Source organism: Phaseolus vulgaris, chromosome 6, assembly GCF_051622355.1.
Source record: "Phaseolus vulgaris cultivar YP4 chromosome 6, ASM5162235v1, whole genome shotgun sequence".
Taxonomy (NCBI): domain Eukaryota; kingdom Viridiplantae; phylum Streptophyta; class Magnoliopsida; order Fabales; family Fabaceae; genus Phaseolus; species Phaseolus vulgaris.
This window is the reverse complement of record NC_143503.1, coordinates 32,248,923-32,319,253: the sequence shown is the minus strand read 5'-3', so window position 1 is coordinate 32,319,253 and position 70,331 is coordinate 32,248,923. Positions and strand designations below refer to the sequence as shown.

Sequence of the window (70,331 nt, the reverse complement as noted above, 5' to 3'; positions counted from 1 at the left end):
GATGGATAACTTTTATTTAAAATTTGCTATTTTTATTTAAAACATTTACACAAATATACTAAAACATTTAAGCAGTGTAGTTACAAGATTAGGTTGGATGTCTTATTCTTCTCTTTCTTTTGTGTGAAGGTGAATGACATAATTAATCTTTACCAACTTTTTCTCATAAAAAAGAACTAGGTTACTCATATAAACTAATTAAGACAATTGAGTACTTTGAAATGTGGACTTTGTTTGTGGGAAGAGAAGTGTCACTTAGATGATGCTTGATAGGAGTAGTGGTACAAATGAAGCTTTTGAATTGAAAATTAAAAGGGCAATGCAAAGTTTACCTTTGTGTTTGAGACTTTGAGCACATCCTTCTTCTTATCATCCCATCCCATATAGGCATTGAAAGTAGCACACCACTTTGAGGTAAATTGTGCACTTTGTATCTCAACTACTATTTGTTTTAGGTCAATATATAATAACTATGGTAGTGTAAGACATGTGATGGTTCAGCTAGATTGCATATTGTTTCACTGTTTCTTATTGAATTTTATCTATCTATATATCTATATACGTTTATGGTCTAAATGTTAATTGTAAAATGTAAAATGTCAGATCATTTGCTGTTAAGGATGAAATATTCTGCTTGTTTGAGGGGGCTCTTGACAATTTGGGCAGCCTGAGACAACAGTATGGACTGGCCAAGTCAGCCACTGAAGTGATTTTGGTGATTGAGGCTTACAAAGCTTTACGTGATCGAGCACCCTACCCTGCCAACCGTGTTGTTTGTCACCTCAGCGGGAACTTTGCTTTTATAGTTTTTGACAAGTCCACTTCTACCCTCTTTGTGGCTTCTGTAAGTTATCTAACAATCCCATCAATTTGTCATGATCTTCAGTCTTTTTTACTCAACCTTGGGCTTGGATTGTTTTTTACAGGATCAAGCTGGTAAAGTTCCTCTCTATTGGGGAATTACAGCTGATGGATATGTAGCTTTTGCTGATGATGCAGATTTGCTTAAAGGTTCTTGTGGCAAGTCCCTTGCTTCTTTCCCTGAAGGTGTGTTTAATTTTATCAGAGCCTATCACAATTCTCAACATTTTGACAACTACTTGTTACAAGTGACCTACAGAGGTGCTTATAGTTTGTGATTCTAGAGTGATGTTCTCCCCCTCACCTTTAAGGTGATGATAATTCATAATATGTCAGATTTAATAGTAGAACAGGGGAAACATGAAAAATATTACATGCACAAAAGTCTTGGAGATTTTATACTACGACATTGTCCATGTTTTATTTCTTATTTATACCCAAAAATGTAAGTATTCCCTCATTAGTTATTCTCTGAATTTTACAGGATGTTTCTACTCTACAGCAGTTGGAGGACTGAGATGCTATGAGAATCCAAAGAATAAGATTACTGCAGTACCTGCAGAGGAAGAGGAAATCTGGGGTGCGACCTTCAAGGTAACTAGACGACAAGAGTTTAAATATTATTGCTGCTACAACTCAAAGCTCTCTTTGCAGGATATTCTTTTCATCTGTTTAGAATAGAGAATCAGTCCAAGTAGTAATAGGAGGTTAACACCACATTAGTACAAAGGAAAACTGTGAGGTCAGACACAATAGAACAGAAGTTCATAAAAATGCCATGCATACAGAACATTGCACTAAATCAAAGGTTAGGTTTCCAAAATGAAAGGATTAGACTAATTTAAACTCAATCTCCATATCTCTTTCTAGAGTTTAAAAAAGTTAAGAGTTGAAATTAATTATGTAACTAGTATTGCAAGCTGCAACTAAATTTTAATATACTCACACTTGTCCTTGAAACATCCCTAATAGAAAAAAACAAAAAATTAGAATGTATGTTTGATTTGTTTTGCAAGTGGTTGGCAGGTTTGTTTAGGTACAAAGTCTTTGGCCTGGGTTAACAAAAAAGAAATTGGAAACTACACCACAAAATATTATTTTTAATTCCTTAAAGCTTGACTTACAAAATTGATTTTTGCATTCATGGTTTATTTCTTGTCTGTGTTGCTCTCTCCATAGATGAACTTGAATACATCTCTTGTGATCTGTTCTGTGTATTTGATTGGATGAATTATCAGGTGGAGGGGTCAGCAGTTCTTGCAGCCACAGAGTACTAGATCCATGTTCGGATACAGTATACTAATGGAGTGATGTTTTTACGTGTTTGTCACTGTAAGGCATGCAGATGGGCCATGTAAATACCTTTTGGTTTGAGAAAAGTGCGACTGGTAGTAAAGTTTGTTATGGTGTACTTTGTTCATTAGATAGGATTTACTATGTTTTTCGTGTACAGTTGCGCTTTCTAATGTAATAAAAGAATATGCCTTCGGCCCTCACATTCTCTCGTACTTATTCTAAAGCTTGTCCACATAAGATGATTCATAATCTTCCACCTAATAATTTCTAATTCAATTATCAAATTTTCTTATCACAAATGTATTTTGGTACAAATTTCTTCTAAAGTAAAACACGTTTTTGTGATCTTATCACAAGCGACTGGAATACTTTATTGATCTATAAATATCCTTAGATGAAATAGAAAAGAGGTTCAAAGAAATAGAAAGTGAGCCATATCTTCTCCTTTCTTCCCTCTCTGCATGTTTTCTTCTATCCATCAAAGAAACAGATTCATTAAGTTTCACATATCGTATATTTGAGTTTATATGATGTATATAGTTTTATATGTGATTTTTCTTTTTCAATGACAGATTCTGAGAGGTAATGAGTTTCTTTAGTTGACTTGCCAAAATCATTTCCGTGTCTCTAATAAGTTTTAGTTGGTGTTTAAATATTTTGAGAAAATTGAATGATTTGACAAATTTGGAAAACATTTAAACCATGGAATTGAATTTCAACAACTTTTTCCTTTAGATTGTTAATAAAAACTTTTAAAACAAATAGTAATTACTTGTTCAATACAAAGTAAGCTAATTAATATGTGGTAAAAAAAATTATATACATGGAAGGAAATTTTATGAAAATTGTATGAAGGATTATTTTCCTCAAAAAAGTGTATGGATTTATTTGCGTAACAAAGGCAAAAGATGACAGTTAAAAGAAATAAATGTTTTAAAAAATCTATTGGACGTTGTTTTAAGCAAATTAACAACCTATAAACGTTAACATATGTCTTAAATTTACCATTGTCCAAATTTATTTTCTACATCCCTAAAACAAATAGTTTCCTGTCCAATTTCTTTCTTTCCCAAATTAATACACTTATAGAAAAATGTGAAAAAGTAATATTTTCTCCATTAACGAATCATTGATGATTACAATTATCTACATCTATAGCAACAGTGAATTCATATTTAAACGATTAAAAAGACATTTTAAGAGTTTTAATATATAAAGTGTTCAACCTATTTAATAAAAGTTTTTCCGTAGTGGGAATTGGTACACTACAAAGAAACTAGAGATTCTGTGATTCTTAATGTTGCCAAAGAGATTGACTAGGGTTTAGAATCCAGTTTGAGAAGTATGGCCAAGGGATGTCATAAATATTTTTCTTTAAAAAAATTGATAAATCTTGGATTAACTATAGTATTTAAATTTTTTTATACTTATTTTTGCCTTATAAATTTTAAGAAAAATATTTTAATTATATTTATTTAATCAATTTGATAACACTTTTATTTAGTAGTATATTTTTATCTAACATGTCAATGCTTTTAATAGATCTCTTTGGAGTTAACTTATATAGTATATGTTATTACAACTTAAAATTGAAAGTTTGAGGTCTAATATTAATTATTAGATTGAACATTTATTATTAAGTTAAAAACTATAGTTCACCATGAAATTTTTTCTCCTTAAAATCATAATAACTCAAACATCATAATTTGATTGTGACTTGATCCTCGTGACTTAAGTCACACGATTATTGATGCATCATGTGATAATCTTCCTCTCAATTCCAGTAGAAATCAAATTATTTGATTATGACTTGATTCACTTAGCCTACCTTACAAGACACTCTTTGACCTATAATATTACGTAATATAAACCCTAAACCCTAAACTTATATTTATCATCATAAATAAGATTAGATTATATAGTGTGCAATAAATAGTGGTCGTTATGTATAATGAATAATTTTATTGAAAAAATTATAGTGATTTATTAGTAATAATTTTAATAGCTGATTTAGTGATAATTTGGAGATTAATTTAGTGTTTTTTTTAAATATAATATTTAATGTAATTAATATTTAAGTATTTTACTGAAATATTTTCATAAATATAAACACAATTAAACATATACAGGAATTATATGCATGTAACACAAAATCCTTCTTATTAGACAATTAAAAAATACAATGATATAAACCAAATAAAGTAAAAATAAGTAAAATCAGTAAGCATTTTGAAGAAAAATAAATAAAAATACAATTTTGTACATGACATTATTATACTTCACAATCAGCCCCTAGAATACATTTTTTGTTGTAAAATTGGAATCTTTCGGAGTTGAACCAATTTAAGAAATATTTCCGATCTTCATAATGCTTGATGCACTACAGGAATGGAGCAACATGAGAGTTTTTTTTTATATGAAAAATGAGTCTGAAAAAAAAGGTTAAAAGTAAATACCAAGGGATAGTTTCTAGGAAAAAAATGATGTTTTATTAATATGTTTGAAGACTTTCACTAAACAAAATTATTAAATAAAAATTAATTTAAAAAAATAGTAATTATTATATTAACTAAATTATATATATTTTTTAGATTAAAAAAAATATTATATTTAAATTAATTTCTATTATGAATAAATAGATTTTAAATTATTTTTTAATTAGTTATTAATATTTTAGCTATTAATTTTAAAATTTAAAATATTTGGTAGTTAATTAAATATCAATTTAAAAATTACTTATTAATAATAAAAATACTTTATATACTAATAAATTTTTTAGTGTTTAAAATAATATCTAGTAATAGTAATTAATTATTTGTTGTTTTTAAAGTTATTTTTATTTAATAATTTTCCTTTGTAGTGTTTGGATAGAATTTTTCTGCATTATCTATTGACGGTATAAAATTGAAGAGAAAATTTGACCATTGTGTTTTTTTCACTAAAATTTAAATAACTATTTATAAAAAGGGATGTACTATAATGGTTATTATAATTTTAGCTCACTAATTTATATTTTTTAATAGTGTAAATATATCAATTCAATAAAAAATTGATATTTTATTGATCTTATTGCTTTAACAAAACATAATTAGTTTTTGTCTTCACATGGAGTTAAAAGAAAAAAATTACTTTAAATTGTTAATTGAAAGGAAAAGAATAATTAAGATGAAACAAAAAAAAATTGTTAAATTAAATGTAGAGATAAAAAATAATTAGTTACTATATTGACTAAATTAAATACTATTTTAGAGATTAAAAAATATTGATATGTTTCTATAATTAATAAAAATTTATAAAGTAGTTTATTGATTGATAGCTAGCTACCAATTAAGAAATTACTTTATAAATATTTATTAATTATAAAAACTACTTTAGATACTAATACGGTATATAATTTAGTCAATATAATAACTAATTATTTTGGTATCTAAATTTAGTTTTTATTTAATAATTTTTATCATAAGATGATACTTAATATTGAATGAGAATCAATTCACATTAAGAAGTGAATTTAAGTCTAACTTAACCTCATATAAGATTTGCACTCACTTATATATTATGAAATGTTCTAATCATTTATAGTTGATGTGAGATCTGCAACACACCCTCCCCACACAAAGACCTGTCAACTCGTGTGTGTAACTATATATTATGGGTGGTCCGAAACGGATGACACAATAGGTCCAACAAACTCTTGTTATGATAGACTTTAAATGATTTTGATATCATATTAAGAAGTGAAATTTAAGCCTAACTCAACCTCAAAAAGATTTTATAGTTTTGAATTGGATGAAAAATAAAATAAAATTCCCTAGTAAAAATTAAATGGGTTGATGATACAAATGTAATTGAGATGAACACTATTAGAAAACCATTAAATGGAAACTAATTTTAGATAAAAAAAATTATTATTTTTTATAGTGACTAAATTAGATACTATTTTAGAGACCTAAAAAAATATTATTATTGTCAAGTAGCATAATGATGCCCAACATAAAATTTTTTATAAAAAAAATTAAAAAATATTAGTATCTAAACTAGTTTCTGTTATTGATAAATAGTTTCTAAATTGATATCTAATTAGCTACCTAAGTTTTAGTTACCAATTATTTAAATTCTAAAGTTGGTATCTAAAACCTTGATATGTAATTAGATACCAATTTATAAATTATTTATCAATAATAGAAACTAATTTAGATACTAATAATTTTGTTAGTCTCAACAATAGTATCTAATTTTGTCAATATAACAACTAATTATGTTTTTATCTCTAAATTTGATTTCTATTTCATAATTTTCTTCGTAATGAAACTTCTTAAAGTCATAAATGCTTTTAGGAGAATTTATTAAATCAATTATGTTAATAAATTCTTTCAACGTTAAAAATTTATTGTAACACTAAAGAAATTATTTCAACATTAAAATTTTTATTGCAGCAATAAAAGGAACTCACGTATTTATTTGACTTTCACTGCCATCTTCTTATACTCTTCAAATTTCTCTCTCTTTTGTTTGGAGCTGAAATCTCAATCTGTGGTATTCAGAGTTGAGGTATATCTTCTCCCTTCACCTCTTTGTATTTTTTTGATTGCCATGTGATAATTAAATTCATTAGTGTTTACGTATAAAGTATATAGTTCCTTGAGTAGTTTAGGTGTATTTTTTATGACAAGCATTCATTGTCTTAACTCGTGACTTTTATATTAGAAAAAAAAAAAGTTTCACTTATTATCAAAACGAGTTTGGAAGTTGATTTTTTTTATATACTCTGCAATTTGGTTTTATTTATGGTTGATGTGAGATCTTCCACATCTTTTTGAATTTGGAGACATTGACATCTTATGAGTTAGATTAAATATTTATAGATTGTCTAACAATGATTGAATAATTTTTTTTTTCTATAATAACAAATACAAAATGTTATATGTCTTTTTTATGATAAGGCAAAAGAATTCATTGTATTAACTTCTTACTTTCATGTATTAAGAAGTTAGTTTAAACGTGATTTATTTTTATAAAATTGACTTGTAAATATATTTTTATTTTATTTTATTTTTAGTAAATGTGAAATCTTAAACACATTTTTTATGTTGAAATTTCACTAATAGCATATTAAAAAATGAGTTTAAGTTCAATGTGAAATTTATCTCATTTATATATTAAAATTTAACATTAACTTTTGTTAATGTAAATTTTTTAACATTTTAGTTTTATGCTTTTGTAGCTTTTTGGGATGTTGTATATTTCATGGATATGTCCAGAGGTGACTATAATTGTGGAAAATAAAAATACTTCTTCTTATATAATTCAAGTTTTGACATGTTTTTGATTTACTTTTAAAGCAGCCGTTGTGTTTTTTTTAGGGAGTTTTATGGAAAATATTACCCTACATTCAATTCAAAGATTTTAGAAAGTGAATTTCTTAGACATTTCATTACATACTGCTCAAGTTTCTTATTAAGATTCAAAATTTATATTTGAATTTCTAAGAATGAACTGATGAGAAAAACTTCTTTTACATTTTTTTTCTGTTTTCTTTTTGTAGATAATTAATTTTGATATAATTTTTAATATTATTTGTTGTCTATAGCTAGTTGTATTAGTCGTTTTTTTAATAATTTAACTGACGAATGAAAAATGTTGTGTTGTTTTATTAAGAGAAAACGACAAAAAATTATGCGTTAAATGAGACTTCGGTAATTTGTAATTGAAAACTAACAAATGAACGCCTATCCCCACACACTCACTAAGACATCTTGCATTTGACACACTTATTTGATTAACTTGAATTACCACTTTTTTTGTTTTCCTTTTTTTGTTTTCCTATTAGACTTCTCTCTATGGAACGAAAAATCAATTTATTCAAAAGTTAAGATATATATTCTTCTCTATTTTCCTCTGTGCTTTCTTCATTCAATTCCATAATCAAACTTGATTTTGTTTCAAAATATTTGTGTATGTAAGATATATATACTATAAGAAAATAATGAAATAGAAACCAACTTTAAAAATAAAACATAATTTGTTGTTATAGTGATTAAACTAGAGATCATTTTAGAGACTAAAAAAAATTTGGTTTCTAAATTAGTTTCGATTATTCTTAAATGGTTTCTAAATTAGTATCTAACTAGCAACCAAGGTTTTTGCTACCAAATTTATAATCTAAATAATTGGTTGTTAAAACCTGGGTATCTAATTAGATACCAATTTAGAAACTATTTAACAATAATAAAAATTAATTTAGAAATAATTTTTTTTTAGTTTCTAAAATAGTCTTTACTTTAATCATTGCAACTAATTATTTTTTTTTCTAAAATTAATTTTTATTTCATATTTTTCTTATAGTGATAACTAGTTTTTATTGCTATTTTTTTTTACTCTTCGACCATTCCGTATGTTATTTTTGTTTACAAGATTATTAAATTTAGGTTTCACGAATATTTTTATACACAAAAAAATTATTAAATAAAAATTAATTTTAAAAATAAAAAATAATTAATTATTAATTTAAATAAGATATTATTTTAAAAATTAAAAAATTATTGGTTTTAAAATTAATTTTTATTATTGACAAATAAAATTTAAATTAATATGTAATTACCTATTAAGGTTTTAACTACCAATTTTAAAATCTAAATAATTGATAACTAAATCGTTGGTACTAACTAAATAAATGATAAAAATTAAATTAGGTACCAATAATTTTTTTAATCTTTAAATTAATATATAATAAATATAATAATTAATTTTTGTTGTATCTAAAATTAATTTCTATTTTTATTTAATAATATTTTAATAGTGACATTATGATTGATAAGAAGTAAACGAGTTTATATACCATAAATAACGTTACCAATGACAAATATTTTTGAAATAACATTTATTATTAATAATAATTATGAAATAACATTTATTTTTATTAGCGTGTAAAATTTACTTTATTTTGTCACCAAGTAATAAATGCTTGTGTAAGAAGCACGTTTTATCATTAAAGAAAAAATGAAACCGTGGCATTGAAACAAAGTCACACTTTATTTGATTTTCATTACCATATTCTTTTCGAATTTCTCTCTTAGGTCGGAACTGAAATATCATCTGTTCAAATAAAGTTGATGTATGAGCCTTCTTCTCTCTTCCTCTCTTTGTTTTTTTTTTTTTTTTTTCTCTTCTTACTACCTCGATCAAATTCGATTTAACTTCATACTGCATATGTTTGTTTATACATAATTAGTTTTATAAACTTGATTTTTTCAATAACAAATTTAAAAGGTTTTTCGAAAATCATTACTTTTAATAGGTGGTGATTGTTGTTACACCAGGATTGTGCATGTTGCATATATGCAACCCTCGTTATGCAGCCATGTTATATAAATTTGATTGCTTTTTAAATTAACGCTAGATGTACCTGTATGGATATTGGGGACTGAGTAATGTTGATCCACGTCGATACAAGGTGTCTTCTTCACTCTTGGTTGTCCTATTCTTCAAGTCTTCTTTCTCTTCGCGTGCTTCGGTCGGCCGGCGGGGGTACCTGCGATTGCACTCCGACGCTCAAGTCAGCGATGGTGCTCAATTGAGAATTCTCTGATAGTATGGAAAACGTACCTTTCCCCCCTTTTCAGAAGTCCCTTTAGTAGGTTGACCTGGGCCTTGGCCATGTGGGCCAATCAGTTGATGGTTAGAGACATGCTTAGTGGTCTTTGGGTCGTGCCTGGTGGTTTCCTGAAAACCAGGGGAGTGGTCTAGAGGACGTGTTTTTACTTCGTCAATGGTTGTTATAACTGCTCTTTTCTACACGTGTAACCACGTTCTGGATTAAATTAGATTTATTCGACATAAACCACTCGTTCGTCCGGCTAGAGGTCATGGAAGGACGAAGAGTCGTATAAGACGCAGGGTTTTGTGATGATTTTACCATGAGTATCCTGCGGTCGTCCGGTGCGGACCGGTACACTTGCCCCCCAGGCTCGAGGTCATGGAAGGACGAAGAGTCGTATGAGACGCAGGGGTTTTCTACACGTGTAACCACGTTCTGGATTAAATTAGATTTATTCGACATAAACCACTCGTTCATCCGGCTAGAGGTCATGGAAGGACGAAGAGTCGTATAAGACGCAGGGTTTTGTGATGATTTTACCATGAATATCCTGCGGTCGTCCGGTGCGGACCGGTACACTTGCCCCCCAGGCTCGAGGTCATGGAAGGACGAAGAGTCGTATGAGACGCAGGGGTTTTCTACACGTGTAACCACGTTCTGGATTAAATTAGATTTATTCGACATAAACCACTCGTTCGTCCGGCTAGAGGTCATGGAAGGACGAAGAGTCGTATACGACGCAGGGTTTTGTGATGATTTTACCATGAATATCCTGCGGTCATCCGGTGCGGACCGGTACACTTGCCCCCCAGGCTCGAGGTCATGGAAGGACGAAGAGTCGTATGAGACGCAGGGGTTTTTGTGATAATTTTACCATGAGTACCCTGCGGTCGTCCGGTGCACGAAATCTATTCTATAATGCTGCTGGAGGCACAAAATTTCCATTCTATTGGACGGAGAATCCCACCTCTCTTGACCATCGGCTTTGGGAATCTTTGTCTCCCATCGACCAAGAAATTTTGATGGTCGTGAATCAACTACCGTGTAGGCTCCCTACGTGGGAACTGATAGCTCTTTATGGGTCGTCCAAGCAGTAGGCGGAACTAAAAGGTGAGCACCTTCTTCTTGCGGTCGTTCGGCTAATAGCGTATCTGTTTCTTACTTTCGTGTTTATGTTGCAGAGATTGTTGTGAGCATAGATCCGGGTTTTGAAGAAGTATATGATTCGGATAGCCGTAGTTATATAATCTCGACCGAATGAACGGTTAATTAATAAATAATTTCGATTTCTGACCAAGGTTGGTGAATAACGTTGAAGTTATAATTCGTTATATATTCTGGCCGAACGCACGGTTAATGAATTAATAGATAATTCGGATGCCGGACGAGGCATAAATAATTCGGATTACCTTAAAGTAATAAGATAATTCTGATGCCGGACGAGGCATAAATAATTCTGATTACATTAAAGTAATAAGATAATTCTGATGCCGGACGAGGCATAAATAATTCTGAATAATTCTGATGCCGAACGAGGCATAAATAATTTCGATTTCTGACCAAGGTTGGTGAATAACGTTTAAGTTATAATTCGGATAACTTTCGTTATGTATTCCGACCGAATGAACGGTGAATTAATTGAATTTCTGACCAAGATTGGTGAATAACGTTTAAGTTATAATTCGGATAACTTTCGTTATGTATTCCGACCGAATGAACGGTGAATTAACTGAATTTCTGACCAAGATTGGTGATTTAAAGTGCCTCGTTAAAACCTTCTCGGTAGAAAACCCTCCTTAGGGATAAAACTACCGAGCGAGGAAAGAGTGCACTAAGTTTATTCATCAACTGTAATAGAATTTGAGATGCGTGGCATTCCACGTTCTCGGTACAGATTTTCCTGACAAATATTCTAAGTAATAAGCTCCTCCTGTTGCTGTGTCGGAGATGCGGAACGGACCTTCCCAATTGCTTGAAAACTTTCCTCCGTCCTTCCGGGCGTCGCTGCGCATGCGCCAAACTAGATCTCCTTTCTGATAGCTTCGTGGCTTCACTTTGGAGTTGTACCTTCGTGCTGCTCGTATCTTGCATGCTTCTTCCCTTATCTTGCATTTGTCCCTTAATTCATTGATGAGGTCGAGGCCGACTAGTAGACTTTCCTTGTTTAAGTCTAGGTCTAACGTCTGTCGGCGTAGTGAAGGCTCGCCGATTTCGACCGGAATCATGGCTTCTGTGCCGTACGTCAGGCTATAAGGTGTTTCTTGAGTTGTTGACTGGGGAGTACAACGATAAGCCCACAGAACCTCTAACAATTCTTCAGTCCAATTTCCCTTGGACGGGCCAAGTCTCTTCTTTAACTCATTGAGAATAACTTTGTTGGCGGCTTCCGCCTGACCGTTGGTTTGAGGGTGTTCGACCGAACTCGTTATATGTTTGATGTGAAGTTTCTCATAGAATTCAGCTAGCCCACGGTCGGTGAACTGTCGACCGTTGTCTGTGATAATGATCTGAGGTAGGCCGAACCTGCAGACAATGTTTTTCCACACAAAGCTTTGTACGTTCCGGGCGGTGATGGCTGTTAGTGGTTCAGCCTCAATCCATTTGGTAAAGTAATCTATACCCACCAGTAGGAACTTGCATTGCCCTTTTCCGGGTGTGAAAGGTCCGATAATATCCATTCCCCATTTCACGAACGGCCAAGGGGATAGGATGTAGTGCAAATGCTCTGGTTTTTGGTGCAATAGGGTGCCGAACTCTTGACATTTCACGCACTTTTGAACGTATTCAGTGCAGTCTCCTTGTAAGGTCGGCCAGTAGTATCCTGCTCTTAGAATTTTGGCGGACATAGTCCGCGCTCCTGAATGGGTTCCGCATATCCCTTCGTGTAACTCGGTCATTACATAAGTGACTTGTTCTGGACCAAGGCATTTTAGGAGGGGACGGGAATACCCTCTCCTGTAAAGATCTTCGCCAATCAGTATGTATCGGGCGGCTTGTAACTTCATCGTTTTCTCCAAATGTGGATCGCATACACCATCGGTAAGATATTGTTTTATGGGAGTCATCCAGTTAGGTTCGGTGTCAGTCGCCATGCATTCTTCGGTACCAACACTTGGTTTAGCCAGGGTCACGTGTATGGCCGACCGGTGGACGCCTTTCTTTTTTAGGGTAGCCAATCTCGATAGAGCGTCCGCCCTAGTATTATTTTCCCTCCGTACGTGTTGGAAGGAGATTTCTTTGAACCTGTTTAGAAGATTTTTTACGAAATGAAAATACTGTTGGAGTAATGTTTCTCTTACCTCATACTCCCCTGTAAGCTGTCCGACGACTAGACGGGAGTCGCTTTTACAAGTTATATTTGTTATCTCCAATTCAATCGCCAGATGCAAACCTGCGATTATAGCTTCGTATTCGGCTTGATTATTGGAAGTTTTAAATTCAAATTTCATGGCTTGTTCGACAACAATCTCCCCTGGTCCTTCAAGTACAACTCCTGCTCCGGACGAACGACTGTTAGATGACCCATCTACGTATAGTGTCCATCGGGGAGTCCGTTCGGTCAGATAGGGAGTGAGTTCTGCTGTGAAGTCGGCGAGGGCTTGGGACTTGATGGCTCCCCTGGGTTGGTATTCGATGTGGAATTCTGACAGTTCGACTGCCCAACCTATCATTCGTCCGGCGAGGTCAGGTTTGGTGAGAATCTTCATAATGGGATAGTTAGTCCTAACAATGACCTTGTGATTTTGGAAATACATCCGCATCCGTCGTGCGGTGATGACCAAAGCGAAGGCAACTTTTTCGACCATTTGGTACCGGGTTTCTGCGTCATGTAAGACTCGACTTACAAAATATACCGGTCGTTCTTCCGCTTTAATTTCTTGTACCAGAGCGGAACTCACCGCTTCATTGGAGACGGCGAGGTAGACCACAATGGGTTCCCGTGCGTTCGGTTTCTGGATGACCGGTGGAGATGCCAGAAATGCTTTTAACTGTTGGAAATTTTGTTCACATTCATCTGTCCATTCAAATTTACTTGTCTTCTTCAGAAGTTTTATGATGGGTCTCGTTCGTTCGGCAAGCTTAGGTACGAATCGAGACAACGAAGTGAGACGGCCGACTAGTCTCTGGATCTCTTTGAGTCCGTTGGGACTTCGCATTTCGGTGATTGCCTTGCATTTTTCTGGATTAGCCTCTATACCCCGATGTGTGAGCATGAAGCCTAAGAACTTCCCCCCTTCTACGCCGAACGCGCACTTCTCCGGGTTTAAACGCATGCGGTATTGACGCAAGGCTTGAAAAACCTCTTTTAAGTCAGAAACATGTTGTTCGCAAGAGTCTGATTTGACGACGATGTCGTCAACGTATACTTCTACATTCCGACCGATCATGTCGTGGAATACGTGATCCATGAGTCGTTGGTATGTGGCTCCTGCATTCTTGAGGCCGAACGGCATGACTTCATAGAAGAAATTATCAGAATCTGTTCTAAACGCGGTTTTTTCTCGATCACGGTGGTACATTTGTATTTGATTGTAACCTGAATAAGCATCAAGGAAACTTAGGATTTGATGACCGGCTGCACCGTCGACCAGCCGGTCGATAGTAGGTAGAGGATACGAGTCCTTTGGGCACGCTTTGTTAAGGTCTGTGTAGTCTACGCACATTCTCCATTTTCCATTCGTCTTTTTTACCATCACTACATTGGCTAGCCATGTCGTATAGTGGGCCTTTTGAATAAAACCAGCTTGAATTAGCTTGTCGGTTTCTTCTCGTGCGGCTTTCCGCCGTTCTTCACCTAGTTTCCTTTTCTTTTGAGCGATCGGCCTGGCCTCTGTATAAACAGACAATCGATGGGTAATCACATCTGATTTTACCCCTGGCATGTCTGCAGCCGTCCAGGCGAAAAGATCAGCGTTCTTTGTTAATGTTTTACCGATCGTCTCTCGGTCGTCTGGTTTGAGGGATGTTCCCATGTATGTTTTCCGGTCTTTGTCCCGAAGGAATATGGGTTGAAGATCTTCTCCTGCTTCCATTCGGGGATCATCCAGTCGAGGATCTAGATCGACTAAAGCGACCAAGTGTCTTCTAGATTCTCTTCCTCTGGAGCGTCTTTCTGTTGACCGACCTCTTCGCTCTGTGGTCCGTTCGGCTGACGTGGTATAAAGCCTTCGGGTCGGCTCCACCTTCAGGCTAGCTACATAACACTCTCGTGCTGTCTTCTGGTCTATATGTACGGTTGCTATGTCTCCATTGACCGAGGGGAACTTCATAGCTAAATGAGGAGTTGAGACAATGGCTTTCAATCTGTTGATAGATGGTCGACCGAGCAAAATATTGTACGATGTATTGGCATTAACGAGTAGATATCGTATGTTGATGGTCTTGCTGAGGTAATCATCCCCGAACGTGGTGTATAGATCGATAAATCCTTTCGTATCCACTCTTTCCCCTGAGAAACCAACTATCTGCTCGTTGTAGGGTTGTATCTCTGCTTCTGGAATCTTCATCTTCTTAAACGTTTCCCAATATAGGATGTCGACCGAGCTACCCTGATCTACCAAAACTTTTGCAATTGCAAATTTATCTATCTCCACAGTTATTACCATGGGGTCATCTTGAGATGGATCGATTGCTGTGAAGTCTTCGTCAGTGAAAGTGATTGGTGGTATATGCGGTCGGCGTTGTGTGGGAGTCGAATGAACGGATTGAATTGCTCTCAAATGTTTTTTCCTTGCCGAATTAGAGCATCCTCCACCCGCAAAGCCGCCTGCAATGTAATTAATTTCTTGAGGGGGCTGACCGAGCGACACCGGTCCAGCGATTGTATTGATGACTGTGCGAACTTTTTGTTTAGTTCGACTTCTACGTTCAGGGCTTTCGCTTTTAGGCCTCGTTCGTCTGATCGGACTTTCGCTTCTTTTTCTTCTGCTTGAACGATAGTGGTTGTCACGGGTCCGGTCGTCTCTTCGTCCCGAACGTTCGCGGGGATCATGATCACGCTGGGGTGACCTGGGTGCAGTGATGGTGGTTTTCACGAACTTGCGCAGATGACCGGCCTGGACGAGCTCTTCAATTTTATCTTTCAGTGCTTGGCATCCTTCGGTCGTGTGGCCATAGTTACGATGGTATTGGCAACGTTTACTGGTGTCGGCATTGGGAGGGGTTTGTGATGGCCTCAATGTCGGAATCAATTCAATCTGCAGTGCTTCGTCGAGAACCTTACCCCTTGGTACAATCAAGGGAGTGTAGTTGTGGAAACGGGGTCCCCTATTGGGGCGATGTCGTTCTCGGTCGGTCGGTATTGTGGGGGGACGAATTCCTTTGCTATTGTCCGTGTTCTCAGCATAAGTTTTTCGATGGTAGTCAATATGTTCTTCTATCTGCATGAACTTTGTTGCTCTTGTTCTTAATTCATCCATATTGCACGGAGGTCGTTTGATAAGGCTTTCAGTGAACCTTCCTGGTAGTATGGCCGAGACCAAATGATGCATGGCTATTTCTGGATTAAGATTACGAATGTTTATACACACTTTGCTAAATCTGTTCATGAATGTTCTCAATGATTCTCCCCTTTCTTGTTTGACATTTAGAAGAGACATGGAGGATGTCCGATGAGGTCTACTGGTGGCGTATTGCGTGGTGAACTTCAATTCCAAAGCGTCGAAGCTTGCAATGGAATTAGGTGGAAGGTCCGAAAACCATCCAAGGGGGCCTTCCCTGAGAGAGGTGGGGAAGACTTTACACCATACCGTTCGGTCGGTTGTGTAAAGGGTCATTTGAGTTCTAAATATATTCAGATGTTCGTCTGGGTCTGTGGAACCGTCATAAAGGTTTATCGTTAGGCCCCTCCACTTGTCAGGGAGAGGAGTGGCTATGATGTCATCAGTGAACGGATGGCCTTTCGGGTTTGCTACCTCGTTTGGGGTTACTAGCTTTGCACTCTGACGGGTGTGTTGAACGAGTGACGTGTGAGGTATAGCCTGGGCTATTGTTCTTGTTCCTGATTGGAACGGTGATGGAGAAGGTGCACGTGAATGCCCTTCGCGTTCAGATTGCTCAAGTCTATCCAACAATCTCTTGTTCTGTTCTTTCAATTGTGCTATCTCCTCTGCGTGTTGTTGACGCTCTTCTTCTCGTCTTTTCCTTTCTTCATCCTGGCGAAGTTGATCGATGACTCCTTTTTGGAGTAACTCCTGCATCTGAATCTGGAGGGTTTGGAGTATGGTCCTATGCTCTTCGGAGATATCATTGTTGTTGTTTGCCGTTGAGTCCATCTTCAAGCGTTGGGATCCTTGGGTCTGGGAATAATGATTACTCGGGCCCCACGGTGGGCGCCAATTGTACCTGTATGGATATTGGGGACTGAGTAATGTTGATCCACGTCGATACAAGGTGTCTTCTTCACTCTTGGTTGTCCTATTCTTCAAGTCTTCTTTCTCTTCGCGTGCTTCGGTCGGCCGGCGGGGGTACCTGCGATTGCACTCCGACGCTCAAGTCAGCGATGGTGCTCAAGTGAGAATTCTCTGATAGTATGGAAAACGTACCTTTCCCCCCTTTTCAGAAGTCCCTTTAGTAGGTTGACCTGGGCCTTGGCCATGTGGGCCAATCAGTTGATGGTTAGAGACATGCTTAGTGGTCTTTGGGTCGTGCCTGGTGGTTTCCTGAAAACCAGGGGAGTGGTCTAGAGGACGTGTTTTTACTTCGTCAATGGTTGTTATAACTGCTCTTTTCTACACGTGTAACCACGTTCTGGATTAAATTAGATTTATTCGACATAAACCACTCGTTCGTCCGGCTAGAGGTCATGGAAGGACGAAGAGTCGTATAAGACGCAGGGTTTTGTGATGATTTTACCATGAGTATCCTGCGGTCGTCCGGTGCGGACCGGTACACTAGAGGTTGGAAAATACTTTAAATTTTAATCTTAGTTTTTTTTATTAAAGTTTAACTGATTTGATTTGATAATTGAGTTTAAAAGGATTATGCAATGAGTCTATCTGTGAGATCTAACAATGTATACTAGTTAAATTTTAAGTTTAACTTAATTTTATAAAATTAATTTATAAATGTTTTTTTAATTTCACTTACTTATTTTAAATTATTTTTTATCTTTAATCCACGTTAAAAAGTAGAATAATATTATTCTTTTCATTTTTTTTATTTTAAACTTAATTTGAAGAATATTTCCGATTTATTAAGTTAAGATATTTTTTAATAATAAATTTCAAAATTTTAGAAATTATTTTTGTTATATTTAGTTTGAACATAACATATTTTTGGTAAAAAAAAATAGACATATGTTAATGTTTTCAGATATGTAAAATAACACGACATGAAAGAAAAGTAAATATATTATGAAGTTTTATTCAATTTACATTTTTTTTAATATTTTTCAATCTGGTAAAAATGCTAGGTTAGAGGACATTTTTGTCTTAAACAAATGTCGTTGTATATAGTGTTAGAAGAAACTCACTACTTTCTCTGACTTTCATTTGGATCTTCATCATCCATTCAATTTCTCTCTTTTTGGTTTATAACTGAAATTTCAATATATCTTCTTCTCTCTTTCCCTCTCTGTTTTTCCTCTATCCATTTGATAAACAAATATACATTATTGTTTGTTAAAATATATATTTGGAAAACCCCTTAATGTCTCAGAGTTGTATTTTATTGATTTTATTCATTTTTCTTTTCATTTATATTGTATTTTATTTTAGTGTTTTTTACTTTCGTGTTATTTATGTTTTTATCTTTACCTTTTTTAGTGTTACTATATAGTGTATCAGACTAGTGTCTATATACGGTATAATATTTCTTTTGCTGATTTTTTAGTTTGTTTATAGCTTACTTTAAATTATATTTTATTTTTATTTTTAATTTGTAACTGGAAGATTATATGCAATAGAGCTAATTTTTGGAAGGGTATTGGGATTGCATTTGTAAGAAATTGTTTTGTTATTTAGAGCTGGAAAAACATCACTATTCGATAAATATATTATGAAGTAGCAGTTATAGTATTCTTACGTTAATGTGGAGGGATTATTAAAGAAGTGTAGACCTAAATTTGCTTAGATGATGAGGTCTTCTTGACACTTATATAAAGTTGAAACACTCTAATGTTTACTTTAATTCATTTATTTTTTCTGATAAAAAATAATAATAATAAAATAAATCAAATTTTAGATGCTGAGTATTGTCTACAACTATAATTCTAATTAAGGGTATACATGATCAAAGGTTTGACACATTGACATTTAAGTGAGCTCAGAAAGGCTCATGTAATGAGTTTGTGTAGTATAATTATGTCTGAATATGTTGTATGGAATTGTACTATCAGCCAATTTATTTTTCTTACTGCATATATGATCTTTACTTTTAATGATTCTTTTTCACATAAAACTTGAGGAGTTTTCTTGATTTAAAGATCTATGAGACACATGCTCTATATGAATCAATTGACTTGGACCACTGCCAATATTTACTTGAGATCAGTAACGTTTTTTTGAGGGCATATTTGATGGTCATCTTTCTCGAATTTGGTTGCTTATCCTATGAATGTTCAAAGATTAATTTGAATTCAGTTACAGCAGCTAGCATGGATCAGAACAGGAATGGTGAACCAGGAAGAGGAATTGGTTCAGCTCCAGCACAAGAAGCACATAACAAGAACCAATATGAATCCAACCCCGTGATGTCACCTACTACAAATCCTCCTGTTCAGACCGTTGGTCCTTCTGTCCCTCTGAACCGACAGCAGCAACAACAGGAGCAGTTGCAGGAAAAAGTCAAGAACTTCTGGGCACAACAGCTGAAGCGAATTGAGGAGGGCACTGATTTAAGGAGTCGTCCTAGTATGCCTCTGTCGAGGATTAAGAAGATCATGAAGAGTGATCCAGATGTGAAGTTGGTTTCAGCTGAGACTCCTGTGCTGTTTTCCAAGGCCTGTGAACTGTTCATAATGGAGCTCACAATGAAGGCTTGGGCTAACGCTGAGAACAACAGTAGGGGGAAAATCCAGAAGACTGACATTGCATCCGCAATCGCAGGGACTGAAGTGTTTGATTTTCTTGATGATATTGTCCCTATTCCTAAGAATGACACAAACACAATGATGCATCAAATGCTTGCAGGCAATGCTCCACCTCCAACTGATCATGTTCCTCCTCAACAGGTTGCAAGCCCACCATTTCAGTCTGCTGCTTCTGCAACTCTTCATCAAGTTCCTCATGCGCTGCAAACCTATCCTCTGATTCCAACTTCAACTGTCCCTCCCAATCAGCAAGACCCTTCTCCTGATTCAGATGATGGAACAAATTAAAAGCTACTTGGTGAAAACAAGGTCTTTTTTCTTAATAAGTTGACATGCAAGCCATGTCATATAATATGGTAAAAACAATGCTACTTAAGCTCTCCATTCGTATTTTAAATTTGGATTTTGCAGTTTTGGTGTGGATTTAATATAAATGTGTGGAACTATATATTTTATATATAAGTTGCGATTTGAGGGATAACTCCCATGGTTGCTTTCTAATATTAGAAGTTTTAACCAATCGTTTCCATTGTTGGTGTTGTGAAGTTGCATGTATGCTCAATAGTTGTTTCATGGGATAGAACTTAATCTTTAAGCTTGTAGTCGTGAGTTTGATTCGGAATTTATGTGTGAAAACCATCTTGAGATATGATTTATTTCGAAGGTGATTAATTGTGTTTTTGAGCTTTTTAATAAGTTGATGTTTTGAGAAGTCTTTATTTACCTTGTTAGATTCAATTTTTCTATATTTGTAAACAAATATTTCTTAAACTTTCAAGTGGTAAAGAAAAGAGGAGAAAGTTCATCAATTTAGACAGAGAAATGAAAATAAAATAAAAATCGAGGGTGAAAGAGGTCATGTATGAGTTATTATTAGGATTTTTCATATTTATATGACATTTACTTTGTTGATTTTCTATATAAAAAAAGTGAATTTTCTGTTTTTGTTGTGAATTTTGTGGAATTCTACGAAATATTTGTAGAAAAATCTTACGCAATAAGATTTTTTTTAGTAATAAATAAGATCAAAATTTAAAAAAACATGATATTTAAAGGAGAATTTAGTTAATTCAAAATTTTAGAAAATTTATGGCTTGCAAAATGTCAACATGTTTTGCTCCCTTTGTGATCTCATCCATGAGTTTGTTGCAAAACTGGAAGTTTGCACCTTATTTACTGCAGCTAACATGAGATGCATGTCGGTCATCTTTGGTCTTATTATAAATTAATAGTATAATATTTTAAAAATCATCCTCCTATTTTAGTTAAAATTAATTTTAAAATGATTTCATTTATTTTTAATGTTATATTTAAAATTATAAATACATAAATAGTTGATTTTGTCTTCTCCTCACTTATTAGCTGAGTTTAAGTGTTGTCATCCCATCTACTCAACTCCCTAATTATCATAGTTGAATCTTTAAAGTACGAGATAAGAAATTATTTAAGAAATTGTCATGATCGACATCACTTCATTCCTTCTATCTTCATATAATCTAATTCTTCTAATATTCTTTCTTTTCTAATGTTGAACTCCATTTCCATTTTATTAGGATATCATCGAATAATTTTATGTCTTTTGTATCTAGAATTTCATTTTCTTTTAATTTACATATTATTTTTTACTTTACTTAAACTATTTTTTTTCCTTCAGTCCCATTACAATGAGAATTCTCTGATTTGTCCTAGTCTCCTTCCCCACCAAATTTGGCATTTCAAAGAAAATAGAAAGAAGAGTTAAAGAGTTCTAAAGACTAGTTTTAGTGTAAGATTGTTTTCCATAATTGACTATTTCCTCTTTATATTTCCAAATAGATAAATAGGATCCTTATTTACTTATAGTTCTTAATTGCTAAAAAAAATGACTGGTTTTCTTTATACACCTACCTTCCTAATTTATTTTTAATAAAATTTACATTTTATATCAGTACACTCTCCACTAATTCATCTTTTAATATCATTTTTTAATCTTTATATATGGAGATATTTTATATCGAGATATGCTGTAAAGATTGGATATAAAAAAACATTAGACAACTTATAAAAGACTATTATACATATTTTCAACTCAAAACTTTTAAAATAATTAATTTTGTGATTTTTTTTATATTTTATTCAATTTTCTCATTTGTATTCAATATATATCTTAAATTTATAGAATTTCTTGCCATTTGGAAATCTCTTTGGTATTTGTGAGTTGTATTCAAGTAAATGTTTTAAAAAAAGCTAGTAAGGAACGTATAAAGCCAATAAAATTCACTAATTAATTAATATAGTATATAATAATTTATTGATTCTATGGGATCCACCAAACAGATGGTTAATTGATCTCTATCTTTATATAAATTAAAGGAAAAAGTGTTTGAAATCGTTTGAGCGGGAGCGAAAATCATAGGTAAGTTTATATTCAATAATGATAATCAATTTAGAGATAGACTTCATCATTATGAATGAATTGGATGAAGAAAAAAATTAATCAAATAAAATTATAGAGAAACCTAAAAGGTTGATAATACAAGAGCAAAATGGGTTTAAATGACACATGATTAAAGGAGAATTTGATTAATTCAATATTTTTAATGAAATTAAGACTTTGAAAATATTAAAATGTTTTACTTCCTAATGAAATCATAGGAGTTGGTGTAAAATTAGAGGTATTTTTTTTTATCATCAATAAAAAATAATAAATATGAATCACTTTAAGAGTTGTTCAACCCTTATATATAATGACAATCTTAATCACTTCCAGTAGACATACTCCGATATATGTCTGTACAAAACACTCATAACAATCCAAAAAAAGTTGTCTGAGACAAACAACCATACTAAGTAAATATCTCATAAGATCATCATACAAACCAACAAGTCTATGCACCAGTCAAAAAAGGAAAAAACAAATGCAAACTGTGACTTGGATGAAACCCAAGACCAAATCTTTAATTGGACCAACACAAAAGTCTTCACTACATCTACAACTCCCCTTTAAAGATAACTTTATTTATGTGCTTCTAGACCTCGTTAAGTACTACTGCGATTCATATGCTCCTTAAAAGACCCTTATTACTTAGTACAGATGGAATGCATACTAGACATCTTTTGTTCTATTGTAATTTAATTCAATTTTGTAACCGATAATAATTATAAATGCATGTAATATTAATAATAGTAATATTTAATATTAATAAATAATGCTAGTACGAGGACGCGTTCATCATAAAATATAGTTATTGGAGCATTAAACCTGACTTCTTTCTTTGAATTTTATTACCACCTTATTTATATCTTCCTTTTCTTGTCTTTGGTTTAGAACTGAAATCCCCATCAAGACAAAGTTAAGGTATATCCCCTTTTCCCTTCTCTGTGCTTTCTTATTGTCATCTGATGATCAAATTCGATCGGATTTCATACATTCGTATGTTTATATAGTTAATTTTTTAGGTGTCTGTTTTTTTTTTCCAATGGAAAAAATATGTTGTGACTTGCTTTGGTCAAGAACATTTATCTCACACTCATGACTTTCAATTTGGAACTCGTTATTTTTCAGATGTTCATGTTGCATGCAAGCCCACCTTATAGCATTATATATATTTGATGTCTTTTTAATTTTTGCTATTTTTTTTGGGAGAAAGCTTTAATTTTTAACCTCAATTATCAGTTTTGCCTGCGATTTTGATTGTTGATAATTAGAAAAATTATATGTGTTTTCTTCTTGCTATCTAAAATAATCAAATTTGTCATAATTTCCTTATTGTTGTGTTTTTTTTTACTGGTGATTTTGTTTTTCAATGACAAGTTTCAAAGGTCTTATGAGTTGTTTTTTTGGCAAGGTCAAAAAGCATTGTTTTTTGAAAACATTCAAAGATGCCTTTGTATTTTGTAATTTTTTTTATCTTGTGTTTGTATACTTTAATTAACAGGGCTGTGCAAGGATTTGTAGGTTCTAATCATATTTAAGGAATTCCAGTATGTATTCCTCTCTATTCCCCACTGTGTTTTCTAATTGCTATTTGGTAATAAAAATTAATCTAATTTCATATACAACATTTATGTTTTTATGTATAATTTTATTAGTCAATTTTGTTTTCAAAGGCATGTTTTTAAAGGTTCTGAGTTGTCTGACTGACAAACCGACAAAAAAACTGCCTTTTCAATATTTTTAGCTTTAAATGACAGTTTTGTATTCAGTAACTGATAATTAATAAATGTGTATAAATAATAAATACCAGCTTTAATGAAAAATGTTTAAAATATTTACTCATCTTGATATTATATTTGACAAAAAATATTTCTTATGTTCAAAAGCAGCAACACTTTTTTAGTTGTCTTACATGAAGTTCGCCAAGTATTAATAATTTTAGTTTTTGATGAGGCTTTATTAATTTTAAAATGATGAGTAATAAAAGTGTATAAAAATAATAAATGTGAGTATAGGATGCTTAACTGGCATATGAGAGTTGTTTAAAAGTAAAATTACTATTTTAATATAGGAACAAAAAATTGTTTAAATAACTCTCTTTTGATATAATTTTATAAATAAAAATCTAATTTTAATCTAATTTTCGGATACATATATTCATAGCTTAAATATAAAGAAAGTTCTTAAAATTTATAAACAATTATTTAAATTCAAGTAATTCAAAGAGCTATATGAAACATATGCTCTATTTCTGAATCAATTGTGAGACTTGGATCAATTTTTGATCTGAGATCATAATGGCTTTTCTTAGGGCATATATATATGATGTTCATTGTTCATGAATCCTATTGTTTATCCTATGAATAATTTGAATTCAATAACAGCAGTTAACATGGATCAAAACCAGCATGGTGAAGCAGGAGGAAAGGGTCCAGCTCCAGCAGAAGAAGAAGCACCCAACACCAATCCTCCAACTCAGACCGTTGGTGTTACTGGAGGGAATCGTTATGATCGGCAATGCATGCAGCAGCAGCAGCAAGAAAAAATGCAGCAAAGGGTAAACAGCTTCTGGGCAAGACAGTTGAAGGAAATTGAGGAGAGCACTGATTTGAAGAGTCACAGCTTGCCTCTGGCGAGGATTAGGAAGATCATGAAGTTTGATGAGGATGTGAAGATGGTGTCAACTGAGGCTACTATGCTGTTAGCCAAGGCCTGTGAACTGTTCATTATGGAGCTTACAATGAGGGCTTGGGCGAACGTTGAGGATGATAAAAGGAGGATAATTCAGAAGACTGATATTTCATCTGCAATCTCAATGAGTGATGTGTTTGATTTTCTTGTTGACACTGTTCCCAGGGATGACACAGTCACAGTGGGACCTCAACTGCTTGCAGGCATTGCTCCAACACCAAATCAGAATGCTCCTTACCCTTATATGTCAATTCCTGATCAGCATGTTGCAGGCCCACCACCACCATATGCTGCTCCAACAAATGCTCCTGAAGATGCTGCAAATCCATCCTGTTCCAACTCCGATCCAACCCCAAATGAACAAGACACTTCCAGTTCGGATGATCATTGAGCAAATAAAAGCTACCATTAAGACAATGGTAATTAATAAGGATAATTTTATGGTCTGTATCTTCAACTTTAAATCAACCTTTCTCTTCCCTTTCCAGTTTAATGGTCTATTAGTACTTATGGTTTGAATTAAATAAAACGTATCGTTTTCAGTGACAATTTCAGGGATAACTCCATGCTTGCTTAGTTATTTCTATTCCAGGTGTTGTGCATTGTGCATGAAAGCGCCATATATAGTAGCATATTTTTGTATATCACTACAATAAAATTATTAAATAAAAATAATCTTTTAAACAAAGTAATAATTACTATATTAAAAAATTATTGATATATAAAATAATTTATATTATTAATAAAATTTAGAAATTAATTTCTAAATTAATAACCAATTAAGTAATATCTAATCATATAACAATTTAAAAATTAATTTACAAGTTTTATTAATAATAGAAATTATTTTAAATATAAATAATTGTTTAGTCTCTACGATATAATGTAGTTAATTACTTTTTTGTCTAAAATTATTTTTATTTAATAATTTTTAATAATAAATATAACTTTAGTGAGATATCAACCAAAAGAATAATTTTGATTTAAATTTGGTATTACAGTGAGTGACATGTGAAACTTACCTTATTAAGATAAGTTCTTTAATAAAATAAATTTTGTATTATTTTAAAATTAATTTAGTCTAACTTAATTTTATAAAATCAACTTAGTAATGATTTTTTTAATTTAATTAAATATAATTTATTATTTTTTATTGATAATAAATGTTAGTCAAAACGTTTTTCAGAAGAGAAAAAAGTTTGAGGTTTTTTTAATATATTTCATTTAATTTATATCACTATTAAAAATCATTAAATAAAAATAAATTTTATAAATAAAAAATAATTAATTTTTATATTAATTAAAAAATATATTATTTTAGATACTAAATAATTATTAGTATTTAAATTAATTTTTATTATTAATAAATAATTTTTAAATTGGTATCTAATTAGTTACCAAGAATTTAACTATCAATTATTTAGATTCTAATGTTGGTAGGTTAAAATCTTGATAGCTAATTAGATATCAATTTTGAAACTATTTATTAATAATAAAAATTAATTTTGATCCTAATAACTTTTTTAGTCTCCAAGTACAATATTAAACATTAATTATTTTTATTTTTAAAATATTTTTTTATTTAATAAATTTTTTTAGTGAATATTATAATTTAATCATGTACACTTGACATGAATTATCAACAAAAGATAATATTTTTAATTTAAATATGCTCTCATATTGAGTGACATGTTGAACTAGATAATCTTAATAAGATAAATTTTATATCATTTAAAAAATATTAATTGGGTGTAAATCAACCTCCTAATATCAACCAGAAGTAATAATTTTGTAATTTAATTCAATATAGTTTTTGTTTTTTTATTGGTAATAAATATTAGTTGAAACGTTTGAGAGAAAAATCATTAAAACATATCATCGACCCTTTATTATTATTTTTTACTTTCTTTTCATTTTTTTGTTTAATTGTTTTTTCCGTGTATTCGATTGAAATATAAATTTCTTCGAAACAAGTTTGAAATTTATTTTAGATATTTTATTCAAGTTATGTATTATAATTTGATTATATAAATATAAATATATATATATATATATATTTATTGTAACTTTCCATAAACAACATACCAACCCTCTTTCATATAGATTAATATATCAGGTGGTGAGAAGTTGAGAGGGAGTTCATAGACACTGGTCCTGTGTTAGACACTCGATATTGGATGTTTGAACTTATCCTGATTTTTCTCTTGGATTCACTGGTAATCTTTGGATTAGGTGTTAGTATCTGATAGGGACATATCCATGTGAACATTTAAATAAATGTTTATAAATGACTAGTTTGATTGGTTCTTTTTTGCATAAATTAGATATGTTATTGAATTTCTTTTCATTAGCTTACCATTTTTTCTTGTTGTGTTGTAAACTGCGATGACTCTACTACGTATACAAACAAATGATCATATGTCGAAGGGTCTGGAAGACTTTAAAATGTAATTTTGAATCTTATATCTTATATTGTTAATATTTGTATTTCTATAAATCAAAATCTTGTAATAGAAATATTTTGAAAAAATCTAAACTTGTATGAAAATATGTAGAATGTGTAGTGTAATAGTTAAATGTATTTTTGAGATGTAATATATATTATGACGTCAAATAAAAAAAATAGTAATAATTTTATTTTTCAAAAGTTCATTAAATACAATTTATTACATTTTTTAATCATTAAACCAAACTGTCAATGCTTTAATACTTTTATTATCCGTTTCTTTAACTTTTATTCTTTTTTTTTGTTTTTTTTACTGTTTTGAATTGAAATATAAATTTATTCGGAACAAATTCCAATATATTTCTAAGTTACATATTTTTAAATATATATTAACTTGTATCATCTAATTGATGATAACAATAAGTAATAGTTTATTTTTTAAATTTCATCAAATATAATTTATTATAATTTTTTATTAGCAATAAATGTTAACCAAAACGTTTTTATTAGCAATAAATGTTAGCAAAGACGTTTATCCAAAAAAAATATTATTGTAGCATTAAAACAAACTATGCATTATTACTTTCATGCTTTTCTTTAACTTCTCTTCTTCCTTTCTTTATTAAATCTTTCTTTAACTCTTATGCTTTTCTTTAACTTCTTTTCTTCCTTTCTTTATTTTTTTTTCAGATATGGAATTGAAACCTAAATTTATTTTAAAAGAATTTCAGGTATATTTTATTTATATATTATAATTTAATCATATATTTAATTTATTAGAGATTTTCAATAAGAAATAATATTTTTTGTTTTTCAAAATTTAATTAAATACAAGTTATAATACTTTTGTCATTACTACTTAATCTTAGCTTATACACACTAAAAAAAATGATTTTAATCGAAGTTTATTTGTACATTATCCCGGGTTAAAATCTCTACTAAGTCATTTATTCAGAATTGTAGTTTTTTTCGCTAAATCATGTTTGGGGAACGTGTTCTTCTTAATAAATAAGACTTTATCTTTTTCTTACTTCAATATTGTTTCTTCCATCACCTTACTTTCCTGACTTGGGATCTGATGTTTATTATTATTTTATATATTCTAAATAATTGTATTATTTGTCATATGTGAACTTCAAAGTCATGTGTGTTCTTAGCTACGAGGGTTTCAAAGATTGTAATAACATATTGCAATATTGCAAGGACAAATTAACTTGATCACTTCTCTCTTTCACAGTGAATTAATTATAAAATATTTTAAAACTATATAGTTTTTAATTAATTATTTATAAATAGATTTAATTATATTTATTTATTGAAATTTAAAAAATATAGAATGTTTTATTTAGGTTCTACAATAAATCTTTGAAACTTAATGAATGTTAAAAAACCTCCTTTATTTTGTTGGGATTTTACAATAAACCTTTAGACTTGACAAAACTTAAAAAAAATCTCCAATTATTTTGCTTTGATTTTAGAATTAAATCTTTCAAAGGTTAAACAAACTTCTATAATTTTGCTGAGATTTTAAAATAAACCTTTGAAATTTAACAAATGTTAAAAAAACCTATATTATTTTGTTGAGGTTTTCAAATAAACCTTTGGTATTTAACGAAAGTTAAAAAAACTTCAGTTATTTTGCTAAGGTTTTAGAATAACCTTTGAAACTTAATGGAGATTAACTATATATTTTTGTATTAATTTTTTATTATTAATTATTATTATTATTTTTGTTAAAATATTTGTGTTACTTAAATTTATTTAATAACTAATATTTGTAATGTCTATTTTTTTATTAATGAAAAATGTTAAAAAAAAAACATGAAACCTTAAAATTAAAAAGGGTAAATTTGGGAAAAATTTAATACTGAACTGATTTTTTTTTTTTTTCCTTTGGTTCTCTTCATCTCAAAGGGAGAAGAGATTTAGTGTTCACACTTATATTCTCTCATTCTTTTCTTCACAAAACTATAGATCCAAATAAGGGATATACTCTCACATCTTTGTTTGTAAATAGTACATTCAAAGAAACAAACAAACTTTTAGAGACTAATTTAAAATCTAAAATATTAGTAGTTAATTTAGATACCAATATATAAATCATTTTATAAATTTTTACTAATATATAAAACACTTTAGATATCAATAATTTTTTAGTCTCTAAAATAGTATCTAATTTAGTCAATAAGTGACTAATTTTTTAATCTTTAAAATTAATTTCTATTTAATGATTTTAAATGTGAAACCTTAAAATAAAAAGGGACAAATTTGGAAAAAATTATAATGTTGAATTGACTTTCCCTTTGGTTCTTTTCATCTCCAAGGAAGAAGAGATTTAGTGTTCAGACTTATATTCTCTTATTCTCTTATCCACAAAACTATAGATCCAAATAAGGGATATACTCTCACATCTTTGTTTGTGAACGTACATCCATATAAACAAACAAACCCTTCACTACAAGTAAATCATCAAATAAAAACCAATTTTAGAGACAAAAAATAATTAGTTGTTATAGTGACTAAATTATAGACAATTTTAGAGACTAAAAAATATTTTGATTTCTAAATTAGTTTTTATTATTGTTAAATGATTTCTTAATTGGTATCTAATTAGCAACCAAGGTTTTTGCTACCAGATTTAGAGTTTAAATAATTGGTAGTTAAAACCTTGGTAGCTAATTAGATACCAATTTACAAACTATTTAACAATAATAAAAACTAATTTAGAAACTATTTCTTTTAGTTTCTGTTTCATGATTTTGTTGTAGTGCTTAGAGACTAATTTAGAATCTAAAATATTAGTAGCTAATTTAGATACCGATATAGAAATCATTTTATAAATTTTTATTAATAATATAAAGACTTTAGATACCAATAATAGTTTAGTCTCTAAAATAGTATCTAATTTAATCAATAAGTGACTAATTTTTTTTATCTCTAAAATTAATTTCTATTTAATGATTTTCTTGTATAGAAAATCAATAATTTAACTTTATAGAAATAACTTATAGAACAAATGTTTACTCTCACTCATATACTATTTGATACACGTCACATCTCACTCGTATACTATTTGATACACGTCACATATCCGACAAAAAGAAGTAATAGTTTTTTTGAAAATAATTAATTACACTTTATTATATTTTTGTTATTAGTAATAAATACTAATGACGTTTGCTAGAAAACAAGTATTATTATATCAATAAAACGGATTAGGAATGCTTTATTAGTTTCATCATCTCTTCTTTTAAATTGCTCATCTCTTCTCTTTGGTTTTCTTCTCAGGTATAGAGTTCAAATCTAAGTTATTGAACCAATTCCAGGTATGTGAATTATCTTGTTGATAAGGCTATAGAGCAGCATGATCTATGACTTCTAATTCTTTTTCCTACTTTACAAGTTTCATGCATGTTGTATACAAGCCTTTAATAGTATTATATTTGATTTTTAAAAAAATATTATTACTGAAGGTGTGATATAGCTTAATTTTTTCCCCTAAATTCATAGTGTTGACTAGTATTATGATGATATCTATACGAGGAACATTCAATCTAAAAATTACATATCTATACAAAAAATCAAGATTTTTCGTAATTTTTGATAAAAAAATCAATCGATAAATTCAACAACCCTTTATATATTATCATAGAAAATTAATAAAATTCAACTCAACCTTATAAAGCTTAGGAGAGATTTGCCTCATTATATTATTTAATTATATTTATAAATGTGAGATTTCCAACGAAGAAGTAATAATTTCATTTTTAAAAATAATTAACTACAATTTATTATATTTTGGTTGTTAGTAATAAATGCTAACCGTGACTTTTGTTAAAAAATAAGTATTATTATCTATGAGGTTTGGACACGCTTCTTAAATAATGAATATATATCGGACACTAACATTCGTATAATACTCGTAGGACATGTATGAGTACATGATTATATTATTTAATCAAATCTACAAATGTGAGATTTCCAACGAAGAAGTAATAGTTTTTTTTTTTCAAAAATAATTAACTACAATTTATTTTATTTTGTTGTTAGTAATAAATGCTAACCGTGACTTTTGTTAAATAATAAGTATTATTATCTATGAGGTTTGGAAACGTTTCTTAAATAATGTGCCTGTGTCGGACACACGTTTTGAACACCAACATTCGTACAATACTCGTAGGATACGTATCAGTAAATGATTATATTATTTAATCCAATCTATAAATGTAAGATTTCAACTAATAGTTTTTTTTTCAAAAATAATTAACTACATTTTATTATATTTTTGTTGTTAATAATCAATTATATCATTAAAACGAACTAGGTATGCTCTATTTTCCTCATCTATCCCTTTAACTGACTTTTCTTCTGCTTGTTCTCTTTGATTTTTTTCTCAGATCTGAAGTTCAAATCTAAATTATTGAACACATTTCAGGTATGTGAGTTATCTTGTTTATAAGGCTGTAAATTTGCACGATCTATGACTTCTAAATATTTTTTTGTTTTACAAGTTTTGTGCATGTTGTATACAAGCCTTTAATAGCATTATATTTTATTTTCTTAAATTATTATTATTGAAGATGTGATAAAGCTTTTTTTTCCTTAAATTCTTAGTGTTGACTGGTACTCTGATGATGACAATACAAGGACCATTCAAATTTAAAATTATACATCTAAATCAATGCCCCAGATTTATCGTAATTTATGATGAAAAATACTCTTCACAGTTTTTGATGGATGATATTCTTTACAATTTGTGATCAACAAAAATCTTCAAAATTTGATAGAGATATGATCCTTTACTCTTTTTTTTTGTGTAAGAAACACGTTATAAGAGAAAAATAAATTTAAATACGTTAATTTATATAATATTTTTTGATGAAATTTTTAAAAGTTATGAATGTCATGTTTATGTGCCTAGTGATGGAAAAAACAAATCTTAAAACATTTCATAACGCTTAAACTTGTGAAGGATATTATTTGTGATGGAATTCTTTACCATTAAAATTGATTTTAGTAAGTAAAAACAAAAAGATGCTTAAAAGACAATTTTATTAATTAATAAATTAATTTCTATACAAATTTCAATTAACTTTTTGACATTTTTTTTTTGCATGTTTAGTAGTTGTAAAATTGGAAATGTCCTTTTTTATCACCGAATAACATGGCATATGTACATATCACTGTAAAGAAAATCATCAAATAAAAACCAATTTTTAGAAACCAAAATAATTAGTTGCAATAGTAACTAAATTAGAGACCATTTTAGAAACTAAAACAAAAATTGGTTTCTAAATTAGTTTATATTATTTTCTATTATTGTTAAATAGTTTTTAAATTGGTCTCTAATTTAGTTACTATTGCAACTAATTATTTTGGTCTCTAAAAATTGGTTTCTATTTCATCATTTTCTTGTAGTGTGTTGTTTATCTTTTATATTTTAATAAATGTATTTCTATAATTGATAATTGGTAAACGTGTAAAACAAATAATATGTTATAGGTTGTGATTTTTGTTGATGTTAAATTACTTATTTGGAAATATGTATTTTTTAAAATGCATTTATTTTTTTTTTTCTTACTATACCATTAAGTACATTTTTTTAAAATTTTTAAAATAATTTACATATGTATTTATTGTGTTAGATGAAAGAGAAAAAAGTTTAAGAGAGGTAACTACACAGCTGCTTTATTACATTCACAAAAAATTGTTGTATTTTATTTTATTTTTTAGAAACAATAAAAAAATACAAATTTTACAAGGTCAAATTTAAACATTAATAATATCAGTTTATAAAAATATAATTTGACTAACTTTTAGTTGAATTAATTTGACTAACTTTTAGTTGATTTGGAATTTTTAACCCACCCTTTAATATCAAGAGCTTAACATCTTGAATTGGAAACTAAATATTTATAGTCCGATACGGAGAGACAAAACAAATCTAACAATAACAATCCTTCTTATAACATAAACTCTTATATCATTTAAACAATTTATTTTAAACTTAACTTAATTTTATATAATTATTTATATAACATAAAATTTGTATTTAGTTTATAATAAAATGAATTAATTTTTTTTATAATAAAAATAAATAAGGATTCAGATTTCAATTTTTTATTTTAAACTAAATTTCAATTTTAACTACCACAATTTAGAACGACGACTCAAGTTTAATTTCATGGAATGGGTTTGTAGAATCTAGTCATGTCTAAAGTAGAAAATGAAAATAGGGTAAGAAATTGTATTATTCTAGAAATTTTAATTTTGTTACAATATGTATACAGTGTTTATTTAATTTCTATTAATTTTCCCGCTTAAAACTTGTGAAGAAGCCATCTTCATTTACCGATCTACGTATGTTATAACTCTGAATCATTTAGACTTGGACTAATGTGAATTTTTATCTTTAGAACTTTTTATCTGAGACACATAACTGGTTTTTTGTTGCATATACTATGTTCAATTTTGATGAATGGTGAAAGAATATTTTGAAGGCCGTAACAGAAGAAGATGGATCAAAAGAAGGGTGGTGAAGCAGAAAAAGAAGGACGCGGCAAGAGCAAAATTGAATCTGACCCCATGACGGCTCCTCCTCCCAGTCCTCTGGCTCTGACTATTGGTCCTTCTGTCCCTTCATCTCAGCCACAGCCGCTGCCACGAGAATCATTGGAGCAGAAACTGGAGAAGTTCTGGGCAGAAAAACGGGAGGAAGTTAAGGAGATCTCTGATTTCAAGAATCACTGCTTGCCTTTGGCTAGGATTAAGAGGATAATGAAGGCTGATGGGGATGTGAAAATGGTGTCAGCTGAGGCTCCTGTGGTGTTTGCCAAGGCTTGTGAAATGTTCATTATGGAGCTCACAAAGAGGGCATGGGATAATGCTGAGGAGAACAAGAGGAAGATACTTAGTAAGAGTGACATTGCATCTGCAATGTCAAAGTCTGATATGTATGATTTTCTTGTTGATATTGTCCCCAGGGAAGACACAAGGCCTCATCCAGTGTTTGCAGGCATACCAGGAACAGCCATTGCTCCAACCTATCCTATACCACCTCATCAACATGCTGCAGACCCACAATCTGGTGATCCAACAATGCTCATGGGAATGCCCATTCTTGATCAAAATTATCCTGAGCTGCAAACCCTTCCTTCTCCAACTCCAATGTCGCCCAACCCCGAACAAGAAAACAACCATGCTCCTGAGTCAGATGACTGAGCAAATAAAAGTTACCGAAAAACTTTATAATTATGGATACAGTGTATGGCCAATATGGTCAGCAGACCTTTGTTTTTCATTTTCCTTTCTTAAGGTTTCTTAAACTGAGTTTATTGTTATGATATGAACTGATATAAATGTTTGAAACTGTTATGAGATAGTTCAATGTTGCTTTTATTTATTTACTGTTAATTTCGGGGTTGTGTCTATGAATATAAATGTGGAGACATGCATGCGAAACTTACCGTGAGTGTTGCAGGGAACTGAAGCAGTATATGGTACCATGTGCTGGTCTATGTTTCATTTTGTTGTGGGGATAATTGTTTGTGGGGTTGGTATATAGTAAATAATAAATTAGTAGATAAACTTTCTCTTATAATTGTTATATTTGAAGTAAGTTTGAGATTAAAAAATTATAAATGGTTTTCTTAGATAATGTTTTGTTTATACGTTCACAGACTCCTGAGATAAACTAGATTTATTATTAAATTATGTTACACATGTTAGTCTCTTTTCAACTGTTCAAATGCAATATCACCCCTTATTTATATAGAATAAAATTGATAAAAACGGACAATATTAAAACTACGAGAACAACTTAAAAAATATTTTATTAATAAAATGTGAAATTAAATTAATTAATTAAAAAATATCAAGAGAAATTCGGCTAAAAAAAATAAAACTTTGTTAATATATTTTATTATTCTAATTAAATTGAAAGGGATAAACAGAAAGTAAATGAATGTAATAGCTGATAAAAAGATTATTTTATTCATATCTTTGTACAAGACAGAAAAGCCCAAGAGGCTTCAAAGTTCAAATCCACTGTCTCGTATTCAGCTCGCGTGGACAGTTTAGCCGAGAATTGAAGAACAGTGTGAAAGTTCCTCTCATTTACATATTTTTCTTTTCTAAAACGACGTGTCGTTTGCACCGTTTTCGCTACAGCTATCCATTTCCTTTCATCGAACGAGTGTTGTGCTGTGTCTTGACTAAACTCGAAGAAACATGGGTCCGAAACCAGGATCAGACATGAAGATGAACGCGATTAGGTCAGGGATAGTGGTGCTGGGAACGCTTGCATTCGGCTACTTGAGCATACAAATTGGTTTCAAGCCTTATCTCGAGAAAGCTCAGAATCAGAACGCGCTCTACCAATCTGATCCTTCTCAGGAAGCATCGTCTTCAGATTTTCCAGAACGCCCCTCATAACCACACTCTGTTTGGATTAGGAGAAAATGAAGGAAATTCTGTTGTCCCTGTTGTGTGATGGTAACTAATTAACTAGTTATTTTATTCACATAACATCATTTATCTTGCTTGAGCCTTGTTTAGTGATGTGATATTATCATCTTGGATTGTGATGTGTTTGGAACTGGCAATGATATTTGTTCTCATTACTCCAACAATAATGTTTTTATTTTCTCTTTTTCCTATTATTTATCTGTGATAATGAGGTTAAATTGAATTTGGCTTGTAGAAGATGTTATTTGATAGGGAGTTAGGGACTATGCGTGCACTAGCTATTCGCCTGTGTGTTCTATTTCAGATTCCTAGAGAATATTTGTCTATTCATTCTTCATGAACATAAAGTATAGACCAAACATCATTGAGGGTAATCAAACCCCAAAAACACAAACTGAGTATGCTGCAGGTTACAGTTAATTTCAGGCTGCATTGTTTGCTCCAGTATTTTATGTTTTGTCCTCAGGAAATTCAGCACATGTTAATCCAAGAAAAGTGCTGCACAAGTTAAGATATCAAAGGAAGAATGACAATATATGATAAGTGCTGTAAGATTAATGTGGGATCTACGTTTTTAGTTGTTTGATAGATGATAGAATTGTGCATTGGCGATCCTCTGTGTGGATTGTGGGTGGCATACTTTGAACGCACAGAAGCCAAATAAAGAGTTAATGGAAGAAACTGATAAATGGTATCAACCATCTATAACTGCATCTCCATCAGTATAAGATCAGTATCTCTTTCTCTACATAAATGAATATACTTTTCCTTCCCTTCATCCTTTGGTTAAATTTGATGACACCTTGTAGTTTAAGCTTAGAAAGAGCGAGAGACAATTGGGCTATTTTTATTTTATTTATTCTTAAACATAATAGGACTTTACCTCTGAGCATGATAGTAATTTAAAACACTGCATATTCTTATGATAATTTTTGTGTCAATTTGAGAATCCTTGAAAATTTATTGCATCGGAGCCCCATTTGTGCATACCTTTGTGGTAGATTAATTACTAAACTCTAATAATGTTAATTTTGAGTAAATTAGTAATCAACATTAGTGTGAATTATGATGCACAGTTACAAGCGTGGAAATGGTTAAAGGAAAGGAAGTTTGGTTTTTGCTATTCAATATCAGATTGGATATTGAATCCAGTGTGTGCCTAGGAATCTAGCCTATTTGAGTAAATGAGGATGGAGGGGATATCAGAGAAGCCTACAATCAAGGAGTGCTTGATATTGTTGCATTGCAGTATTTTTAATGTTAAGAACAGGAAAAGTAGTAATCTATTATTGTTATAGCAGTTCGGCTTTTTGCCTGGAATGTTTACTAATTTGGATGGTTTTGTTGGGTTAATTCACAATTCCCTTTCACAATGATGAGTGATGACCCAACATATCTATGGTTTTGTACTGGTTGGATGATTGATTTCAACATCTTGTGCTTCAACAATAGTGTGAATTTTTCCTCCATGATTTCTAGAAATTGATTTGAAATATTTTCAATGCAAATTAGTTTCTAATAATATTTGGAAATAACTAAGGCATTATTTAGGCCTTTTTTTCAAACTGCATATTTTTGTGTCCTTTAGTCAATCCATTTTGAGACTATTGACATATAATTGGAGTTAGTACACAATTTAGCACTGAAAATGGCATATTGTTTATCTTTGATCCTTGAATATATATGTTAGCTCCTTAGTTAACGTTTGCATTAGTGAAGCAAAGTTACTGGCATGAAAAATTAGATTGCCCATCTACTGTTTAAATCACTTAAATTCCTAAACGGATTGATTCACAAAATTGGACCAATTTGTGAAATCCTCCACCCTGATTTCACGACCCTAACTTATCCATTTCTGACACATAATAGAACATATCTGCCAACCTTTTTCTATCAAACCCTTGGAATTAATGATATGATGAAGCAAAAACATTTATGGGAATGATAGTGGTGTTATGAACTTGTTGACTATGGAAAATGTTATGGATATGGAGTGTTAGAAGTGGCTTTGGACTAGCGTTTAAAGCTTTGTGGACAAACTTGCATAAAACAAATGTAGACTACAAAATTTTATATATTCAACATTTAAATGGATATATAAACTTTGGAATGTGGAAGTTTCACATGATGGATGCATTAACCTAACTGAATTTGAAGATAACATCTATCTTAAGGCAAAGAGGAAAAAAAGCCTTCCTTGTGAAGGATAATGAGAGGAATGAGATCATGAAACTCTTTCTGCAGTGAAAAAATGTACAATTGATGATGTACTTGTGACGTCCCGGACTTGGAGGGTCCGCCATGGCTGACCAAGTACATGACACCTTATGGTGGTGTTAAGAAATCTAAGGTCTTAGCGTTAGGTAATGACACATCACCCTTTAGGCCATATGTTTATTGGTCATGGATTGTTCATTAGGTGATGAGTATAGGTCATTTCTGTCGGGCTTAGTGAGATTAGCGAGAATGATGATTCTGTTATTGAAATTTTTGGAACTTGAGTAACAACCAAATCCTTGAATTCTGGAATTTGTTTTTCTGGTATCCTTCATCTCCTATCTCCCGAATCAGTTTTCCAGTGCTTAAAGTTATCCAACAAACACTAAGAAGGAAAAATCCCTATAAATATAACATGTCTCAGATGGAAAGAGACACTTGAATTTGAATTTACTTATTTAAAGTTACTACTTTTAATCAAAACAGTACAAACAACTTGAATTTCTATAGGAACCACTTGGACTTCTTGTATATGAATAGGAGGACAAATCGTCTCGGTCTGTTACAATGTTTGTATACACTTTTTTATGAACGAAGGAACGTTATCAGATCAGATATTGTTGAAGTCATTTCACTTATTATGGATTTGAAAAATATGGAAGAGACATTGTCTATGAGCAACAATACTGGTGCTGCTTTGATCACCGACTCTCGTATAAGCATTTTCACGAAAACTTCTCTATGAGTGTGAGCGTGATAATGATGATGATCGTGATTACCCAATTAACAAACTTGTTTGCTACAGGGAGATCTGGGGGGTTTGCTCAAGTAGTTCAAACATAGGCAAATCCACATCAATTCTTAAACATTATAGGGAGAAATGCAGATACTGCAAGAAAGAAGCTCACTGGAAAACAGAGTGCTGAAGATGTAAAGAAAAGAATGAAGAAAGTATGAGCAAGGCGTAATTATAACTGAAAGTGTTGAAAATTATCTCTTCGAATCAACTAGTTTGGTTGGTGATGCACAGATCATTACTTCTTCTTACAGTTATCACATGTGTCCAAACTGTCATTACTTGTATATCGGTCTATTTATAGCTCGTCATGTTATATATATATATATATATATATATATATATATATATATATATATATATATATATATATATATATATATATAATAGAGAAGTTGTTTAATCATTATTAAGGTAGAAATATATTATTTAATTATTTATTTTATTAAATAAAAAGTTACTTTTTATTTATTAGAAGGTTAAATTGTCTAATTAAAGATGATGTATAATATATATATATATATATATATATATATATATATATATTAGTTTTGTAAATAATTTTTAGAAAACAAAATCAACCAAATAATAAATTAGTTCAGATAATTTAATAGGTTAATTTTAAGTTAAAAATTATTTAATTGATTACAATAAAACATTCTTAAATTAATCTTATTATAGATTTTACTATTTATTACAGGAAAAAATTTTAAAAAATATGAATAGTTTATAAATAATCGAAGTAAAAAGTTAAGCAGTTTAAACAAACAATTAAAGGAAATCAATCAGACAAAAAATTGCAATAACTTTACGTAGAGAATTTGTACTAAACTGTCCTTATACTCTTATTTATTTTATTTTTTTCATAATTGTTGTCCGTTCAAACAGAAAATGGTTACGTTCTCATAAAAACTTTACTAAATTAGCCTTACAGTCTTATTTATTCATTTGTAATTGTTGTCCCTTTTTACAGAAAATTATTGTCTTTAGAGTACATACTTTTTATAATACATTATAACCTAAGGTTGTTCTCCCAATTAGTTTATAGCTTGTAAAACATTTCTCCGTCTTTTTAATTGATTCATGGTTAACAATGAAAGAATTAAGATTATTAAAATTATAATTATTTTACTTAAACTACACAAAATGCATTGGAGGAAGTACTAAGTAACTCATCTTATCATTAAGTATAAATTATTCATTGCATATGTTTAATTGATTTAAAGTAATTAATAAGCCGTATTTTATATCATATATTTATTAAAACTGAATAATCGACTGATTAAAATCGTTACAAAATAAAATTATTAATATTTTGTATTAACAACATTAATTTGCATCCGTAACATAAGCCGGCGTGGCGGTGTTCGGATCATAGATAAAATGAAGCCACTGACTTGCCCACTCTCCCCACGTCCGCGCAAGAAACCACGTTCCAATCCAGAGTCAAATTTCCCCAACTCTCTTCAAATAACGCGGTGCACGTCTCTCTAACCGTTGCTCATTTCCTCCATCTTCTTCCCAATTCAATAATAAAACTCATTTTTCAATTTAAATAACATCAAACAAATCATCCTCAAAAGAAATAATGGAAACGCACAATCCTTAGAATAATAGTCAGCAAAATTTTATTACTATTATTATAACAAATAATCTTCAAAACTACCCATAAATAAATGATAAACTTTTTAGTCAAACTGTGATCGGAGAGTTTTTAATCAACCACAGCCAAATGAAACAGCGAGAATAAATATGAAGCCATGAATGAATGCAGTAGCTATCTTGCTTTTTGATCAACCAAATATATATTCTTTTTCTCTTTTGGCTTTGCATTCATTCGCCATATTTCTGAAACGGACCTATCAAGCAAGTTTTAGAGAAGGGGCCAATGAACATTCTTTGCATGCCATCCTTCTGAGTTTACGAAGTTGTCATGTTTCTCTGTCTTTTCTCATCACTCTTCACAAGTTCAACCGTTATTACAGGAACACCAGCCATCCAAATTCTAGAATTTCGGAATTTGGATTTCCTCTGTCTATACTCAATTTGAGGTCTTCTAAGAGGACCCCACAGCAATACGTGGAAGCCATGCCGGTGTTGGAAACTTTAAGGAGGGTGAAACGTTTAAGGTTGTTTGAACCGTCGGTTAGCGTTGCTGGGTTTTCTCTAGTATCTGCCTTTGTTATATGCAGCTTCTTCTTCTTGGATTATAAGGAACTCGGTGGAAGGTTCGGGTTCTCGGGTCAATCTGAGAGGGTTACTTGGTCGCACCAGAAAAGAGGTTCAGTAGAGGAACGTGTGCATAGAGTTGAGTTTCTTGGAGAAAAGGGTGGTGGGTGTGATTTGTTTGAGGGTAAATGGGTTTGGGATGAAAGTTACCCTTTGTATGAGTCAAAAGATTGTAGCTTCGTTGATCCGGGATTTCGGTGTTCGGAGAACGGAAGACCTGATTTGTTTTACACAAAGTGGAGGTGGCAACCCAAAGCCTGCAACTTGCCCAGGTACACACACTTATGTTCTTCTTTTTTCTCCTTATATTTCCCATTTTCGCCTTAAAAAACCATTAAAAAAAACACCAATAATGAACTACAACAGATCCTCGGTCATTCATCGTTTTGAGCACCCTTTTGCTGCTGATAAATGTTAGCTCCATGTGTCAGTCAACGCACAGTTTTCAGTATTAGAAAAACTTTTTTTCAAAAATAAAAATAGGCAGTGATACTTTACAATCTCATAAATATTCTAATAAATTAATATTGTGAAGTGGATGTTTTTTTATTATTAGGGTGTAAATCAACTTTATCCAATAAAAATAGACTGCATAGTGTGTGACTATTCCAATTTTGGCCAGGTGAGTGTTACCTAGTGGTGCACGACTAATCCAGAGTCACTCTATTCTGACTCAGTATTACGCTATCCCTATCCTCATCTTTTCAGAGTGACCAACAAGCAAGAATTTTTCGTTGTATTATACACTTGCATAGATTGACTTGGTGGTAAAAAAAAACAAATTCACATTTTATATTGTCTTGACTTGAATAATTTTTATTCGTTAACTTTTTTATAGACTGATAGAATCCATCTAAGAAAAAGTAAAAGTAGACTTTTTAAATTATATTTTTAAAAGGTTTTGAAAGATAAACTTTAGTAAAAAAATTAAAAGAAAAAATTTATTATAAAAAAGTTAATGAGATTAGTTTTGACTTATTCTGCATTCATAAAAGAATTTATTGAATGCTATGAAATAATTGATGAACTATAAACCATCGGTGGATATAAATTTAATTTAATAGTACTCTTTTATATTTTTATAATAGATGAATTGGATAGATTTCCTTATATATGAAAAGATGCACATGTAGATTGTTTTGTTACTGCCAGTATTAAGTAATTAAAATTATTTTGGACAACTAAATATTATAAACAACAACCCTTCGATTCTTCCTATATGAGTTGCATTAGTGGCCTTTCTCTGATTGATTTGATTTGATGGAACCTTAGAACATTGGACTTCTCATTCATAAACACAGATTGAATGCAACAATGATGTTAGAAAAACTGCGAAACAAGCGCTTGGTGTTTGCTGGGGACTCAATTGGGAGAAACCAATGGGAATCACTATTATGCATGCTCTCTGCTGCAGTACCTAACAAGGATTCAATATATGAAGTGAATGGTAGCCCAATTACAAAGCACAAGGGGTTCTTGGCGTTCAGATTCAAGGATTATAACTGTACAGTGGAATACTACAGAACTCCATTTCTTGTACTGCAAAGCCGACCTCCTCCAAGAACTGCTGGAAAGATTAGGACAGTACTGAAGTTGGATCAGATGGATGGGTACTCTTTGAAATGGAGAGATGCAGATGTCTTGGTTCTTAACACAGGGCACTGGTGGAGTTATGAGAAAACCATAAAAGGGTAACTCATTCCAACCTCACTTTTATCATTTCAATATGACAACCTATGACATTTAATCTGTAATTTTCACCTGAAGAAATTACTGGTTTGTTTTTTCTGTATTTGTCCAGGGGCTGTTATTTCCAAGAAGGTATGGAAGTGAAGTTGGAAATGAAGGTAGAAGAAGCATATAAGAGGTCCATTGAAACAGTATTGAACTGGATACAAAATTCTGTAAATGCTAGAAAGACTCAAATTTTCATTCGTACTTATGCCCCTGTGCATTTCAGGTATGTTGTAATAGTATCTCTTCTAATATATCAAGATTTGCACATCTTCTAAGCCTCTTTCGTTGGTTTAAAGTTGAGTTTTTTTCTCTGAATATGCTTAAGTTCTTAGAAACTAAATTTCTCTAATATGTATCATGCAGAGGTGATTGGAGAAAAGGTGGAAGTTGTCATTTGGAAACACTGCCAGGGCTTGGGTCCTCATTGGTGCCTAATGATAACTGGTCACAATTCAAAATAGCCAATTCTGTGCTATTAGCACATACAAACACCAGTGAAGTTTTGAAGTTCAAGATATTGAATGTAACTCAGATGACAGCTCTGAGAAAAGATGGGCATTCATCCATATATTATCTGGGCCCTAATGCAGGCCCCACACCTCTCCATCGCCAAGATTGCAGCCACTGGTGTCTCCCTGGAGTACCAGATACTTGGAATGAGCTACTTTACGCATTGTTCCTTAAACATGAAACTTCTCATAGACAAAACTAGAAATACTCCACCTCAACCATATGTTACATAGACCATTTTATCTGTTGTGCATAGATTCATGGAATGTTTTGCATTCCAAAGGAAAATGAATATACCAATTATTTCCTGCAAGTATCACAAAGAACAATATTATATGATTTTATCCTTTTGTTTCAGCAGTGACCAATGCTAACTACCTAACAAGTACAGGAGGACAACCTACTACTGCAGGTAGAATCCAATAGTCAGCAAAGTTTTTTTTTTTTTTGAACTTAATTGTTTCCTGTAATAATTTTTCTAGATTTAACAAATATCATTTATAGGATTATAATCTATTTGTAGAAGTTTGTAAATGATGCTTCAAAACTTGAAAAAAAATAAGAATGTTATTAATAGTTGGTTAATATTAGATCATTTGCTGAATTTATGTCATTCAATTTAAGGATAAGATTTACAATTCTATAGTCTTTGTGGAGGAGCTTGGAAATGATGTAAAAAATTTAAAAAAAACATTAATTAAATAATGTCTAGTAATATACGCAAGACATAATGAAATACATTTAAATTTACAGAATTTATTTTATAATATTATTTAATATATCAATAAAATAAAACTTTTCTATTTGAATAATAAAGTGGTATCCATTTTAAAAGCACGATTCGTTTAGCATAGACTTTTGCTCCCAGTGGGTACAGTTTCGAAGGCGCATTATCAATGGCGGACGCATTCTTTTTTCTTTTCTTTCTTCTTCCTCTCCTTCTTCTGGCCGTGCTCTACTTCCTGGTTAAACCGCGACCGGTGAAGATCCCTATCAAGAATCGGCACGTGTTTATCACGGGCGGATCGAGCGGCATCGGGCTGGCGCTGGCACACCGCGCGGCGGCGGAGGGCGCGCGCGTGTCGATCTTGGCGCGGTCGCTGGGGAAGCTGGAGGAGGCGCGGAATGCGATCCGGCTGGCGACAGGGATCGAGGTGGCGGTGTTCGCGGCGGACGTGCGAGACTTCGAGGCAGTGAAGCGCGCGGTGGACGAGGCCGGGCCAATCGACGTGCTGCTGCTGAACCACGGCGTGTTCGTAGCGCTGGAGCTGGAGAAGATGGAATTGAGTGAGGTGAAGTTCACCATGGACGTCAATCTCATGGGAACTTTGAACCTCATCAAGGCCGCGCTGCCCGCAATGAAGAACCGGAAGGACCCGCTGCCCGCTTCCATTGCCCTTGTTTCCTCACAGGCTGGTCAGGTACACCTGCAGCTCTTTGCGCCCTCTGTTATTTATGATCACATAATCTATTATGTGAATTACTATTGCTGGGTTTATACATGTGAATTACTAATTTGGCTGTAAATATTTGCATTTTATAGGTTTTAGGTTGTATAACTAGGAGCTAGTAATTATAGTACTAGTGTATACACCTTTTAATTCGATTTAGGCTTTGCTGACTCTAAAAGTTGTCCGGATTAAACTAATAAAAAAAAAATTTGTAGGAACTAAAACGAGTATATCAGTGTATGTACAAATACTGAAATGAGTAGTTTCTAGGTGCAGGGACTAGTGCATGTTTGGATTAAAGTTTGCAAAAGCAATTCAGGTCTTAGTTCTTAACACTAAGGTCGCAGACAAAATTTTAATGTGAAGATGTGCTTATCAGAACAACCAAACATGTCACAAAACTTTTACTTTCTAAACTCAGTTTGAAACATTCCCAACTGAAAACCAAACATAGCCTAAAACATAAACTTTTAACAGGTATAAAGACTAAACATGTAATTAAAGTATATTGTTTTTATTTATTTTGTGTGGAATTTGTGTTTATGTTTAGGTGGGCATTTATGGTTACGTAGCTTACTCAGCGAGTAAATTTGGCCTCCGTGGTTTAGCAGAAGCATTGCAACAAGAGGTTATAGCTGATAATATTCATGTTTCTCTGATTTTTCCTCCGGATACAGATACTCCAGGATTAGCAGAAGGTAGGTATTGAATTGGATGCTTGAGTTTATTTCTTCACACCTGTTACTTTTTGCTAGTTTCTACATCATTTTTAATTGTTAATAACCTGTTAGTTTGTGTAAAGCTCGACATGGAAGTCAAGTACTTCCTGCAACTCCTTGAAATTACTTAGGGTGTGTTTGATTTCCATTTCCGAAAAATGTTTTTCGTTTTCTAAATGTAACTAGACAAGATGCTCAAATAACTGGTGGCGGGGGTTGCAAGGCACGGAGCATACTGTGAAATTGAGGAAGATGTGGAACAAAATGAAAAGAAAAGATGACAAAAAATCTTGTATTAGTTTTTAAAACACTGTTTTGAAAACAAATTTCGTAACATAACAGACTTTGGATGCGAAGTTGATTGTTGAGTAGTGTGAAATTGTTTTAGAAAATAGTTTTTAAAACTGAACAATGAAAACAGAATAAATTGGGCCTTAAGTTTGTTACACAGAATTCTGTATCAATTGCCGATTTAATAACTCCCGCTCCCTTATTATCAGAATATCTCTCATTTCTGTATGTGATCTAAATTCATACATTTGACTGATGTCACGGGGGATGCTATTGTATCAATCCTATTACAAACTTATAGATATTAGAGAATGAATAATGCTTAAGATAACAAGTTTGAATCCATGATTACTAAATGACCATTTAGAGTTCATGGGTATAAAAATAAAATTGGTGCTTTCAGCATATTAAATTTCTGTTTATAGCATCTCTTGTGAAGTCTATGTACCCTGTAATCAAAGTGAAAGTACAATCTGAAAGGTTACTTTTGCAGAAAACAGGAGAAAACCGGAGATCACCAAAATCATTGCATCCTCATCTGGTTCTATGAAAGCTGAAGAAGTTGCTCAGAAAGCTTTGGATGGTATAAAAAGTGGCAGCTTTATTGTTTCTTGCAATTTGGAGGGAATTGCGCTATCCCTAGCAACTGCAGGTTTATCCCCTCAGAGGTCTTTCTTAATGGCCTTTGTTGAGGTGGTTGCTGCTGGAATCCTACGGATTGTTGCACTAGGTATGCATTGGAGTTGGTATGGAAGTATAGAGAAATATCACAGCCAAAGGAAGGGTAAGTGCTGCACAAAATGATATTGGAAAATTATCTCTTTTTTTTAATTTATTTCCTATCTGTCCAATCATCAAAAGATTAGTAATGCTTTACTTATTCTATCTATTGTCTTGCCTTCTATACTTTACCGCTTTTCAAATTTGTTTCTAGAGTTAGAAAATTTCACATTTGACCCTTAGATCCGATTGGCTCCCAATTTTGGACCCTTAGATCTGATTGGCTCCCAACTTTGGACCCTTAGATCTGATTGGCTCCCAACTTTGGCCAGATGTGTAGCATCTCCGTTAATTTGTGTCGGCATGGCAAATGGTTTGAGATTGTGAGAATCAATTTTGCCCCTTTGGACCGAGAGGTGACCAAAATAATCCATTTCTCTCTCGTGAAAGTGAAAAGCAAATCACATTGCGATGGTGGGGCATGAGATGGGTTGAGTTGGTCACCTTAAGATACATGCAAGCAAAATTACCTTCACATCAACTCACCATATGCTACCATAGCACTAACTAACCGATGCCAATCGGTTGGTAAAGGTATTGGCGTGGGACCAAATTAGATACGTTTTGCAATTCCAGGACCCATTTAGAAAATGTAACCAACAAGATTTAGGGATGGAGAATGGGGAAATGTACAAGTTTGACTATATTTGTCCCATCTGCAAGAGGTGTGAAATTTGTCTCATCTCCATCTTTGTCGGGTAGTGGGTATACTCATACCCGCATCGACACTTGTATGTGTACTTGTGGTGTCATGGATTGGATTCGATTAGTTAGCCTCTAAGACAATATATATAAGGAGAAAAACTCATAAAGTTAATGCCTTAACATTTTGGATTGAAGGTAGGCTCAAGATCTCTTATATATGGGTTGACTTATGACTCAACTCTTTGATTAGGTGCCAACTCTCCCTGATATGCCCACTCGAAAAACTCAATTTGTCATCCCTAAAAGGATCTAATTCAAAATTGGGTTAAACTAGGACCAACAAAATAATTAAAGTATAAGCTTCAATGTGGTTACTTAGCGTTTGCCTGGGATATTAGTCATTCATTAGCCATTTGTTTACTAACTTGCATGAAACATCTCCAGTTATGTTCCTGGCCTTTAGAAGTCATAGTGTTATACTTGGGCAGTGTTTCTAAAACTAATTTACAAGAGTAGTTTTATGATTTTTTGCTTTGGTTAAAATTTGAGAATGGTTCTATAACGGATTGAAATAAAATTATTATTATTATTATTTATATCCTTATTTATTTATTTAGTATCTGTCGTTTGATTTCATATAGTGACTATGGTTCATAGAGTCTTATTAAACACGTAGTGGACAGCAAATGATATAATGTTTGAATTCGAAAGCAATTAGAACATTGTAAAAGTTTAGGATGTTACTTTTGTCTGTGGAGCCTCTTAAGGTATCGTCTGTACCCTGTTATAAGGTTAATGTTAATTCAAATGAATTCCCAAACTAAAACTTGTGAAATTGATTATAATCATTCTAACAGGTTCAACCCGGAGTAGCTGAAACAGAGTTCTATGCCCCGTTTTAGGAGTTATGTGCAAGATATTGGGATGCAGCTTTCTTCAACTCTGAAATTCAAATGAACTTTAACAAATTAGATCTCGATAAACATTGAGTTGTTTAAGGATTTTATTTTTCTTCTGATTTCTAATGTTAAGGTTAAGTAACACGCTATGGACTGGATAGGATTAATATATATATATATATATATATATATATATATATATATACATATATATATAAATTTTGGTTGTCAATAATATTTTGTCCCCCATACAATTTTACTTTTGTTTTAAATTTTGTTGACTTTTATTTTTATTTCTTAAGTAATAACTTATTCGTTAAGTGATCATATTAGTATAAGCAATACGTATATTTTTTAAATTATTTTTTTAAAACAAATAATTCATGAATATGACGTAGATATTGTCTGGTTCTTCCAATTAGGGTTTGTAATTTTTTTTCTGCATTTTTTATTTGTGAAGAAAACTAAGCTGAAGAATCCAGGAAAATAAAGTTCTTATATATTTTGATCTTCTTTCGCTATGGGTTTCATATAAAAAGGGAATTAAAAGAAATAAAGGATGAAGGCATTTTGTTTAAAGAAAATAACATTGTTTTTACTACATTCATTAATTCTTTAAAATAAATTATTTTTAAAATAGTGCAAAGGTTATCTGACTAAATCGATAACATGATCATATGATTAACTCATCACTTAAAGAATCTTGGGAAAGGATAATAACTAAATAAAAATAAATATTTTGAGAGATCAAAATAAATTATTTTTGTTAAGGGTCAGTAAAGAATTATCGAGTCTATAAGCAAAAGAAAAAATACATTTGTCAGTCTTTCTTAATTGCTAACATGTTACTTAACAGATATATTTTATGGATATCATTTCATTAAAATAATAAGAATTAAAAAAATTATCGAAGTTGAAAAAAAAAATATTAAGAATCATATATAAACGTAAATTTACAAGGGATAAAAAAAATTATTAAGTTTATTTTTAATCTCATTTCTTGAAACAAATATATTATTAAAATTTAGGGTGATTAGAAATTTAAATATTTAATTTAATCAAACCTCTTTAACAAGTTCATTTATAATTATAAACAAATTGTTCTGTCTATATATGTAAATGCATTCAATAAATAAGTTTAGTGTCATTAATCAATCAATATTTCTTGTCAGCCGTATCTATTTTTTTAAATACAATCATTATTGTTTGAAATTCCTCTATTCAATGTTCTCTTATAATTATCATATTATTCTATATAGTTGTTAATTAAGTTTAGTTAAATTATTTGATTAAGTTTATAGAATAAAATAAAAATATTTTATTAAAGTAAATTAAAGTTGGATTGTCAGAGAATAAAAAAAATATGAGTGAGTTGGATTTGCTTTTTGACAAATAATTTATTAGTATATAAATTGGAGATAGATCTTCCTTTGTTATTTATTATTATATGTAGATTTTTTTCCATTATTGTATTATTATTTAATCATTGTAAAATTGTATTATTTTAGGACCTTTGGGATCTTATGTCGTGTTTGTTGTTTGAGAGTAAAACTCTTGATAAATTAATAATTTTTTTACTTCTTTGATTGGTCCCATTTTACTTTGATTTGTGATTTGATGAATTTTGAGATTTAAATTAATGAATGATTAAAATTGTGTTTTTAAGATTTATATTGATATAAACTGTTCACAATTAAACAAATTATAGATTTTGGGGCTTGAAATGATAAGTAACATATATATATATATATAAGAGTTAAACTTAAGATTTTATGTGAGTAAAAAAAAAATCAGTATCATTTACGAATTTTTATCCACGGATCTGAGTCCGTAGGTAAATATAGCATTACCTACGGATATTACCTACGAACAACATTACCTACGGACATTATCTATAGATTCTGAATCTGTAGGTAAATTCAGCATTATCTACCAACTATTATCTACGGATCTTATTACCTACCAACTTTTACTTATGGATCTCTATTATCTATCAACTATTACTCACGAATCTCTACTACCTACGAAATATCACCCACTGATCTCTATTACCTACCAACTATTATCATAATAATTATATACATAATATTAAAAATATTAATATAATATGAAAAATTATAAAAACATAATTCATATTCATAAATAATATTAATCATAACTAATTTATACATATTATTAAAATTAATATAATAATATAAATAATATAAATAGTATTATATTAATAATATAAATAATATTAATGATATTAGTAATATAACAAAATTAATAATATTAGTAATAATAACATTAATAATATAAATACTACTAATAAAAATATATATAAAATTAACATTATTTATAATATTTAATAATATTAATAATATTAAACAATATTAATAATAATGATATTAAATATATGAAAAATGTTATTAATTTTTATTTTATTAATTATATTAATATTGATAATCATACTTATAAATATAATAATAATCATAATTTGACAACAAAACTTGACTAGTGTAATGGTTAAAGTTTTTATGAACATATCTCAAGGACTTGCTTCTAGTCCCACCTTTAATTCTAACATTAACAATTTAATTGTCATATTTTGATGGATAATGTTATTTTTGTTATTTACGCACATTATACCCTAAATGTTAGCTAAACAATGAACTTGGTTTGAATTAATATCCAGAACTAAAGTTATAATCGTGTTAGTTAAAAAATATCAAAATTTTAGGATTACCCAAAAAAATATGTTCTTAATTTTAGGAATAATAAACAAATGAATTAGATTTTAAAGTCCATCAAATTTATGGATAATTGTATTCGAATTCAAATAAGATAAGACTAGAACACTCTTATATTTTTAAATTATAGTATAATATAGCACTGTTTTAAATGATTTTTCTTTTCTGACAACTTTCTATTGCGGAAATGTTAATTATTAGTTTGATTTTATCCTTACGATCAATAATTGTAGAAGCATAGAATCGATAAGAATGCAAAGTGATTTCCGTTGTAATGAATTAATTTTTGTAGTTATATTACAATGGATAATGGATAAGAATATAAGAGTGATATACGTGTGAAATCAAATTATTATTATTATATATTATATGTATCAATATCAAAACTAGAATTATATCCTGTAATATTTATTATAAAAATTAGAATAAGATAAGAAGTAGTTTGATATGCTTAATATAACTATAAATGTCGTTTTTACATTTAATAAAGGTCATAAACTAATGATAGGAATAAAAAAGACACTCGTAACTTAAAAAAATATGAACTAGTAATTCCCGTGAGTAAAATTCATGTGTAAATGTTTAAAATGTATATGTTGAGATATTTCATCGTGAATAATCTATATGAATAAAATGTTGTGCTATGAAAATTTGTGTTTTATTTTGAGACACGTAAATTATAAAATATATATACAATTAATATTGAATTATAAAAAAATATAGAATATAATTTGTAAAACCTTTTCACTGTTATCATAATTGATATAGAGAATATACATTCTACATTCATTTATATAAAAATATGTATTATATATTAGTTATGATTATAATTATCATAAAAATAACTTTTTAATATGTTTTAGAAATATTTATAACTCGTAACATAAATACAAATTTAATCTCAAATAAAACATAATTTAAAATTTAAAGCCAACATAAACAAACATTAAAAATCAGAAATAAATACTAAAATTACATTATACAAACTTTGAATCCATTTAAATCACATTTAAATCAGTTAACATTATTGTAACATATATAATTCTAAAAATACTTCATGTTTATTTGTTTTTAATTTTTAAAATTTTGTTGTATATCTATTTATAATATTATTGTAAGGTCATGAACTTGACTCGATGGAATATAACAAATGATTCATCTATCAATCTTTAACTCACCATAGTCTCATTGGCCTACGTCCGAGGATGAGAGCATGTAAGGTCATGGGTTTGACCCGATGGTTGGTCATTTATGAATCATTTTTTGACTTGTGTATCTAACGTTATGAGGGAATACAAGTCAATGGATCTCAAACAATTAGTCTTAATCACTCAATTAAGACATAATTATGACTAAAGGTAGAGAGGTTAATTCAGTCTATTTATACCAAATTATACTCTTTAGAAAGGATCATCTAATACACAACACAAAGATTATTCTCAACTCATAATTTATACTATACTCATTATATTTTTTGATTTTACTGACTTAAGCGTCAAAGTATCTTCTGCCGAAGGAGCTCCCTCAAATTTTAACCGACCTCAAATACATGTTGTAGGTTTGACATCGTCAATACTCTTATCTAGAAGAATTATTAATTGACTCCATAACCATTTTTTCTATCTAAATACCTGCCACATATATAATGAATACCTACTTCATAAAATGAATTAGGAATAATATATATATATATATATATATATATATATATTTATATTTATTTGTATATTATATCATTCCATAAATTGTTAATGTTTTCTATTAATAAAATATATGACATAATCCTCACTCTCGTAATTATTAAGTTACATTTTACACTAAAATAGGGTATTATATTAACTAATTGATTAAAATAATTCAATTAAATTTATGATTAGTAATAAAAATTACTTACACTTATCATAATTTAATATGGACTATTTTTTGTGTGTTTTTTTTTTCTTTCATTACATTGCAGGTCCTGAAAATATTCTTTGCAAGTAAAAAGTGAAAAATATTATGAAGTTTAAGCTTATGAAGAAAACAACAACGACCATACAACTTGCAAATTGTTGTGAAAGAAGACCTTCTTCTCCTTTTTCCTTTTGCAACTCTTCCATCATCATAGCTTCTAGACTCCAAGCATCGCTGATGGTGTGGGAGTTTTGAATTTTGGAATATACAAAACTCTAGAACAGGCACAAGGTGTTGTTTTTTATGCAATGTAGAAATTTCATATCCGCACTTGTACTTCACCACCATTTACATTTTATTAGCAGTGCATTAAATTCTTTGTTTCCATTTTCAAGTTCTTTATAAAGAAAATATCGAAATGATAATTCTTATGTAGCTTAGGGATCATGTCTTGTAAGCACCAGCTGGCATGAGACACAACTTATACAATAAGGACACAACAGTGAAAAATCTGAAGTGTCCTACGATGATTTGAAATGTCATGTCTGATTAAGTGTACGTCTCTGCATGACACCCAAACTGCCACGAGACACAACACATAGCAGAAGGACTACGAAGTACTAAGTCAATTGTTTAAAATGGTAATGTTCATTTAGCTTTTAACATTTGTCTAAGAAGCACCAACTGGCATGAGACATGACATATACAAAGAGGACACACCACCCGGCAAAATCTAAAGTGTAGGATTTGATCATGACCTTCCTTTACGTGTCTCTGCTTCAAAGATTTTGGAGCTAAATACAATGCCTATTATATGTCTTTTTTCAGCCTTCACCGAGCATCTGTCTTGGGAAACCTTTCTTACAATAGTGTTAGAAAAGAAAATATTCTGTCAGTTATGCAGTTGAAAATTGAACTCCAGAGCATCTTCATCACTTTTTTTCCACCACAATCAGAATCCAGCCCTCTTTAGGGTGAACATTTATCACTTCTCTGTGTAAACATGCAATCAGCAAGGACGATAAAAAGATTCTCCTGTTTCAGAAATTTAAGCCTTTTTTTAAAAAGTTGGTGGGGTTACTGATGCCAGATATCGCTGGAACAAAATTTTGTCACTCAAATATACTTCAGGGCTGGAACTTCAAGGTTCCATCCACTACCATTTTACTTTAGCAGTGCTTGAGGTCACAAAAAATTTTCCATACTGATTACACAAGGTTAACTGTTCCTACCCTGTCATCAAACTTATTCATCGATGGCTAGTCAATACAAATTGATGCGTGGTTTTGTTTAGTCACCCACAAGCACAGAAGACTGATTCTTGGCTATTCTCTTGTCGTTTTGTTTTGTCCACTTCAAATGAAAATACCTTGATCTTCACAGTTTGTCTGTGCTAGAAAAGTATGTACATAAGTACGTGTATATTAATACCTTTGAAACTACTTTAGCGTACTATTATTACTGAGCAGGCTAAGTCACCATGTCAGGACTGTAACAAGCTGCGCTTGTATTTTATCTTTACAGAGAGTGAAAATAGTCCAAAATATATATAGTGACTTTGATAATCACTGTGTTCTTTATTTGGAATAGTTTACTACAATAGTGATTCTTTTAATAAAACTAACAAAGTACTAGAATGCAAAAAGATGAAAAAGAAGTAGAGAAGTGATATTTTTATATCACCATTTCATTTTTTTAATTTAAATACTAATACATATCATTATTAAAAATAGTTGTAAAATTGTTTTTTTAGTGTGTTAAAGTATCTCTTGGAAGAATGAAATATAAGTTCAAAGTATTTATCTTTTTCTCTGACTCAGAAAGTAAGGATTGGTATTAAATTTTGTTTTCATTATATTCATCGTATTAATTATGTATCCATTATTATCCTATTGTCTCACGTTTCCTTAATTATTGACTTTGTGAATTCAATACGAATTAATAATCTTCAAGACCACGTCAATGTGTATCGTAATAGCTTGTAGACAGCACTGGTTATAATTTTTAAAATAAAATATTACAAATAAACTTTAAATTTAACTTAATTTTATAAAATTAATTTATAAAATAGATTTGTATATAATTATATACTATCAAAATGTCTATATTTAGTGGATGTAGATCTGGTACATTTATTGAACTTACATATCACTTTAGAACTTCATTTCTGCGAGTAGAAAAACAATTGAGTTAATATGTATTGTTTCGGTATCCACGTGATCATATCACATATCTATCGCAACAAACAATTTTCACATAATATAATTATGAAGAAAAAATCAACATAAGAGAATATTTTCCCGATTTGCCACTGTCTTCTTTTGCCTTCTAAATACTTTAGTGTTCAGTGCTATTATTTGTAGACAATAATATCATCTTTATTTTTGCTTAATTAATAGGTTACCAAAGATATGCTTGCTGTGTGATTATATATACGTGTATGGTTGTCATTATATTATATTATTACTATTAGGAAAATTTCGATAATTATTATAAGTCATTTATCTGTCACGCAATAATAGCAGTTTAGTAACATGAAAAAAAGTTTTTAACAGATTGATATTTCTACTTTTAAATGAAGTATTAGTTTTATTAATTTTTTCTGTGAATTTAATAATTTTGAAAATGAAGTATTAATTTTTTCTAAGTTTGAATAGTATTCAAGGAAGGTTCCTCTCGCTTTCCACTTAACCATGGACATTGACATAATATCAGATGTTTTGTCTTCTTGAACTACTCAGCACCTTGCTCCAAATGTGTGGATATGAATATTATTTCAAATTTTATTGTCAATTGCAGTCAAATTAAATTTTGGAATAAGAATAGTTTTAAATTATAATAATAACAAAACCAAAACATCCCAAAATCGTTAATGAATGACATTGCCACTTGCTTGCTTTATTGCAATGAATGATCCGGTTTAAATATAAATAAATAAAATAAAGCTAAAAAGTATAACAGAAATTTTTAATTAATATAATTATTTTCTTGTAATAAGATAATATAGTTGTAATGTGATATTGTTGACTTTGGTGAAAATGCCAATTAGTTGAAGAGATAGTTACTCAAAGAAGTTTAAACAGAGAACATGGTAGTGGATGTCGAAAAACTTGATAAGTTTATGAAAAAAACTTGATAAGTTTATGAAAAAATTTGATAAGTTTATGGAAAAACTTGATAAGTTTATGAAAAACTGGATTTGCAACAATTTAAAGAGAAAATTCATTCTTAAACTAAGGAGGGTTGAACGAGTAAACAATAAGTATAAATTCTTAAAAAGTTAATAGGTTGGTTATTGACCTTATTATACTTTCATATTTCTTTTAAAATTATTTTATCATATTTATTTTTTGAATAAAACAAATAATAATATTATATTAAAATAATACAGATATATTAATGAGATAACATAATTAATATAAATATAATTAAATAAATTAAAACAATATTCAACTAAAAATAAATTAAATAATGTAAATAAGTAAAATAAATAATACTGAAAATAAATTAAATAATCTAAATAAATAAAATGGACAAGTGTCAACTAAAGATAAATTGAGTAATTTAATAAAGAAAATGGATAAGGTTAGTGATATGTCATTAAGAAAAAAACTATAATAAAATAAATAAATAAAATAATAAATGTTTCATTTCTGTTTTTTTATCTTGATAACTGTATGCATTTTCTCCCTCTCTCTCTTATATTTCCCCAAATCACGTATTCACCCCCACCACCACATATATACGTGGTAAAAATTTGTTTTCAATTTTTTTTGTTTTAAAATTTGGATAGTGACAGTGACAATAGATTTTTTAGTGAATCTTGCTTGTACAAAGAGATAAGACAGACTTAAATGTCTTTTTTTTTATCATAATAAAATATTCATATAATGTTTAAATAATATAATTTTAATATATTGTATGATGTTACACTATATTTATGTCGAGCAACTTTTTTGTCAAAAAAATAAATTTAAAGTTATCAAAATACTTTATCTTGAATATGACATTGAGAAGTTAAGTAATATCTTGAATTTTAATACCATATCACAACTAAAATATTGAAAAAAAATACTACTAGTTATTTATTTTTATTAGATGAATGATATAGTTTATATAAAAGCTAAAATAAAGTTAAGAAAACAAAACAGAAAAATAGCACCTGTTTAATAATAATAATAAACAGTTATGACATATTATTTTTGAGAAGTAATAATAATAATAGTTTCAATATAGTTTTTCAAATGACACAGTAAAATACCTGCCATTTAACACCGATAATCTAACTCCTCTTATTTTACAATAACAAATTAAAAGATTAAAATTACATCATTTAAATTATGAGGATGAAGGATAGAGTTTGATATTTAGTGTTATTTAATATTTTTAATCAAAATTAAAATTTGATTTATACATAGTGTAACGGAGAGATATTAAATTTTATTAACTTTTCAAAAAATAATTTTATTTGAATTTTTGTTTTTGATTCTTATGTTTTTTTTTTAATTTGTAATTTTTTAATTTTTATGAAACAAATTATATATGATAACAAATGTTAAACTTTATTCTCAATAATTTACACTTTTACCTTAATATTTCATTAAAAAATTGCTACGTATTAATAATGAATCAGAATGACTTGATTTTAAGATGTGAAAGATCAAATATATATAATTATATGTTTTATTTAGACAAAGTGATTTAAATTTATTGAATTCAATTATTTTATTACATAAAATATTTTAATAAAAAAGCATTGAAATATGACACAATCAATAATAATAATTTCTCTTAGTTGATATTCGTTAATGTATTTGTGTCAAAATTTGATAAAATTTATTTTAATATTAATAAACTTTTTTTCTCAATTGATGTTATCCAAAATTATTTTCACTTGTCGTCAATCAGATTTATTTAGATGGATATTAATCAGAATTATTTTTACAATATTGTTAATTAAATTTTGTTGTTGACTTGTTATTAATGTCAACAGAAAAAAAAATCTATTTAATTTTAACTTAAAAGTAATCACAGTTAATGTTGGTTAATTTTTTAATTAATATTAAAAATAAATCCTAAATTATTAATAAGATAATATTATTGTTGTCAGCCATAGAAAAAACATTCATTGCAAACATGAAAAAGTAGATAATCCCAACAAATATCAATTAGAAAATTCTAATTCACATCCAAAAAAAATATTCTTGTTGACATGAATCAAAAAAGTCATGATTAATATCAAACAAGAAATAAAAACTATTTATAATAAAAATAGTCACATCAACAGTGTTTAAATTTCAGTCAAATAAACAAACACCACAACTAAAATTAAGCTAGAAAATTAAAAAGATTTATAAAAAATCAAACATGAATTTGATAATATAAGGAACTTTAAATATTTAAAATTTTTAATAATCCAATTAGTTTCATCAAATTTAAAAAATTTAATTATTTAAATTTTTTTCTCAAGTAAATAATACATTTTATTATAAAATATTTGAAATTCCATGTAATTATCCTATTAAAGTTTGTTATTCCATACATTAAATAAATGAAGGACTAAGTCAGGAGCTAAGGCTCCTTATCCGAAAATCATTTGACGTGCAAAAATACATGGACTGTGTTCAAAAGAAAGGTAAACAGAAAAAATCATTAATATTAATTAATCAAATCTCAACAATGTGGACTCAATTTCCAAGCTCACGCGGTTCACCTCACGTGACAACCGACAAACACTAAGTCCAACCAACTTCAAATTGGGACCTCCATTAGCCATTTCAAGCAAAAAAATTCTTCAACTATACTCAAAACAATCCCAAAAAGTATAATTTTTATTTCACTTTTTTAATTATTAATAATTATACTTTAAATTTAATTCAACCATATCATATAAAAATATGTTTATGAATAATTTAATAAATTTTAATTAAAATAAATTTAAATGACTTTTTATAAAATGATTTGTCATTGAATTGAATATTATTATATATGAATCTAATTATTTGTCTTATTAAAGATGGATTAAACTAGAACTTTTATTCTTTTACAAAATACTCAAACATGAAATACAGTGAAGTGTATGTAAAAGATAATAGTTTGGGTGAGTATTTAGTATAACAGTGTGGGTGTGGAAAGAAGAGACATTGGTGTTACTAATAAAAGGTCTAAAATGAATGGTGTAGATTCTGGTGGAGCCTGATAGCAAGTGGTTAAAGAAGTAGATCCACCGACCTCTGCAGGTAATATTTGTCTGTTTGGTTTAACCTTAACTATGAGGAAACCAACCACATGAGATGAGATGGATAGGGATAAGAATCTCTGGGACAAATATTCATTTGTCGCCTGTGCATATGAAAGGCTTTTGAATAATCTGAGCCATAACTTGGTGTTTGAAGAGATGAGATGAGATGAGAAAAAGAGATAACAAAGCCCATCCTCAACCATGTGTATTCAGGATTGAATATCTGGACATTGGCTGTTGCCTACTGTTTTCTCAATACTTTTTCATCAAATAGGATAACATCACTTCAATTTTCCATTATGCTTCTGCAACCCTTCTGTAGGGCTTCAGCCAGATTGGCCAACTGTAACCATGACCCCACCACCTCTTCCTTAGCTTTTTTCCTATATAAACTTCTCTTTCCTTAAGCCATCCAAAAAATTAACAAAGAGAGAGATACACAGCACAAAATCAGATTACAAACTCTTGTACTTGGGCTTATACCCAATTAGGAAACTCTTTTGGTTCTCAGTTAGATCAAACGGATATGGAGGTTGCAGTTGAACTTGAAGATGACCTATTCTTTGCAGATTTGAGCAAGGAAATTGCTCTCCTAATCATGGATGAAGATGAAGACCCTCTTGATTCTTCTCCTCCTCACTCTCTTCAGGTTCTTTTACGACTTTCATCTCTTCAAACTTCAAACTTCAAACACATGCACCACGCATATTTTTTTCCCTTAATTATAGCACTTTGGGGAGAACTTTCTTTGTCTGTTACAGTAATCTTAACATGGTTAAACTAATTTTCAGGCTTTCTCTGGGGCAATTTATCCTCCTCCACAGTTTACTTTTCTGTATGAGCATGCTTTGAGGAGAGAAAGCAAAGGGACAGGTGTGTTTATCCCCCAGGCAACACAGCCAAGAAGGAAACAGAGGAAAGGAAGAGCTAGTTCATATGCAAAACATCAAAAGCAGTCTCAAGATACCAGAATGGTTTCTCAAGTTCCTAACAAGAATTCTTTCAAATCCAGAAATGGCTAGAGGATACTATATAGATCCCTGTGAAAACCTGCATAATCTTACAAATTCTACTGATTAATTTCTTCGCCAAGTTTTAATAATTTTGTGGATCTAATTCTTTAGCCAGGCAATAATGGTTAGTTAATTTGTATTGTTTATATATACAGGTTAATAATGTACATGGGAAAACCATATATACCAAAATATTAGGCATGGTGTAGGAAGGTTCACCCAAGGTTTTGCTGCCTTCCTCTGCAGACAAGCATTTCATTGTTATCTTATCTGGTTTCTTGTGATAAGTTTGTCATTGTTTCAAAGATATTAGTGTGACTATTTTATTTCCACTTTTCCTTTCTACTCCCTGTATAACTATACATCACCAAGTTCATCCTTTGTTTTTGAATTTGTATTTATCTATTAACTCAATATCTCTTCTTCACATGCTTCAATGTGTTAAGTAGCGATTGGAAATGAAAAAGAAAAAGAAATGAAGGGGAAAAACAGAGGGGAAGTAAAAGTTTTTTATTCCATAGAAGAATCCAAAAAAAAATAACTAAGGCTAGATACTGCCAATGGCTTTTAGGTTTGTTTTTTTAAGTAAGCTCTCTTCTTATGAAAGAAAAAAATTAAATTCGTTTTTTATATAATTTCTTTAATATTTTTACTTACGAATTATGCATAAGTAAAAGGTAATTGTGTTTATTTCTAAAGAAATTACAAAAAAAACCGTTATAAAAAAATTATAATGGAGTAAGTGTTACAAACTTGTTTTAAAATTTATTTATTTTATAAAATCATTTTAATCAAAATTTAACTGAAGTTGTCTTTTTCACTTCTGGTTAATTTTTTTTTTTAAAATCAAACACACCATTTTTATTATACGGAAATTGTGTTTATGTAATATTTGTGTATAGAGAGCTGAAAATATCCTGAACGGAAGCTGCTATTTTTTTCTAATCTAAAGCATCTCTCAGCCACCAGTTAACCGACAAACTATTAAGAAGCGTGTTCTCTGTAGAAAAAGTAGACCCAATTTTGAATATAGTTCGTATTTAAAGTAGACTTCCAAGTTCCACCACTCACAACATAATTAATAACATTTTTTTTGCATTGTGATGTATATATATATATTTTCATTTAAAGTTTAGCGTTGAGATTGGATTGAAAGTTTAATTAACATAACTGTTGGTTTGAAGTTAAGTTTATCAAAATTAATTATACTTAATTTTGGACCTTAGAAATATTTATTTTAGATGAAATCAGAGTTGAAGTGAATTTATGGATTTTAATTTAGGAGAATATAAGTAAGCAAATTATACTTATTTAAGAGAGTATTTTAATTTATTATAGTTGTATTACCTTACAAATATTGATTAAATTTTTTTGAAAGAACTTATCTGGATATGGATTTGTAGACCCTGAGATGGAGTGAAGAGTTTGGATAGTGAATAGTGAAGGAAAAGCTTGGAACCATACTTTCCTGGAAGACAACCTAAAAGAAAAAGTCACAAAAACTAACATAGTTTTCACTTTATCGTTTACTAGATCCCATTAGAAGCCTTGGAAAACAAAAGTGTTGTTTATGATTGCAAGCATAAGCTTTCAGATTTGCTTATAATAATAAATTTGTGAATCTTCCTGCCAAGATCTGCTGTCTAAGAATGCTTTTTTTTTCTTACTTGCAAGTTACACCAATTTTCCTTTTTAATTTTTCAAATTTATTCATAAAACTAAATATATTTCATTTTTTCAAAATTTTTCCTTATAGCCGACACTCTCAAGAAAAAAATGAATTTCTTTATCCACGCCTTTTCTTTTTCGTCTCAATTTTTTATTGCCAGCCAAATACCTCAAGTATAAGTTTTATCAATCCTTATCGTGTTAGACGCAAGACCAAGACTCTATTTATTAACTTTCATTTAGATAATGTTGATCCAGATTTTTTAAAGTTTATCTATTATATTACTATGATATGGATAACAACTTCTATATTTTTTTGTTTATTTTTTTTTGTCTATATAAGTTTCTCTTTTTATTACAAAACTAAAAACATAAAAAAATAGAAGAAAATGAATAACTTTTGTAATTAAATCTGAGTAAAACAACGTATTGGATTAAAGAGGTGTATGAATCCGATTTTGCTTTGAGGTTGATGAAAGGGTGCATGTTGGAAGCAATATAAGAAGCTTTATTTTGTTGGGTATAAAGAATGGAGGGACACATTGAAAGGATCACTCATTGCACACTGAAGAGACAAGCCAGACATGGTACTACCAGAGTGGCAGGGATGCTTCCTAGATTTTTAGGATATTTACCGCAACTTTCCTTCATCCTACATTTCACAACAAGAACATTTTCATCTTTCTTCTAAATCCATGCTCAATCACATATTTTCCATAATTCATGTTCCTTATTATTCTTGTAAGAATCAAACTACTCTCTCTACTCATTTATAATTTTTAAAAGATATCATGCTGCCATCATCTTAAAATTTTTGTTTCCACCTAGTAATCATGATTAGGATTATTAGAATTAAGATTAGAATTAGGGTTAATGTTAAAGTTAAATTTGAAATAGGTTTATTTTTGAAAGTATATTCTATTTATGTATACTTTTGTTACTATATGAATTTTAATCTAATTTTTATATATATTTTTTAATAATATTTTTTTATGTAACGACAGATAATTGTTGTTGTTTGAGGTGTCTAAGCAGTTTTGCAACAAGACTTTTAACTTAAATTTCCTTAATGTAAGTTCTTTTACATGAATTTTTATAAAAAATAAATGAAATTTGATATTAAGATTTTACTTATATAAACAACTATATTTTTTTCACTTATTTTGTACATGAGTTAAAAAAAGTATGTAACAATATATAATATAAATATAATAGAAGAATAAGAAAAAAACTTATTTTTCCTTATTAACAAGTATTTTATTATAATTAGAACTTCAAATGAAGGATACAAATCCTTGAGCTCTCCCAAATTAAAAAGTTTAGAAGACAACCACATTTTTACTTAGATTGTTTTCTTAGAGGCGTTTATTGTAAGAATTGTGTGTTTCGTGTTTTATAATTTTAAAGAGTATGTGTGTTGTAAGATGTTTTTTGTTTTAAATATTGAAACAAATATTTAATTACTAGATCATTGAAACATATCTTCTTATTATTTTCATTTCTTATTTTATGTGTATCTTTGATTTGTCTATATCTGATATGCACGTTAAGGAAAATACAAATATGACATGATGATGAATTGAGTGTGTCTCTAGACTATCGAAATCTTAACATTGATATTATAATTTTATAGAATAAATTTTTGATGCCTCCACTTTTTTCCAATTATGATCCTCACTTTCTTTCATTACTGAGTAATTATTCTAACTAATCCCCCATTTTACTCTCCCCTTATCCTAAAAATCATTTTCCATAGAGACACATATTTATTCTCACACTTTATAATTTATTATACTTTCACACCACTTCCATTCACCTGTTCATAAATTAAAAAAAAAAATCGAATCAATGAAATGACTCAACACAGAATGCGGACCAGAATAATTTGGGCTAAAAAGATAGAACATGAACTTGGCCCAATTTAAGAAAGGCCCAGTAAGGACCCAAGGCAATTGGAATGTTATTTTTGTCTTGGGACACGATTCAATTCAGTGACGAGCCTGCGAGAACTTTGTGATGGCTTCCGCTGTGGTGAATCGAGGTGGTTGTCGGATCATGAAATCAGTGTCTGCAGTTCTTGGTACGAGGTTTTACGCCAAGGTTGCAACTGGGACTGACATAGTCTCTGCCGCACCCAATGTTTCTCTCCAGAAAGCTCGTACCTGGGACGAGGGTCTTGCTTCCAAGTTCTCCACCACTCCTCTTAAAGACATCTTCGAGGTCCCTCTTTTTCTTTTCTTTTTTCTTATGCCATTCCATTTTTTCAAACCTCCCCTCCTTTTCACTATATTGCTAATGTCTTTTTTAATCCCTTTTAATGTTCAGGACAAGAAAGTTGTCATCTTTGGGCTCCCAGTAAGTTAACTTGCAATTTTTCTGATTATTGATGTGTCTCTAGAAAGTTGTCATATTGATGTTTTATGGGGATGAATAATTGCTTCCTTTGTTTCTAGAATGGAATTGTATAAAAGAAATGTGATTATTCTAAGAGTAATAATTCTTACGCTTTGGTTATCTCTCAGGGTGCATACACAGGAGTTTGTTCAAACAAACATGTTCCTCCTTACAAAGAGAATATTGACAAGTTTAAGGCTAAAGGGATAGATTCTGTTATTTGTGTGGCTATTAATGACCCGTATACTATGAATGCGTGGGCTGAGAAGCTTCAAGCCAAAGAGGCTGTAAGTTATCCTTGTCTACTTGTCTCACTATTAAAAAAGAAAGTTTCGTGTGCTTAGAGGTTTTACTTTTCTCATTTGCATTTCCCTTGCTGTTGAATTTCTGTTGCTAATTTCTTGTGTGGCAATTAAAAGATCATTCAATCTTGAAACATGTTTGTAATTGAGTGTAGGATGTCCTTGTGCTGTGCATTGTCATCTTGTTAGAATTAGTCAGGAGTTTGAAGATAATGCATCAGCGGTGCAGTGACTTGGTTAAATGAAATAGATGAAAGTTGTAGTAATTTAATTTGTAGTTTGGGGTTTAGGGGCTTATCAGAAGAAGACTTCTATATCTTAGTTTTTACATCGTGTTAAGATTGAGCATAATATGTTCAGTAAACATGGAAATTCCTATGTTGACTATCATTTATTCATTGACCTCGATGAATTTTAATTTTCTTTTATTTGGTGTCTTTTGGTTTTCCCATTTCCTTTATTTTGGGAAGAGATTGTTGAGAACAGACTCTCTCTTGTTGGTTAAAATTTATTGGAAAATACAAATCAGGAGAGAGAGGCGTCAATTAAATTGTAGACTTAAATCTCAACTAATGATAGAGAATGTGTTTAAAAGAGGGTGTGTTCCTAACATCTCTCTTTTGGAAATGGGTTATGTGCATTGTCTTTTCTTATGTTATATAAAATTTGTCTCCAGATTGAGTTTTATGGGGACTTTGACGGGAGCTTTCACAAGAGCTTGGAATTAGTTACTGATCTCTCGGGTGCATTACTTGGAACTCGATCTGAAAGGTATGTTCTATACCATCATTCAAGTAAGACTTGTTCACTTGAACAACTGTTTGATTTTGATCTTGAGAAACCTTGCTTTCTTCCTATATTTTAAAACTAGACCACTCTTCAAAATGTTTACGTCACAAGTTCACTGTTTAAAAAATTTAAAATGGACATAAAGTACTGATGAAACTACCAAGTAATGACAACATAACAATGTAAGTATATTAACAATGTGTTAGGATACACAGAGAAGAGAAATTAGTTAGAATTAGAATAGTCACGAGTTAGTTACTTGAGGTGTTAGTTATTGGATATAAATAGGAAAGAAGGAGAGAGAATAGAGGAAAAAGTATGATTTTTGTAGATTGAGCATTAGCCCTTGAATTGAAGGAGAGAGTGCTCTCCTATTTCTTGTTCTTTTCATTCTATTCACAAAATTCTTTCTTTTATTCTCTTTATAATTCTTGGTTCCTAACAAGAGAGTGCTCTCCTATTTCTTGTTCTTTTCATTCTATTCAATAAAAACCTTTCTTTTCTTCTCTTTATAATTCTTGATTCCTTACAAGAGAGTGCTCTCATATTTCTTGTTCTTTTCATTCTATTTATAAAAACCTTTATTTTTTTCTCTTTATAATCTTGGTTCCTAACACAATGTCAAACCATTTTCATCATCCTAAATATATATTTTAAAGAGGAAATAGACATTATAAGTATAATTTATCAGTTGGCATTTTCAAAAGAATAATAATAAAAGTTCTGACTCAAGTTGATTTGCTATCGCTTACTGTTTTTTGGCCAAATATGGGTTTTGGGGGTAACCATACCAGAAGCCAGACCAATTGATTGGTTAACTAGTCCTTAGAACATTGGTTTCTTCAGAAGACATGTCTATTCCTTTTTTGAGTTAAAGATTACATTTCAATTCTAAGAAGAGTAGTTATTGTTTCCTTGTAGATGGTCAGCATATGTGGTAGATGGAAAGGTCAAGGCTCTTAATGTTGAAGAAGCTCCATCTGATGTTAAGGTTTCTGGTGCAGACACCATTTTGGGACAGATTTAAAGTTCCTGTTGGTTTGTTTATATGTAGTAAGTCTTCAATAAAATGTACCTAAGACTTCCTGCTGATACAAGGTTGTCAGTTTGGACTTTTTTCTGTTGTCACTACTCCCTTCTTCCCTGCATGCATGGTTATTCGGTTGAGTAAGCTTTTAGTATACATCATATATATCAGCTGTAACTTTGGTATTTTATCACTTCTTTATTTATATACAGTCTTACTTGTTTTTCTGATGAAGTTTCCCTTGAGTTTAGTAACATCTCATTGCAACTTGAGTTCCTTACGTATTTTAGTGAGTCCTATTTTATTTTTCTACTCACAAAAGTCTTTATTTTGATTTGGAAAACTGTATTTTTAGTAGTTAAGCAACTTGATTGTAGTTACTTATATAAGAACTCTATAAAAACTCATTAGCTTCAATGGTATTTTGGAGTTGCTTAACTTTAAAAATCAACATGATACATTGATGTTGCGACTAGTGGAAGGCTTCCATGAGGTTTTTACACTGTAACACCTTTTAGCTGTATTAGCTTAACTTGTGTGATACATTCAGGAATTAATTACTATGTGTTTTAAAGAGATATGACACCAAATCCTTCCTTACATATCAATTCTAGTTTGCACAATTTGATTTTTGGTCATGGGCGTGAGGGGTGATTTTTGGGATAGGTAAACCCTGCATTTTTAAGTTCATGTCTTGTTGACCTTCCACCAGAGCTATCGATCAAGGACAAGTTTAAGTATTGAAAATAAGATAATTTCCTTACATACATTTTTTTGGTATGTAATTGCATGTCTTCTATTTTGTAACAACATTTTTATCTTTTTTTATGATGTTTTTTTCTTAAGTTTTTCATGCTATAGGTAGAGTTAGTTTAGATAAATTACTCAGTAAGTACTTCTAAGAAAATAAAACATGAGTTAAGAAGATAAAAATAATTAATTTATGGCCATCTTTTGAAATCATAAGGCCCTTCTCACTTTTAAACACACTAGCCTATTTGATATTCCAATTATGGAATATCTTTTTCATCTTGATTGGCTATTGAATCACATGATATGCATAATTAACTTCCACTGATGCTTAAAATATTTAAAACAAGATTAAACATAGTAGATATGGGTATTAGATCTTTGCATGTAAATAAATATATTGATTCAAGGTGCTAAACATACATTGCATTCAATACATTTTTCAAACATAAAAATGGTTAAGAATGGTAGTTCTTAATCACAGTAAATTTTACTGCTACTTTTGTTGTTTTAGAAAGTGAGAATTCCAAATGAATTTTTAAAATGCTGTGAAATTTATGTTTCCTTGACATTGTTATTCAGTCTGCTGACGTAACAACATGTGTCAGTAATGTTAGGCTGAGAAACATTAATCTTCTCAACTCGAGCAATTTCTCTGGCAAGGTAGTTTTACGCCACGCATTTATTTTAATATTAAAGATGCATATTCAGGAAGTGATATAGATTACTAGGCATGATTTTAGAAAAATTAGACTGAAAAGTGAAGGACTGAATTAGTGACCAAAATTCTTTTGTTTCGTAAGTATTTACGTGGCGGAATTACTTTTAGAGCGAAGAAGCAAGAGAATAATGCCGAAGAAAGACAGGACCCAAAAAGGTTAATTGAAGGACAAGACAAGAATGATAGGTTTATGTTGTTATGTAAAGGCAGAAAACGAATGCATGTGTTGTTTTGTTCCATTGGCGCTCCCAACGAAACGAAAGGAATCCCAACAACGAAGCCATGACACCCACTTTGGTGAAGCGAGTCATGAAATCATTGTGTGCAGCTCATGGAATCAGGTCTTCTTCCTCTTTCGCAAAGGTTGAAGTTGGAACTGACATACTCTCTATTGCACCTAATGTTTCTCTTCAAAGAGCTAGAACATGGGACGAAGGTGTCGCTTCTAACTTCTTAACCACTCCTCTCACGGATATCTTCAAGGTCCCCACCACCTTCTTTTCCACTATCTCTGTCATTCTCATTCTCAAACCCATCCTTTTTATCTTTTCTCTCAGTTGCTGTTACTAATGTCTCTCTCCACCATGCTTCAGGACAAGAAAGTCGTCATATTTGGAATCCCGGTGAGTTATATCTTCATACTTTTCTTATTACAGCGTGTTTGTAAACACGTTTGAGAAACCTTAATTTTTCGGCTGAAAACATGATCCTAGACCCTTTTTGTAACTTTATTATTAGTTTCTTTCTCATAAATTTAAGATGTGAATTTGAAACCAAACACTGTTAGTTTATGTTGTACTTCAAGAAAGGAAAACTGTTACTTTTAGAAAATGAATTTTGAGTTTAATTTAACTTCATAAAGCCTATTTGTAAGATGTCATTTACATTCATTTGTACATTATAATTTGTTCATATATCTATATGATATCAGGGTGCATTCACAGGAGTTTGTTCAGAAGAACATGTTCCAACTTACATGGATAATGCAGACAAGTTTAAGGCTAAGGGGATCGATTTTGTTATCTGTGTCGGAATTAATGATCCATATACTATGAATGAGTGGGCAGAGAAGCTTCAAGGCAAAGATACTGTAAGTTATCCCTCTCTTCTTGCCTTACTAGTTTCTTCTTCCATTTCTTTTAGTTATTGATAAACTTGGTCTATAAAAATTCAGAAATATAATTAATATTTCATTTTTATTAAAATCATATGATTTTAAATTAATTTATTTATTGATTGTGTTTTTATTATTTATATTTTTATCTCCCTCTCCTTAAGAATGTAATTAATAAAATAATGATTACTATTCTTTTGATTTGAACTTTTAAAATGAGAGGTGAAAAACCACTTGTTTCTTATAAATTGTTACTTAAAATGAAACAGGGTAGTAGTTTCCTTCGCATTTGAATTAGCACATTGTTACATTTTTGGTCTAATGTTGTATTTACAATTTTACATTTACCAAGGTTGAATTATTTTACTTCTGGGTACTTGTTACGAATGTTGCCTTTTCATTTTGTTTTTTAAAATTGGACTTCCAGATTGAGTTTTATGGGGACTTTGATGGGAGCTTTCACAAAAGCTTGAAATTAGTTACTGATCTCTCTAATGTGTTGCTTGGATCTCGTTCAGAAAGGTATGTGTTATGTACCCTCTTTGAATTAAGATTTGACACATTCTACCTTTCACACGAGCATTAGTTTTGTTTTGTTATTTGAGATTACTTGCTTTCTTCTAATGTTTTTATACTGAACCGAACACTGAAACTGTGAGGTCAAAAATTCATGGTTAAAAAGGAAATTAAAAGATGGATGTAACGTAGTACCAAATAAAGGTATTATGAAAAGGTAAATATGTTTAACAATGTCCGATGCATGTATTACTATTCTATTCTTTGACTACAGATATAAGATGTGAATTCTTAAAAGAGTAGATATTGTTTGATTGTAGATGGTCAGCATATGTAGTAGATGGAATAATTAAGGCTCTAAATGTTGAAGAAGATCCGTCTGTTGTCACAGTTTCTGCTGCACAGACCATTTTGGAACAGATCTGAGGTTTGTGCTGGTTTGAATGTATGCATAAAGTTGAACTTACAGTTTGAGGTTGGTTTATATAGTCAGTAAAATTGATTTTGATAGAATTGAATTAAATCGTTGAACATGATTGAGGTGTATCAGGTTTCTTTGTTTATTTTTTATTTTAAACTTCAAAAGAAATAGCTGAATTAGGTGATGTTTGCAGGTGATGATCAATTAATGGTGTAACTGGAGAGTTTTGAACTTCTTTCTGCTGTAACCGGGAAAGAAGTTTGTGCATTTATGTTTGGTACTCCACTGTTTTTGTATTTCATTATGGTATCATTCATTGTATCATCTTTATATTTTTAAATAAATATTTACTATCTTATTTTCATTATTTTATTTAAAAATAGCAAATTAACTAACTTAAATAAAAAAATAATGAAAATTAAAAATTAATATAAAAAATAAAAAGGTTATAAATGAAAAATTATATGATTTAATTAAAAAGTTTTTCCTATCTTTTTAATTGTCCTCCTAAATAAGGTTCATATCTTATAGGATGAATTAAAAAAGTTATATCACATTCCATTCTTAAATTTTAAATTTTTAGTTTTTAATTTCATATTTTACTTTAAAATTTAGTCAATATAATATTTTTAAACAAAATAAGGAAGATTAGGGGTGGCAATGCGAGCTGGCTTGC

The 70,331-nt window shown here is 30.4% G+C and overlaps 10 protein-coding genes and 1 long non-coding RNA gene across 15 annotated transcripts in view; 10 read left to right on the top strand and 1 right to left on the bottom strand.

The window, feature by feature from the left end:
• LOC137832258 (stem-specific protein TSJT1) overlaps positions 1–2,357 on the top strand; it is a 4,700-nt gene extending 2,343 nt beyond the window's left edge. The window contains exons 2-5 of the mRNA XM_068640318.2: positions 604–844; positions 927–1,047; positions 1,346–1,455; positions 2,100–2,357. Of these exons, the coding sequence (XP_068496419.1) occupies positions 604–844; positions 927–1,047; positions 1,346–1,455; positions 2,100–2,138 (511 nt within the window). The 3' untranslated portion in view covers positions 2,139–2,357. The remainder of the gene's footprint in view (positions 1–603; positions 845–926; positions 1,048–1,345; positions 1,456–2,099) is intronic.
• A 9,241-nt stretch (positions 2,358–11,598) lies between these two features.
• LOC137833559 (uncharacterized) lies at positions 11,599–17,641 on the bottom strand. The gene is made up of 2 exons (XM_068641901.2): positions 17,299–17,641; positions 11,599–17,224 (listed from the first exon to the last, which is right to left on the bottom strand). Exons 1-2 carry the CDS (start codon positions 17,349–17,351, stop codon positions 11,599–11,601), a joined length of 5,679 nt encoding a protein of 1,892 aa, XP_068498002.1. The 5' UTR covers positions 17,352–17,641.
• Positions 17,642–19,348: 1,707 nt separating this feature from the next.
• LOC137833558 (nuclear transcription factor Y subunit C-3) lies at positions 19,349–20,213 on the top strand. The gene has a single exon (XM_068641899.2). The coding sequence runs from the start codon at positions 19,350–19,352 to the stop codon at positions 20,070–20,072; it is 723 nt and encodes a 240-aa protein (XP_068498000.1). The 5' UTR covers position 19,349; the 3' UTR covers positions 20,073–20,213.
• A 2,880-nt stretch (positions 20,214–23,093) lies between these two features.
• Positions 23,094–25,426, top strand: LOC137833557 (nuclear transcription factor Y subunit C-2). Its single transcript, XM_068641898.2, has 2 exons — positions 23,094–23,121; positions 24,585–25,426. Exon 2 carries the CDS (start codon positions 24,593–24,595, stop codon positions 25,280–25,282), a length of 690 nt encoding a protein of 229 aa, XP_068497999.1. The 5' UTR covers positions 23,094–23,121; positions 24,585–24,592; the 3' UTR covers positions 25,283–25,426.
• A 5,176-nt stretch (positions 25,427–30,602) lies between these two features.
• Positions 30,603–34,724, top strand: LOC137833556 (nuclear transcription factor Y subunit C-3). The gene is made up of 3 exons (XM_068641897.2): positions 30,603–30,663; positions 31,735–31,772; positions 33,838–34,724. Exon 3 carries the CDS (start codon positions 33,854–33,856, stop codon positions 34,556–34,558), a length of 705 nt encoding a protein of 234 aa, XP_068497998.1. The 5' UTR covers positions 30,603–30,663; positions 31,735–31,772; positions 33,838–33,853; the 3' UTR covers positions 34,559–34,724.
• A 632-nt stretch (positions 34,725–35,356) lies between these two features.
• On the top strand, positions 35,357–37,327 carry LOC137832257 (uncharacterized). The gene is made up of 2 exons (XR_011084527.2): positions 35,357–35,830; positions 36,880–37,327. It is a non-coding gene; the product is annotated as an uncharacterized LOC137832257 (long non-coding RNA).
• Positions 37,328–40,162: 2,835 nt separating this feature from the next.
• Positions 40,163–43,605, top strand: LOC137832255 (protein trichome birefringence-like 11). Of its 2 annotated transcripts, none has more exons than XM_068640315.2 (4): positions 40,163–41,317; positions 42,347–42,736; positions 42,847–43,005; positions 43,146–43,605. In XM_068640315.2, the coding sequence occupies exons 1-4, from the start codon at positions 40,581–40,583 to the stop codon at positions 43,492–43,494; spliced, it is 1,635 nt and encodes a 544-aa protein (XP_068496416.1). In that variant the 5' UTR covers positions 40,163–40,580; the 3' UTR covers positions 43,495–43,605. The 2 variants fall into 2 exon arrangements, with proteins under 2 accessions (XP_068496416.1, XP_090160157.1); XM_090304031.1 differs by having other exon boundaries at positions 40,229–41,317; positions 42,318–42,736.
• A 518-nt stretch (positions 43,606–44,123) lies between these two features.
• TSC10A (NAD(P)-binding Rossmann-fold superfamily protein) lies at positions 44,124–48,226 on the top strand. The gene is made up of 4 exons (XM_068640317.1): positions 44,124–44,713; positions 45,294–45,441; positions 46,247–46,537; positions 48,036–48,226. The coding sequence occupies exons 1-4, from the start codon at positions 44,189–44,191 to the stop codon at positions 48,053–48,055; spliced, it is 984 nt and encodes a 327-aa protein (XP_068496418.1). The 5' UTR covers positions 44,124–44,188; the 3' UTR covers positions 48,056–48,226.
• A 10,612-nt stretch (positions 48,227–58,838) lies between these two features.
• On the top strand, positions 58,839–60,285 carry LOC137832254 (uncharacterized). The gene is made up of 2 exons (XM_068640314.1): positions 58,839–59,589; positions 59,732–60,285. The coding sequence occupies exons 1-2, from the start codon at positions 59,467–59,469 to the stop codon at positions 59,960–59,962; spliced, it is 354 nt and encodes a 117-aa protein (XP_068496415.1). The 5' UTR covers positions 58,839–59,466; the 3' UTR covers positions 59,963–60,285.
• A 3,294-nt stretch (positions 60,286–63,579) lies between these two features.
• Positions 63,580–66,367, top strand: PRXIIF (peroxiredoxin IIF). The gene is made up of 5 exons (XM_068640309.1): positions 63,580–63,841; positions 63,947–63,976; positions 64,144–64,302; positions 64,994–65,088; positions 66,028–66,367. The coding sequence occupies exons 1-5, from the start codon at positions 63,638–63,640 to the stop codon at positions 66,131–66,133; spliced, it is 594 nt and encodes a 197-aa protein (XP_068496410.1). The 5' UTR covers positions 63,580–63,637; the 3' UTR covers positions 66,134–66,367.
• A 1,037-nt stretch (positions 66,368–67,404) lies between these two features.
• On the top strand, positions 67,405–70,019 carry LOC137832252 (peroxiredoxin-2F, mitochondrial). Of its 4 annotated transcripts, XM_090303284.1 has the most exons (7): positions 67,405–67,546; positions 67,687–68,087; positions 68,198–68,227; positions 68,536–68,694; positions 69,146–69,240; positions 69,555–69,709; positions 69,849–70,019. In XM_090303284.1, exons 2-6 carry the CDS (start codon positions 67,887–67,889, stop codon positions 69,658–69,660), a joined length of 591 nt encoding a protein of 196 aa, XP_090159410.1. In that variant the 5' UTR covers positions 67,405–67,546; positions 67,687–67,886; the 3' UTR covers positions 69,661–69,709; positions 69,849–70,019. The 4 variants fall into 4 exon arrangements, with proteins under 4 accessions (XP_090159410.1, XP_068496411.1, XP_068496412.1 ...); XM_068640310.2 differs by lacking the exon at positions 67,405–67,546 and having other exon boundaries at positions 67,650–68,087; positions 69,555–69,661; XM_068640311.2 differs by lacking the exon at positions 67,405–67,546 and having other exon boundaries at positions 67,650–68,087.
• The last annotated feature ends 312 nt before the right edge of the window (positions 70,020–70,331 follow it).

Excerpts from the sequence above, each read along its gene's own strand:
- LOC137833557 (XM_068641898.2), top strand. The coding sequence starts at position 24,593 with ATGGATCAAAACCAGCATGGTGAAGCAGGAGGAAAGGGTCCAGCTCCA.
- LOC137833556 (XM_068641897.2), top strand. The coding sequence starts at position 33,854 with ATGGATCAAAAGAAGGGTGGTGAAGCAGAAAAAGAAGGACGCGGCAAG.
- LOC137833558 (XM_068641899.2), top strand. The coding sequence starts at position 19,350 with ATGGATCAGAACAGGAATGGTGAACCAGGAAGAGGAATTGGTTCAGCT.
- LOC137832254 (XM_068640314.1), top strand. The coding sequence starts at position 59,467 with ATGGAGGTTGCAGTTGAACTTGAAGATGACCTATTCTTTGCAGATTTG. Across the intron at positions 59,590-59,731 it reads CTCCTCCTCACTCTCTTCAG|GCTTTCTCTGGGGCAATTTA; the intron begins GTTCTTTTACGA and ends ACTAATTTTCAG.
- LOC137832255 (XM_068640315.2), top strand. The coding sequence starts at position 40,581 with ATGAATGCAGTAGCTATCTTGCTTTTTGATCAACCAAATATATATTCT. Across the intron at positions 41,318-42,346 it reads AAAGCCTGCAACTTGCCCAG|ATTGAATGCAACAATGATGT; the intron begins GTACACACACTT and ends TCATAAACACAG. Across the intron at positions 43,006-43,145 it reads TATGCCCCTGTGCATTTCAG|AGGTGATTGGAGAAAAGGTG; the intron begins GTATGTTGTAAT and ends TGTATCATGCAG.
- LOC137832252 (XM_090303284.1), top strand. The coding sequence starts at position 67,887 with ATGACACCCACTTTGGTGAAGCGAGTCATGAAATCATTGTGTGCAGCT. Across the intron at positions 68,088-68,197 it reads CTCTCACGGATATCTTCAAG|GACAAGAAAGTCGTCATATT; the intron begins GTCCCCACCACC and ends ACCATGCTTCAG. Across the intron at positions 68,228-68,535 it reads TCGTCATATTTGGAATCCCG|GGTGCATTCACAGGAGTTTG; the intron begins GTGAGTTATATC and ends ATATGATATCAG.
- LOC137833559 (XM_068641901.2), bottom strand. The coding sequence starts at position 17,351 with ATGGCCAAGGCCCAGGTCAACCTACTAAAGGGACTTCTGAAAAGGGGG. Across the intron at positions 17,225-17,298 it reads CTTCTGAAAAGGGGGGAAAG|GTACCCCCGCCGGCCGACCG; the intron begins GTACGTTTTCCA and ends GTGCAATCGCAG.
- PRXIIF (XM_068640309.1), top strand. The coding sequence starts at position 63,638 with ATGGCTTCCGCTGTGGTGAATCGAGGTGGTTGTCGGATCATGAAATCA. Across the intron at positions 63,977-64,143 it reads TTGTCATCTTTGGGCTCCCA|GGTGCATACACAGGAGTTTG; the intron begins GTAAGTTAACTT and ends GTTATCTCTCAG. Across the intron at positions 64,303-64,993 it reads AGCTTCAAGCCAAAGAGGCT|ATTGAGTTTTATGGGGACTT; the intron begins GTAAGTTATCCT and ends ATTTGTCTCCAG.
- TSC10A (XM_068640317.1), top strand. The coding sequence starts at position 44,189 with ATGGCGGACGCATTCTTTTTTCTTTTCTTTCTTCTTCCTCTCCTTCTT. Across the intron at positions 45,442-46,246 it reads TACTCCAGGATTAGCAGAAG|AAAACAGGAGAAAACCGGAG; the intron begins GTAGGTATTGAA and ends TTACTTTTGCAG. Across the intron at positions 46,538-48,035 it reads ATATCACAGCCAAAGGAAGG|GTTCAACCCGGAGTAGCTGA; the intron begins GTAAGTGCTGCA and ends TCATTCTAACAG.